The sequence below is a fragment of the Cherax quadricarinatus genome, chromosome 5, assembly GCF_038502225.1.
Source record: "Cherax quadricarinatus isolate ZL_2023a chromosome 5, ASM3850222v1, whole genome shotgun sequence".
Lineage (NCBI taxonomy): Eukaryota > Metazoa > Arthropoda > Malacostraca > Decapoda > Parastacidae > Cherax > Cherax quadricarinatus.
The window spans coordinates 67031040-67096199 of NC_091296.1; the positions used below are offsets into that span (position 1 = coordinate 67031040).

At 39.4% G+C, this 65160-nt stretch overlaps 1 protein-coding gene across 1 annotated transcript; it reads left to right on the forward strand.

The window, feature by feature from the left end:
- The first annotated feature begins 15864 nt into the window (after window positions 1-15864).
- LOC128685009 (salivary peroxidase/catechol oxidase) lies at window positions 15865-59455 on the forward strand. Its single transcript, XM_053771444.2, has 17 exons — window positions 15865-16002; window positions 19029-19126; window positions 28611-28732; window positions 36582-36651; window positions 38702-38858; window positions 39057-39188; window positions 39590-39801; window positions 40073-40249; window positions 40444-40637; window positions 42846-43032; window positions 50592-50789; window positions 51284-51431; window positions 51744-51918; window positions 56523-56675; window positions 56974-57172; window positions 58468-58573; window positions 58813-59455. The coding sequence occupies exons 2-17, from the start codon at window positions 19054-19056 to the stop codon at window positions 58892-58894; spliced, it is 2385 nt and encodes a 794-aa protein (XP_053627419.1). The 5' UTR covers window positions 15865-16002; window positions 19029-19053; the 3' UTR covers window positions 58895-59455.
- The last annotated feature ends 5705 nt before the right edge of the window (window positions 59456-65160 follow it).

Here is a 65160-nt window from a genome sequence, read left to right on the forward strand (position 1 = left end):
GACCAAATTACAGTGTCGCTAATATTTATCTCCTGCAACTTATTTCTTATATAATTAGCTAATTTGACACCTACATAAATGGCTGCTAATTCCAACTGAGGTAAGGTACTTGATTTAATTGGAGACACTTTAGCCTTAGACATAACAAGAGAAATAAACACTATTACATTGAAGGTAAGCAACTGCTCCATATGCCAATTTTGAAGCATCACAAAAAATGTGGAGTACATTTTTCCCATATGGATTGGCCACCTGGCATGGGAACTCCAACATTGGAATTTTCTCATAATCACCAATTAATTCATCCCACCTGTTAATGAATTCCTCAGGTAGAATTTCATCCCAAGCACATTTAAGTTTCCATGCTTCCTGAATTAATAATTTCCCTCTTATAGTAAGGGGTGACACTAAACCTAGTGGATCAAAACATTTGGAAACTTCAGCAAGCAAAACTCTCTTAGTTAATTTATTTGGCAAACTGTAATTATTAGGTTTTAACATTAACAAATCTCTCTCAGTATCCCAATTTAAACCCAATACATTACTACATTTTGGCACTTCATCTCCAGGGTAATCTTTACTTATTTTGTCCTTTAATTTGGACGAATTACTATTCCATTCCCTCAGAGGCATATTTGCACTTTGCATTATTTTATTAGCCTCTCCGTAAGTCATTAACAGTTCCTCTTCAGTTGATGTCACACCCAGGAAATTGTCCACATAAAATTGTTTGCTCATTACTTTACTCAATGGACTTTCCATATGTTTAAGGTGTGGATTTATCATCGCTTGAAGTAGGAAGGGACTGGATGTAGCACCAAATAATATTCTCCTAAAGCGAAAGGTTTTCGGTGGGCTAAGTGGGTCACTAGGATTCTCAGGCCATAAGAAGCGGGTACAATCCCGGTCGGCCTTTTGTAAACCCACTCTTAGGAAAGCTTTACTTATGTCAGCCATAAAGGCATAATGCTTCACTCTGAAATTTAATAAGATATCTCCTAATTTTTCCGTCAACAACGGACCTGTCATCAAACAGTCATTTAAACTAGGTACATTTTTGTTACTCCTGGCACTACAATTAAACACAATCCTCAGAGGAGTGGTCTTAGAATCCTTCTTCACTCCGTGATGTGGCAAATAGTGACCATAAATTTTGGCTTTCTCAGGAGGTACCTCTTCTAAAAATTTATTAATTAACTGCTCAGCAATTATATCACTATAGGCAGTTAACAATTCTGGTGTCTTACTCAGTTCACGGATATGAGCCTTTAACTGTCCATATGCCATTTTGTAGTTAGTGGGCAATTCTTGATGGTTCAGTCTCCATGGAAGTCATACCCAATATTGTCCAGATTCAAATTTTACATCTCTCAGGTATTGCTCCTGAGTAAAAGACTTTCTTCATTTACATTTATTCCAATGCTGTCTAATTCCCACAATTTATGCACTGGCTCAACACCATCCTCTATGGAAGAATTATACTGGGGTACGATTTCATGAGTAAGACACACAGTTATGGTATTTGTAGTTTCCTCTAGTCATGAATTATTATTACGAGGAATCCTGCCATACATTACATGTCCTCCTGCAGTCTTCAAAAGGGTGACACCACATTTCTTTACCATACCCTTTACAAAGGAGGCATAATAGTCACTACCTATCTAAATATTTATTGGGCCTACAGAATCATCACTTACCCCAGAAGGTACTAAATTTACATTATGTGAAAGTCTTTCTGTAGCTTTACTAAGCCCTACTGTAGATATTTTCTCTGGAAGTCTATCTACAATTACTGCATTAACACGTTTTTTCTCATTGCCCAACCTGACAGTTACATAAACAGTGTCATACAATTGAGACCTTTTATCCGAGAGAAAACCAGATAATTTTAAAGTTGTGGGATCTCCCATCTCTACTTTCATACCATCAAGACATTTACGTTTTATGAAAGTACGCTGGGATCCCTGGTCCAATAATGCATTTACATTTTTTGATTTATGCCTTTTATCATCAATTTTTACCTGTAACACAGGTAAGGCTACTTCAGCAATCCCATCATTATTAACATTAGCAGCAATTTTTACATTAGCTACTGTTGTATCAGGAATGTCAACATTATCATTATTATCAACATTAACATATAGACTTTTACACATGACTATATGGTGTCTTCCTTTGTGACATTGATAACAGAAGTTTAATTTGGCATAACAATCCTTTACATTGTGATTACCCAAACACCTGATACATCTGTCAAGTTCCTCCAATCTTTCAGCTTTATCATTCCATGAATTGTATGCATTGCAAGTCTTAGAAAAATGAGTACCCTTGCAGAAAAGACAATCTCTCTTTTCTTTGACTACTTTCTTATTAACTGTGCTACTCTTAGGAGGGTACTTATTCTTCTTACCTTGTGGAGAATCATTGTTTCTGATTCCTGCTACTTGATATGCACCTATGCAACTCTTTTTAGGAAATGAATTTTGATTATTAACATTGGGATAATTTTTCCCTTCGTGAAACTTGACAGATACCTCAGAGTTATTATGTGTTGCATCTTTAAAATGAGTTGGTTGGCTGGTCTGCAACTGCACAATTAATTCTTGTAGACCTAGTCTTATTTCCTCCAGACCAAAATAACCTTTGTGATATTTGTTGGAGAGGCATTCAAGTGTTTTATAGTTTAATTTATTCTGTACTATGACACTCAAAAACCAGTCTGATTCCTTCAGATTATATTTATTACTTAAAGTTTTGAGAGTGCTCTCAAGTTTAACTCTAAACTGCTGTAAACCTTTGTAAGTGTGATCTGGAGATTTTAAATTAACAATGATATTCACTAGATCCAACCTACTTGTTCTATATTACCGTAAGTGCCTTCAACAAGTCAACTGCTTCTTTGTAAGAATCATCTACACTGGGAAAGGCTTGTATGAGTATGTAAGCATCTCCTCTTACCTGTCCTTTGAGGTAAAATAATTTAGTTACACAGGCTAGGTCACTCCTGTCATGCACAGCTGCTTTAAAAATTGACCAGAACTCCTCCCAATTTTCACCAGGATTAAATACAGGTAAACATAGTTCTGGGAGTTTTGGCAAAGACATATTATTTGTTGGAGCAGACTGATTAACTGCCTGGCTTACACATTTTAATTTATTCAAGGCCTGACTTTTACAAGAAAGAATCTTTTCCTCTAATTCATAATACTGATTAATCATGAGATCTACTTCAGTCTCATCTACACAGTTTACTAATAAATCTCCTTCATATTTGTTGTAATATAATTTGTATGAATCATATCTATTACCTAAAGCATCTAAATACAATTTTAAATCATCAGTATTCACAGTTTCTTGATTCATTAATTCCAAACATTTATTATATGCCTTGGTTACATGACCCTTTCTAGCTTGCAATGACGCTTTCTATGCTCTATATTCCATATGTTTGTCTTCTATATTAATTTCCTCATTTTCAGCCATGATGCAATGTATTAAATTCAACTTAATAACACTGATTACAACTCACAACACTGACACAACCTACCTTTGAATAAATCCCAGCTACTTGAGCTTAGCAATTACATGTAAGAAAATAATATAAACTTCAAATGTACATTAACACAAACAAACCTTTAGCCAAACTTGGCTTATCAAAATTAATATTATACAAATTAATTAATCCTTGCCAGAATTTGGCATAGCAAAATTAATATTATACACATTAATATTAGTTACACTTGGCTTATCAATTACACATACACTGATATAAATCTTGGCCAGAATTATCTTATCAAATTAATATTATACAAATACATTAATATAAATCCTAGCCACTTTGGCTTTGCAAAATTAATATACACATTAATATAATTAGCTACACTTGGCTTATCAATTACAAATACACTTATACACATTAATATAATCTTTAGCCACACTTGACTTATCCAAATTAATATTGTAATAATTATAATCCACTACACATTAACTAAATTTGTGAACTTAACATCCACCTCCTTCTGTCATTTCACATATAATTATTAAGTAATTAACTAATTAATGACTTCACTAATTACACCCGGTTCAAAGGACCAACGGACAAATTAAATGTGGAAAATTGCATTTATCTGTATGTATCATTATATACATAACAGTAAATAACAATGATAATTATTATTTATCAGTTAGACAAGTAGGAATTTGGGACACCTAGGTCACAAAAATGTCCCCCTTCGATACCTACCACTGTCATATCCACAAGTTGCTCTGGACCTATTAATTAAATGAAATATACATACACCAGGAATACTGGTAAATATATAAATTTGTGGACTGCATATTAAAAATAAGTGGTTATATATATACACAATTTCATAACAGAAGGAAAATATATCTTAATATAACTCACCAATTTGACTGGAGATTAATGTGTATCATACTCAGAAAACCTCACTCTAACTAAATCTATGAAAATAATGCTGGCCAGAATTACACACAAATCTAGAGAGCTTATCTGAGGTTCCTGGAGCTGTCTTGTCCAGTCGTCTGATATCTCAAGTTATGCAAGAATGCACATCCACCAATTTCGCCTCCTATTTGAGAGGTGTCAACACAATTTTAACCTCTAGAGCACGAAAAATTCTTCCCATTACACCAACGTTTGTACAAAATTCAAAACCAAGATGGCGAGTCTCGTCTGCGCAGACGCAGGCTTTCCGTTTTCTATGACAAATATTATTAAATACAGTATGGCCATCTATTTACATATAAATACTGAATTTCTGGAAAATATATACAGTATTTTCCACAGTAATACTGGGTATTAACCATGGCACAATAATGAATATTGGTAATGCTGGAGGTGCTAAGAATAGGGGAAAGCATGAAGGTCTAAATGATTTTAATTAAAAGAAAAGGCAGAAAAGTGTGGTAAAATTAGAATAGTCCCTAACATTTTATTAACTATTCTCATTTTCTCTTGAAGGAGCACTTTCACATTTTCTATCTAACAATGAGCAGTAACTTCGTCAAAGACACGCTTCCCTTAGTAATTAACTTTATTTAGGTGCAAGTCAAGAAAAGTTGTTGTTCGGATTTTTAACCCTGGAGAATTAGCCACCCAGTATAACCCATGAATGGCAGTGCGTCATCGAGGGACTGTCTTGTCCCCCAGGATGGTACCCACAGGAGCTAGGACTCGACCCCTGCAACCTCAATTAGGTGAGTACACCAGTCTACTAACACCCAGGTACCTACTTGTTAGGTGAACAGGACAACATGTGCAAAGAAACGCGTCAAGATGTTTCCACCTCGCCGGGAATCGAACTCGGGCCCTCCGTGTGTGAAGCGAGAGCTTAGCCAGCCAGACCACGGGGAGGCAGTTGTACAGTCTTGGGTCCCTGACACTTACTGTGTTGTCTCTTAGTGTACTCGTGGAGCCCCTGCTTTTCATTGGGGGTATGTTGCATCTCCTGCCGAGTCTTTTGCTTTCGTAGGGAGTGATTTTTCGTGTGCAAATTTGGCACTAGTCCCTCTAGAAGTTTCCAAGTGAATATTATCATGAATCTTTCTCGTCCCTTGATTTGTGCTCCAGGGAGTACAAATCAAGGGACATCAACTGTTCCCAGTAATTTAGGTGCTTTATCGTACTTATACGTGCCGTGAAAGTTCTCTGTACATTCTCCGTGTCTGCAATTTCGCCTGCCTTGAAAGGGGCAGTTAGTGTACAGCAGTATTCCAGGCTAGGGAGAACAAGCGGTTTGAAGCGAATCATCATGGGCTTGGCATCCATAGTTTTGAACATTCAAAACAAATATTCAAAACAAATATTCAAAACTCTAAACCTACTCACTATACAAAACATCCATACTTATTACTGCACTTACTACATACATAGAACACTTAACTCTGATATAAACCTTCCCCTCAAACATCTCCTTACCAACCTCAACAGAACACATGACCATAACACAAGGCACAGATCACTCTTTGATGTTCCTCGTGTCCATCTCACACTATGCAAAAACTCAATGCACATAAAAGGCCCTAAAATCTGGAATTCATTACCTGTGAATATAAAAGAAACACTATCTGTTTATAAATTCAAGTCTCTTCTCAAAAATCACTTACTCACCCACAACTAAATAAATACTGAATAATTGTATCTCATAAATTATATCTCATAAATGTTTCTCATTATTGTATCTCATAAATGCCTAACCTGTGACCCAATCAAACTTTGTTATTTTTTAATTACATTACCTAACAGAATACTCCATTCTACTGAATGCTCAGCAACACAGTAAATGACCATATGACCTGTCTTTGTAATACTCATTTGTGCTAAATTGTTATCTGTTTACAATAATGGTTTTACCACCGAATATATCATTGCTTAGTTAATCTTAAGTTAATTTTAAGCCTGCCTATAATGCTCTGCATACAAGGAGCCTTGGCATGTTGCACTTTAATAACTGTATTCCTTTGTACTTCTCTGTGTCATGTTCAAATAAATAAATAAATAAATAAAGTTATCCTTATCCATCCTGTCATTTTTCTAGCAGATGAGGTAAATACATTGTTGTGATCTTTGAATTTGAGATCCTCTGACATTATCACTCCCAGGTCCTTCACGTTAGTTTTTCGCTCTATTATGTGATTGGAATTTGTTTTATTCTCTGATACAGTTTTAATTTCCTCGAGTTTTCAATATCAGAGTAATTGAAATTTCTCTTCATTGATCTTCATATTGTGTTCCGTGGCCCATTTAAAGATTTGGTTGATGTCCGCTTGGAGTCTTTTATTGTCATCGATTAATGACACTGTCACGCAAATTCGAGAGTCATCCGCAAAGGAAGACAGTACTGTGGCTTACATCTGTGTCTATGTCTGATGTGAGGATAAGGAACAGGAGTACTGTGCCTTGTGGAACAGAGCTTCTCACTGTGGCTGCCTCAGATTTTATTCTGTTTACTGTTACCCTTTATGTTCTATTTGTTAGGAAGTTATAGATCCATCTACTAACTTCTGTTATTCCTTCTTGCGCTGTTACACTATGATCGCACTTGACGAAAGCTTTGGCAAAGTCTGTGTATCCTACATGTGCATTTTGTATGTCCTCCAGTGCATATAAGACTATGTCTTAGTGGTCCAGTAGTTGGGACAGGCAGGAGCGACCTGCTCTAAACCTATGGTTGCCCTTGGGAAGACACTAGGAAAATCTTGTCTCGAGTTTACCATGTTTGGTAGTCAGGGCAAAACTCGTTTTTGAAGCTTCTGCCTGACGACGCAAGGTATTGTTTGTATTCACCCTTTTTGCACACTACTGTTTTTGTATTCATCCTCCTTATTCATCTTTCTTTCACTTGTCAGTTCGCAGATTGTCTTCTACTTACTCACTCATCTGTTTGTACTCATCTGTTACTGTATATATGTATTGGAATTCACCCGTTATGTTTTAACTATTTCTTACCAACACGTTTGTACTCATCTATTATTCGTAAGTTTGTATTAATCTTTTACTTACACGTTTGGACTCATTTGTTATTGGTAAGGTTGTACTAATCTGTTACCCACAGCTTTGTTTTCATCTACATTAATCGTTCGTTTGTTGGTGCGAACTCAGTCTCCTGGGCCGCTCCTCCTACCAGTCCATCGATATGATCAAACCCTTACACGTGTTGTTGTTGTTGTTGTTGTTATTGTTGTAGTTGTTCTTATATTTGTTGTGGAATTCTCTGTATGATACACCACAAACCCTTACACGTGTTGTTGTTGTTGTTGTTGTTGTTGTTGTTGTTGTTGTTGTAGTTGTTCTTATATTTGTTGTGGAATTCTCTGTATGATACACCACACATTGATCTCATACATAACATGGCTACTGCCTCCAGCCTCCTTGCTGCAACATTCATGCTTTCGTATCAAGATTAATAATTTTGGGACCTTTCTAAATTTTTCTTACCTAAGACCTGAAGCCATGAGGCTTTTTTTTTGTTGTTGTTGTTATGGCTGTTGTTGCTGTTGTTGTTGTTACTGTTGGTGCTCTTCTTTTTGTTGTCTTTGTTGCTGCTGTTACTGCTGCTATTACTCTTGTTGTCGTGGTGGTGACTCCCTATTGGTGAGTGGTGGTGGGGACTCCCTATTGTTGTGGTGGTGGTGACTCCCTGTTGTTGTTGAAGTGGTGGTGACTTCCTGTTGTTGTTGAGGTGGTGGTGACTCCCTGTTGTTGTTTAGGTGGTGGTGACTCCCTGTTGTTGTTGAGGTGGTGGTGACTCCCTGTTGTTGTAGATGAGGTGGTGGTGACTCCCTGTTGTTGTTGTGGTGGTGGTGACTCCATGTTGTTGTGGTGGTGGTGGTGGTGGTGCCTCCCTGTTATTGTAGTGGTGATTCCCTGTTGTTGTTGTTGTGGTGGTGGTGACTCCCTGTTGTTGTTATGGTAGTGGTAGTGGTGACTCCCTGTTGTTGTTATGGTGGTGGTGGTGGTGGTGATGGTGATTCCCTGTTGTTATTGTGGTGGTGGTGACTCGCTGTTGTTGTTGTAGTAGTGGTAGTGGTGACTCCCTGTTGTTGTTATGGTGGGGGTGGTAACTCCCTGTTGTTATTGTGGTAGTGGTGAGTCCCTGTTGTTGTTATTGATGTGGTGGTGGCGGTGATTCCCTGTTGTTATTGTGGTAGTGGTGGTGACTCCCTGTTGTTGTGGTGGTGGTGACTCCGTGTTGTTGTTGTGGTGGTGGTGGTGACTCCATGTTGGTGTTGTTCTGGTGGTGGTGAGTCCCTGTTGTTGTTGTTGTTGTGGTGGTGGTGGTGGTGGCGGTGGTAGTGATGGCTCCCTGTTGTTGTTGTGGTGGTGGTATTGGTGACTCCCTGTTGTTGTGGTGGTGGTGTTGGTAGTGGTGACTCCCTGTTATTGTGGTGGTGATGGTGGTGACTTCCTGTTGTTGTTGTGGTGGTGGTGGTGACTCACTGTTATTGTTGTGGTGGTGACCCCCTGTTGTTGGTGTGGTGGTGTTGGTGGTGACCCCTTGTTGTTGTGGTGGTGGTTGTGAATCCTTGTTGTGAAGCAGAGGTAGGTTAGGGTAGGTGAACCCCGGTGGAGACGGATTAGGGCAGGTGTGGTGAGGCTGGGTCAGGTAATGGTAGATAAGTATCAGGTGAGTGCAAGTGTTAAGGTGAGCAGGTGTTGTCAGATGGGTGTAAGTGTTAAGGTGAGCAGGTGTTGTCAGATGGGTGTAAGTGTTAAGGTGAGCAGGTGTTGTCAGATGGGTGTAAGTGTTAAGGTGAGCAGGTGTTGTCAGATGGGTGTAAGTGTTAAGGTGAGCAGGTGTTGTCAGGTGGGTGTAAGTGTTAAGGTGAGCAGGTTTTTTCAGGTGGGTGTAAGTGTTAAGGTGAGCAGGTGTTATCAGGTGGGTGTAAGTGTTAAGGTGAGCAGGTGTTGTCAGGTGGGTGTAAGTGTTAAGGTGAGCAGGTGTTATCAGGTGGGTGTAAGTGTTAAGGTGAGCAGGTGTTGTCAGGTGGGTGTAAGTGTTAAGGTGAGCAGGTGTTGTCAGGTGGGTGTAAGTGTTAAGGTGAGCAGGTTTTTTCAGGTGGGTGTAAGTGTTAAGGTGAGCAGGTGTTATCAGGTGGGTGTAAGTGTTAAGGTGAGCAGGTGTTGTCAGATGGGTGAAAGTGTTAAGATGAGCAGATGTTGTCAGGTGGGAAGCGGATGTTTGTTACTGAATCTTACAGGATGTTAGCTCTGACTGTACCCACTGTACACCTTTCATGGAAATACGTTACTAGGGTCATGAACAATTTGATGTGTTGCTGTCACTATGTGAGCCGAGAATGGTATACCCTGAATCCTTTAACTCCAGCCCCCTCTTCCTCAACCTATCCAAGACTCATAACAGTTGAACCTCCAGTTCTATTAACAGACAGGATAATCACAACCATAATTTTTAAAGGGGTGGACCGGTATTACACCCAGCGGAAGGCCTCGGTCACATGATCAAAAGCTCCAGCTGCGGGTCATCTTATGACTAAGACCCGAGTCATGAAACACTTCTCCTGTTTCCTGACAAATCTTACCTAACCTAAACCTCCAATTCCTCGGAAGGCAGATAAACTGCAGCAAAACTACCTGAAGAGCCGAGGAGCTATAGCTCAACTCTCCCAAGTATTGCAGGGACTGGAGATCAACAACCTGAAGGTTCATCATGGCTCGTGGTCAAAGGAAATGGACCTATCTTCCCTTTCTCATTCAAATTTCTTCCCATTTATTTCTACTTCTTATTGGTTATTCAAGTTTCCATCCCTGAGAGATCTTTTTCTCCAATACCATGTGCTGCCACTTTTTTCAATATTCTTCTGTGTGACTGCCAAAAGCCTTACTGAAATATAAATAAACGAAATCGTATTTCTTATCACTGTTCACAGCTCTGAATGTCCGTCAGTATGTCAGACAAGAACAGTCCATTGTGAATACATGTTGAGACTCATTAATCAAATTATACTCGTCAAGGGAGCATCTTATATCAGTTATAAATTATTCTAATTACCTACTTTTTAGGTCAGTTTTTTTGGGCAGTAATTTGGTATCGACTTGTCCCCAGATTTAAAGGTAAGAATTACTAATATTAGCCACCGTTCATATATCTGGCACGACACCTATTTGGAATGATATATACTAAAGAGGTCAAGTTATATAGTTCCCTCTTCAGGTATCGAGGTGAAGCTTCCTTTGAGGAAAAAAAACACATCAGGCCTAGTCTCAGATCTGACCACGGGGGAGTTGACCCCCGAAACCCTCTCCAGATCTCCAGGTATAGCACTAAAAGCCGACCGGAAAAAGCTTTCTCCATCTATTGCACAGAATTCATCACTTACAAATTTATCAACTACGTTAGTAAACTGAGACATTTGCATGTATGTACTTAGCCTAAACCTGGAAATATTTAGTCTATTTTGTAAAAGATGGATGACATTCAGAAGAGGTAAACCCAGTTATTTAATGGAAGATAATGCTATACCACTTTGAAATTAAAATGAGCAAAATGGTACCCATATATTCAATTTGCAATGGCAACCTTTTTGTCAGTAGAATACTATACCAATGTTGCAAGGTCACGCAATGCACATGCCATTGTTCCATGAACCATCTCCCATCTCGCCAGAGTTGAAAATTTGAAGCCACTTGCATTGTATACTTTGAAATTATAAACGAGAGATTTGAAGTTAGTGAAAGACAAGAACAGAACTAAAGAAAGTACCGCCCTGAAATATAACTTACGAAAGTATAGAGCAGTCAGAAGTTCACTAAAATGCCATAAAAATGCAAGTTTCCAATATTTCTCAGTTTTCTTTTCTCATTTATATTCTATTTAGAAATCTCTACAGTTCTACAAGAAAAATAATTCAGCTTTTATAAGAACGTTCAGTTTAATAGAGTTTTTTCATTAAAGTTGGCGAATTGGCTCTTTCACTGTGTACGTTCAATACTACAGTACTTCCCATTAAGTATACTAGTTCTTAGTGTTTGTAGTTCATCAGAATAGTTTCTAGTTATTACATGTGAACTAATTCATTTAATTAAATTAGCAAATAAAAATTTACTTAAGTCAAAGTGAATGCATAGCTTTCCTTTAATAAAGCCTACTAACACTGAAAGTTTGAAGCCTATCAGAAAAGATATTCTACAGTAATTGATCTGTATCCAACGATTCCAATCTTTCTAACAATATACCGTAAAGATAATTTCAGATTTATACCCAGGGACTAAACTTATGGGGCATCACCCTTTTTATTGAATCATCAGCGCTAATATTTTGAAGACGATCAAAAACGGTATTACTTAGTTATCGAGTGACTTTCAGTATTGCAATTTATTTAATAAAATGGGCAAATTAGAAGCAATGTAGCCCTATAACAAAGTATTAGAAAACTGAAGCTAATGGGATGAGACATTCTCCAGTTGTTATGCAGTTTCTATTCCATCCAAATTATTTTGTTTAGAATACTGACAACCTTGAACCACCACAAGCAAGCACAGTCTTATTGAGTAGTTTACTCTCTATAATATGCATCACCTATTAAAGACAGAAGCCATTCATAAAAGTTATGTTCATTTATATTTAATTGAGTATTGAGATATGTACATCTACATACTTTAGTATCACTTCCTGCCCTCATGGAATTAGGATGCATTTTTTTGAATGTTAGAAGCCAAGCAGAAGAAGCTTTTGCAAGTTATCACACCTTTTCCAGGGAAGATAGAATAGGCTCCATAATCTTGATGATAGGGCACCTGCACACGTCAGTAGGTACACGAACTCTTCTCTGATCAGGTGATGCGGTCTTCAGTTATAAATGAAAGATTAGAGAATGAAAGAAAATGAAGAAAACAAGCAAACATTTACAGGTGCTCCTTTGAGAGTATCTAAACATACTTCTTTTGTTTGGGATAATCTGAGTCACAAAATTAACATCATTCCCTATTTATTTGTAATTCAGGGTAAGAACTGGCATCTGTGACATGGTCCACAGGAAGAGGTGTGGGGTAAACCCGGTGATATTTCAAAATCAAGTTTTTTCCAATGTGGAGCTTTTGTTTGGGTTTTCAGTATCAGATAAGCTCCTTAATGACTAACAGAAAACCATATTAAAATTATTTAATTCTCGTGGAGATTTCATCTCAGTAAAGACTTGGAGAATTGATTAATGATTTTTTTTTCCAAGAAGTGTTGGTGTTGCTTCCAGCCCGCTAGCAGTGAGACAGTAATGCTTGGCTGTGGGGAAGATAAAACTGTCGGTTCTATTTCAAGCAAGGGTTGATTACTTTATTATATTTAAAGCAGTTCAACTGCTCAAGGGTCATTTAGGCTTCGTGTACATTCTTCACCACCAGTCAGTGATACTATAATCCCTGTGAAAATTTCGATATATATATATATATATATATATTACCTGGAGTTTACCTGGAGAGAGTTCCGGGGGTCAACGCCCCCGCGGCCCGGTCTGTGACCAGGCCTCCTTAGGTCAGTGTCCCAGGATGCGACCCACACCAGTCGACTAACACCCAGGTACCCATTTTACTGATGGGGAACATAGACAACAGGTGGAAAGAAACACGTCCAATGTTTCTACTCTGGCTGGGAATCGAACCCAGGCCCTCACCGTGTGAAGCTAGAGCGTTAACCACCAGGCCACCAGAGCCCCCATGTATATTTAAATATAATATATATATATACATATATATATATAAATATATATATATATAACATATATATACATATATATACATATATATATATATATATATATTTACATATATATTATATATATATATATATATATATATATATATATATATATATATATATATATGTCGTGCCCAATAGGTAAAACTTGCTATTTTGGCTTAAATAGCAACGCTCTTCTTGCCGAGTAAGACAAACGAAAATTTGTGTATGCAATAATTTTGAAAAAATCATTCTGAACCTAACGAAAAACACATATTTGATTGTGTTTGTTTGTTTATTATTATTTAATTATTATAAACTTATTTAAAATATATTTAGTTAGATTAGGCCCGGTGGTCTGGTGGCTAAAGCTCCCGCTTCACACACGGAGGGCCCGGGTTCGATTCCCGGCGGGTGGAAATTCCGACACGTTTCCTTACACCTATTGTCCTGTTCACCTAGCAGCAAATAGGTACCTGGGTGTTAGTCGACTGGTGTGGGTCGCATCCTGGGGGACAAGATTAAGGACCCCAATGGAAATAAGTTAGACAGTCCTCGATGACGCACTGACTTTCTTGGGTTATCCTGGGTGGCTAACCCTCCGGGGTTAAAAATCCGAACGAAATCTTATCTTATCTTATCTTGTTATAATAAGGTTAGGTAAGTTTTCTAAGTTCTTTTGTTACAAAATTATTAATTTTTACATTAGCATAAATGAAAAATTATATATCTTTGAAAGTACAAGAGAAAATTTGAAAAAGGACTTAATTTTAAATGAGTTCTTGCTAATTAACTAGTTTTTACCTATTCGACACGACATATATATATATATATATATATATATATATATATATATATATATATATATATATATATATATATATATATATATATATTTAATTAATTAATTAATTAATAGGTAGTAGGTTGGTAGACAGCAACCTCCCAGGGGGGTACTACCGTCCTGCCAAGTGAGTGTGAAACGAAAGCCTGTAATTGTTTTACATGATGGTAGGATTGCTGGTGTCTTTTGTCTGTCTCATAAATATGCAAGATTACAGGTACGTCTTGCTACTTCTACTTACACTTAGGTCACACTACACATACATGTACATGTTTATTTATATACACTCATATGAGTTTTCTTTGATTTTATCTTAATAGTTCTTGGTCTTATTACTTTTCCTTTTATATCCATGGGGAAGTGGAATAAGAATCTTTCCTCGGTAAGCCATGCGTGTTGTAAAAGTCAACTAAAATACAGGGAACAATGGGCTAGTAACCCCATTTCCTGTAATAATTACTAAAAAGAATAAGAAAATTTGCTGATGATACTGTGCTTATGTGAGATTCAAAAGAAAAATTGCAAAGGTTACTGGATGAGTTTGGGAGTGTGTGTAAATGTAGAAAGTTGAAAGTGAACATAGAAAAAAGTAAGGTGATGAGGGTATCAAATGATTTAGATAAAGAAAAATTGAATATCAAATTGGGGAGGAGGAGTATGGAAGAAGTGAATGTTTTCAGATACTTGGGAGTTAACGTGTCGGCGGATGGATTTATGAAGGATGAGGTTAATCATAGAATTGATGAGGGAAAAAAGTTGAGTGGTGCAATGAGGTATATGTGGAGACAAAAAACGTTATCTATGGAGGCAAAGAAGGGAATGTATGAAAGTATAGTAGTACCAACACTCTTATATGGGTGTGAAGCTTGGGTTGTGAATGCAGCAGCGAGGAGGCGGTTGGAGGCAGTGGAGATGTCCTGTCTAAGAGCAATGTGTGGTGTAAATATTATGCAGAAAATTCGGAGTGTGGAAATTAGGAGGTGTGGAGTTAATAAAAGTATTAGTCAGAGGGCTGAGGAGGGGTTGTTGAGGTGGTTTGGTCATTTAGAGAGAATGGATCAAAGTAGAATGACATGGAGAGCATATAAATCTGTAGGGGAAGGAAGGCGGGGTAGGGGTCGTCCTCGAGAAGGTTGGAAGGAAGGGGTAAGGGAGGTTTTGTGGGCGAGGGGCTTGGACTTCCAGCAGGCGTGCATAAGCGTGTTCGATAGGAGTGAATGGAGACGAATGGTATTTGGGACCTGACGATCTGTTGGAGTGTTAGCAGGTAATATTTAGTGAAGGGATTCAGGGAAACCGGTTATTTTTATATAGCCGGACTTGAGTCCTGGAAATGGGAAGTACAATGCCTGCACTCTAAAGGAGGGGTTCGGGATATTAGCAGTTTGGAGGGATATGTTATGTATCTTTATACGTATATGCTTCTAAACTGTTGTGTTCTGAGCACCTCTGCAAAAACAGTGATTATGTGTGAGTGAGGTGAAAGTGTTGAATGATGATGAAAGTATTTTCTTTTCGGGGATTTTGTTTCTTTTTGGGGATTTTCTTTCTTTTTGGGTCACCCTGCCTCGGTGGGAGACGGCCGACTTGTTAACAAAATATATATATACGTGTATATATATATTTAAGAAATATAGGGAGGTACCACCTCTATAACTGGACTGGGGACTCTCATCCTCAGAGAAGACAATAAACGTACCTCAGGGAAAACTCAAGGTTCTCCCCGGAGCTGTTTGAATATTTTCTTCTCATATATATAATACACTGCAGTGAACAATTGTAACTTCACCGACAGCTTGCGGGGATAAATACTATACAAAGAAGAAAACATTATTGAGGAGGTGTAGTAGTCTGGCGTACCAAGTGGTCCGTGTTGGTCTGCAGGAACCTCAGTGAAGGTCCAGACTCCACCTGGGCAGCAGCACCCGTGGATACTCTCTCGCCGTGAGTTGTTGATATTGCATATATATATTCTTTGTAAGCCCCTTCACCCACCTTCTCTCTGAGCTCTCTCTTTTTATTTTTCTCTGTCTTTCTCTCTCTCCCTCAAATACCACGAGCTTCGCCTTGGAATTATTTCCTCGTATTTTGCCTTAGGACATTCAAACTCTTGTATTTTACAAGTCGTGTTCTGCTTAAGATATTACAGTTATTGGTAATATTTCTTTAATACATTTAGATTCATTCTACTCTGGCTATATTTTAATTAGCTGTAAACCAAAACAAGAACAATAAATTTCTGCTTCAACCTCAGTCATAAATATTTGATTACATGCGCACCTGAATTGTGAAATTTTCTTAAAAATGAAGAAAAGTGTTTTGAGAAGCGTTTATAGGTAGAGTAAGTAATACTTCCAGAGATAGGCTGTTTAAGTAGTACTCAGGGATAGGCTGTTTAAGTAGTACTCAGGGATAGGCTGTTTAAGTAGTACTCAGGGATAGGCTGTTTAAGTAGTACTCAGGGATAGGCTGTTTAAGTAGTACTCAGGGATAGGCTGTTTAAGTAGTACTCAGGGATAGGCTGTTTAAGTAGTACTCAGGGATAGGCTATTTAAGTAGTACTCAGGGATAGGCTGTTTAAGTAGTACTCAGGGATAGGCTGTTTAAGTAGTACTCAGGGATAGACTGTTTAAGTAGTACTCAGGGATAGGCTGTTTAAGTAGTACTCAGGGATAGGCTGTTTAAGTAGTACTCAGGGATAGGCTGTTTAAGTAGTACTCAGGGATAGGCTGTTTAAGTAGTACTCAGGGATAGGCTATTTAAGTAGTACTCAGGGATAGGCTATTTAAGTAGTACTCAGGGATAGGCTGTTTAAGTAGTACTCAGGGATAGGCTGTTTAAGTAGTACTCAGGGATAGGCTGTTTAAGTAGTACTCAGGGATAGGCTGTTTAAGTAGTACTCAGGGATAGGCTGTTTAAGTAGTACTCAGGGATAGGCTGTTTAAGTAGTACTCAGGGATAGGCTATTTAAGTAGTACTCAGGGATAGGCTATTTAAGTAGTACTCAGGGATAGGCTGTTTAAGTAGTACTCAGGGATAGGCTGTTTAAGTAGTACTCAGGGATAGGCTGTTTAAGTAGTACTCAGGGATAGGCTGTTTAAGTAGTACTCAGGGATAGGCTGTTTAAGTAGTACTTAGGGATAGGCTGTTTAAGTAGTACTCAGGGATAGGCTGTTTAAGTAGTACTCAGGGATAGGCTGTTTAAGTAGTACTCAGGGATAGGCTAAGTAGTACTCAGGGATAGGCTGTTTAAGTAGTACTCAGGGATAGGCTGTTTAAGTAGTACTCAGGGATAGGCTGTTTAAGTAGTACTCAGGGATAGACTTTAAGTAGTACTCAGGGATAGGCTGTTTCAGTAGTACTCAGGGATAGGCTGTTTAAATAGTACTCAGGGATAGGCTGTTTAAGTAGTACTCAGGGATAGGCTGTTTAAGTAGTACTCAGGGATAGGCTATTTAAGTAGTACTCAGGGATAGGCTGTTTAAGTAGTACTCAGGGATAGGCTGTTTAAGTAGTACTCAGGGATAGGCTGTTTAAGTAGTACTCAGGGATAGGCTGTTTAAGTAGTACTCAGGGATAGGCTGTTTAAGTAGTACTCAGGGATAGGCTGTTTAAGTAGTACTCAGGGATAGGCTGTTTAAGTAGTACTCAGGGATAGGCTGTTTAAGTAGTACTCAGGGATAGGCTGTTTAAGTAGTACTCAGGGATAGGCTGTTTAAGTAGTACTCAGGGATAGGCTGTTTAAGTAGTACTCAGGGATAGGCTGTTTAAGTAGTACTCAGGGATAGGCTGTTTAAGTAGTACTCAGGGATAGGCTGTTTTAGTACTCAGGGATAGGCTGTTTAAGTAGTACTCAGGAATAGGATGTGTGAGTAGTACTCAGGGATAGGCTGTTTGAGTAGTACTCAGGGATAGGCTGTTTAAGTAGTACTCAGGAATAGGATGTGTGAGTAGTACTCAGGGATAGGCTGTTTGAGTAGTACTCAGGGATAGGCTGTTTAGTACTCAGGGATAGGCTGTTTGAGTAGTACTCAGATAGTCTGAGTAGTGCTCAGGGATAGGCTGTTTGAGTGGTATTCAGGGATAAGCTGTTTGAGTAGTGCTCATGGATAGGCTCTGAGTAGTACTTAGATAGGCTGTTTGACATTCAGGGATAGGCTGTTTGAGTAGTGCTCAGGGATAGGCTCTGAGTAGTACTCGGATAGGCTCTGAGTAGTACTCAGGGATAGGCTGTTTGAGTGGTATTCAGAGATAGGCTGTTTGAGTAGTGCTCAGGGATAGGCTCTGAGTAGTACTCAGGGATAGGCTCTTTGTGTGGTATTCAGGGGTGCTGTTCGATTACAAGTTTAGTGTTTTAGTGAATGTAATATGAAGTGTTCTTCCTCGTGAGTGTACACTTACACAGAAATATCCTACAGTGCCTCGGTTGCGACTGATGATTTCATGCTTTCGTTGTTGTGCATATCATGGGATTTGTTTTGAGGTGTAGGTGACTCGTAGGTGACATGTAGCTGACGTGTAGGTGTCATGTTATTGATGTATAGCTGAGGTGTAGCTGATGTATAGCTGAGTTATAGCCGAGATGTAGGTTATGTAAGGACACTCAGACTGCAGATTTCATTACGGGTGAGTCAGCAGCCATTGTTGCTGTTCGTCTAAGGATCATCATTTACCTCTCCTTCATTTATTGTAAGAAACTCAGCTACCACTGCTATACTGCTGTTACTAACTTGCTGCCGCTACTAACTCAACTACCACTACTTTAAGACGACTTCATACACAAATTCGCTTTATTATCTGGTGTACCCTTCAATGTGTACTTGATCCGGAACACTGGGGGGCTCTCTTCCCTTTCTCAAGTTCATACGGGATTGACTTCTCTTCCCTAGGTGATGTATGACACCTCCACGGGTTTGTTTCTCTCTCTGGAATATACCTGATAATTGACTGACGTCTTTTTCTCTCGGCAGGAAGAAATAGTTGGAGTAGCGGACGATGTTCTGGTGGCTGATGGTGGTGGTGGCGCTGGTGGCGCCCCTGGACGCTCAAATTAACTTTCCGGGTCAAGGTTTGTAGCTTTGTTTGTATTGGATACAAAAGCGTTCTTCTGATGAAGGAAAGACAGATACAGAGAGAAGTTCTAGTGTGGTAATGTTCTATGAACAGCTTTATCAAGTTCTTCAGCAACATTGTGGCAATAAAAGTTTGTCCTTCCTTATATGGTGAATGTGATGTGGTTTATTAGTGGGTGTATCCAGTCTGGTAGTTCTGTATTCGCTGCGCGCTGATGTATTCACCATCTTTACCGTCGTGGATTGGGAGAGTATCTACAAGTGTGTCTTCCTGCACTCTGAAGGGGGTACGTAGCAGAAAGGTTTAATTTTTTTTAGTTTGAAAAGTTGTTGGTTGTACATATAATGAAATACTCTCTCACCTCCCACAAGTGAGAGAGTATTTCATTATATGACAGTACCGTAAAACAAAAATTAAAAATTCTCCCAAGGAATTTTTGGGTTGTGTCTACTCCATCCATTGTAAAAACTGTGATACCTTTTATTTAGGACAAACTGGAAAGTCTCATGCAACCAGAATTAAACAACATAAATATGCAGTAATTACTGGACAAGAGTCCAGTGCTTTGTTCATCTATGTGATCACGAGATACAGGCCATTGTGAAAGCCAGTGTGGAAGATATCCTTAAAGTTATCTGCCTCAAAAGATTATTAGGTATCTCCGAAGCGTGCCTTTAAGAAACATGTGCAAGAGTTGGGTATCTTTATTCCTAAACGTTTCTCCTACATAGTAAGCTTCTTCAGTCGAATACCATCATATTCACACTCAGACCGTGCCTTTAAATGGTTTAAATTTTTTTCCTTGCTCCAGTGTTTCATTTTTCTTTCATACAGATTTATTTTCTGCAGTAAACAGGTAATGTAGTTTACATGTAATAAAATATTGTTAGGCATCAAATTAAGCCACTAGTATGCGGTGCATGTCAGGCCTCATCCAGTTGGTTTAAAATACAGGATTTTCCAGGCAAGATTCTGGGAACACTGAATGGCTCCAATAGCTTACTAAAGCCTGTGCTGCTTGGCTTCAGTCGTTCAAACGACGACGGCAGAAAGTGAAATTCAAATGTCCTGGCGCTTATTTACCAATTTTACATGTAACGTTGTGTGAACTTTGTATTCATGTTATATAAATTCGAGAGTACCTCTTGAAAAGTTTCAGTATTTAGAGACTGGTTAGAAGGGTATGTCAGTCAGTGCAAATAAGCTGAGAAATTTACTTAAATCTCTTGATTAGGGAACATATTACATGCAGCCTTAATGACCCTTATAGAAGTCAACAGACTTTAGGGTCAGTTAACCAAGCATGAGTTGGCACTCTGCTAAGCACAATACGTCGAACACTGACCACAAAAACTAGACTGATGAAGCTGCGAGAAATCACGGAAAAAAAAGTTTGAATATTGAACCTGCTAAGTCAAGGCCAAAGTACCGGCTGGTGTTGGTAACGTGTTTCCCCAAGAACTGTCAAGGCCAGAGAACCGGCTGTTGGTGTAAGTAACGTGTTTCCCCAAGAAGTGTCTGCCTGAGAAGTTTTCCCTCTCTCTTACACACACACACATTATATGCAAGACAAGCCACTGGGGATAGAAATCTTCTGCTCAAGTACTTTCACACATCTCCGTGCGTCATCGGGAGCTATGCAGTGTTGCTACACTTGCAACAGTGTTGGAAAGGTATGTCAGTCAGTGTAAATGATATCTGAAGACATCATTGGAAGGAGTTGCGTAATTTATATCAATTGGTATACTCCAAACACTGTGGTGGAGTGGTACTGCACATACTACTTACAGTAGTGAAGTGGTAATGTATATACTACACACAGTAGTGGAATCTACCATACTCGGTAGCAGTGTTCCCTCCAGGAAGGTGTCTTCATGCCGGTGAAGGGCTCTTGATCCAAGGAATTGGACTTGTCCTCTCCTCTGGATTGAATCCTGTTACCTTTCAGGCGCTGTATCATCCCTATGATTTTTAACATCAATGGTAGTGTTTACTGTAGTTCCGTGTACAGTGGTACACAACACAACCTGCACATAAGTGAAAGAAGCTTCTTTCTCCTATGTGCGGGTTATTTGTACATTGTTCCAGTCACGGTACAGTGGTAGCGTCTACTAGTGGTAGTGTGTACAGTGGGAGTGTGTATAGTATATACGTACAATGGTAGTGACTACGCAGCATTTAATTGGTCATCAGATTTTGACTTTCAACTCGTGACATTTAGAAGCAGGGCAGCCGCCATACACTGGAACTTACGTAAGTCTCTTAAAAGTATGTTATAAAATAAATTATATTCTCTAAAGTGAAATAAATATGTGCTTGATGGTGTTGCAATAATGACGCGCTCGGAAGATCAAACTGGTTAACCTTGAGGGAACTGACGTCTAGAATGATCGTGATATCAGTTTTTTTTTTTATGGCGAGAATGTGAAAGGAAGGGAGCATAAAAAGGATGGTAAGAATGGGAATAGGAAAGATTGGAGATAGAACAGTGGTGGTGGAAAAAAAAATGTGGGTAGAAAGAGACAGATGTAAGAAAAGTTAATTGGGCCTCACACCGTTTTGGATGGGTGTAAAGAGAGAGTTTTATGTCACAAAGTGAAGTTTGGTGTTCAGTACTTTGATCTTCATGAAAACAACAATATAATTCCCATGTGTATGTTGTTAGTTTCATTGACTTTGCTTTTTTTTTTTTTGGTAGACTGCATATTTTCATGGGGGGAGAGAATAATTTATTAGTTGGGGAAAATTTCTCCTGACGGTCTAAGTTACATGGGTCCGAGGTCTTCCACTGACATACTGGTTAACCCAGTATTTCTTATTGTTTAACTTATTCATCATAAGATGATCCTTTGTACATTGCATTGTCTTTATTTTGTTCTTTTATTCGTATTGCTGTTATACGTGTTCCAATTTGTCTGTGCCTTGTCCACATGCATTTGCCTAACCTATGGTAAATAGTCAGTTTGTGAATTGTGAGGTCGATCTCTAGGGTTGGCGAGGTCGACCTCTAATGTTGGCGAGGTCAGCTTCCTACGATGGCGAGGTCAACCTCTAGGGTTGGTGAGGTTGTTCTGAGCTTGTGAGGTCGTCCACCTGTACTGTTGAGACTCCCAGGCAGTTTGCTAAACGTTGGCTGTAACCCAGAACGTCCCTTTTCAAGGGGCTTTTACCTTAATGCTGGTGAAGGGGTCTTGAACCAAAGAATTGGAGATGCTCTCCACTTTCTCTGATCAAGGCTGATTACCCGAGCACCTCTCGTTTCCCTACCTTAATTATTATTATATCCCAAAGCGTCGGTATTTCCTAAAGCCTGAACCAAAATCAGGTTGGATTTTCCTCTCGGCTCTTCCTTTCCTTCCGGTCGTTATTTGTATCACTGGCTCACTGGCCCTTCCACAGCTTACTGAACAATCCATCTTGTTTGTAAATTATTGTTACGATCAATGTATGGTGGTGGTAGTAGTAGTAGTAGTAGTAGTGAGGCAAGTTTAAAGAATCTGTGTGTGTGCTGTGTTTATAACCAAAGCAACAGTGAAACAAACATCCAGATTGAACCATCCTAATGCAAAGATAGGTTGAAACATGCTAGTGCAGTCAGAAACATCCTAGTCTATAATTATCTAGTTAGGCAAATACAATTTTTATGCTGCTTCTTCGAGACTTATTGTACTAAGACGGAAGGAGTCTCCACCACTACTTGTACTAAGACCCACATGGGTTCAGCGCTTCGTAAATTACAGACTACTTTTAAGTATCCTGTTTAAAGTTCCTTGGTTGTATCCTACTCTTTGTTTACCAAAATAATCTCAGAGGAGCTTATATTCTGCACCAAAGACACGGGAGTGGAGAATATTTCCTTCAGAAAGTGTCTTGCAAAATATCATATACATCTTGACAAATCTCTTGGAGGTAGCTTTCTCCTGCTTGACTAGTTATCTTCTTTTTCTACCTTGCGGTTATCTAACTGACCTTTTTTCCAGGGTAATCAACCTCAGCCCAGAAGGGTTCCTATTTATCTGTGGCTGTAGGACGTGACGTGATACAGATCTGGTTATCACCAAATATATCTCTTGTTTATAACACTGACAGATTATACAGGATACAAATGATAATGCATCCAGTGTTTTATAAATTAAGTTGGCTGCATTATTATTATTTACCTCAAGTAATAATAATAGTAATAAATATTCGCAAACGTACGAAGAGTGACGCTTGGAAAGGCTCAATTAATGTTATTTGACATTTTAAAAACTTTTTTAAGTGTTTTACAACTTTTGGTTTATTCTAGTAGGTTTTCATTTTTTTTGACGAGGGGGGGGATAGAAAACCCGCTTATATGTATATTTTCACAATGATTTACTCGAACACGAGGAATATTGACGATATATTTGTTCTTATATCATGTCTTTGTGTTCTGTTACAGCTCTCAAGGTTTTAAAATGTAGTAACAATTATAATATATCTATATTACCTGGAGTTTACCTGGAGAGAGTTCCGGGGGTCAACGCCCCCGCGGCCCGGTCTGTGACCAGGCCTCCTGGTGGATCAGAGCCTGATCAGCCAGGCTGTTGCTGCTGGCTGCACGCAAACCAACGTACGAGCCACAGCCCGGCTGATCCGGAACTAACTTTAGGTGCTTGTCCAGTGCCAGCTTGAAGACTGCCAGGGGTCTGTTGGTAATCCCCCTTATGTGTGCTGGGAGGCAGTTGAACAGTCTCGGGCCCCTGACACTTATTGTATGGTCTCTTAACGTGCTAGTGACACCCCTGCTTTTCATTGGGGGGATGGTGCATCGTCTGCCAAGTCTTTTGCTTTCGTAGTAAGTGATTTTCGTGTGCAAGTTCGGTACTAGTCCCTCTAGGATTTTCCAGGTGTATATAATCATGTATCTCTCCCTCCTGCGTTCCAGGGAATACAGGTTTAGGAACCTCAAGCGCTCCCAATAATTGAGGTGTTTTATCTCCGTTATGCGCGCCGTGAAAGTTCTCTGTACATTTTCTAGGTCGGCAATTTCACCTGCCTTGAAAGGTGTTGTTAGTGTGCAGCAATATTCCAGCCTAGATAGAACAAGTGACCTGAAGAGTGTCATCATGGGCTTGGCCTCCCTAGTTTTGAAGGTTCTCATTATCCATCCTGTCATTTTTCTAGCAGATGCGATTGATACAATGTTATGGTCCTTGAAGGTGAGATCCTCCGACATGATCACTCCCAGGTCTTTGACGTTGGTGTTTCGCTCTATTTTGTGGCCAGAATTTGTTTTGTACTCTGATGAAGATTTGCTGGTTTAAATTGAATTTTGTGCAGAGATTTAAAAGCTCGCGTGAGTGTGAGTTTTCATCAGAGCTGCCTCCTGGTGTTATTACTGCAACAATATTATTTGCTATATTCCTCCATTTTAGGTGCCTTAAGTTGAAATCCCCCAGGAGCAAGATGTTGGGTGCAGGAGCTGGAAGGTTTTCCAGACAGTGGTCAATTTTTAACAGCTGTTCCTGGAATTGCTGGGATGTTGCATCCGGAGGCTTGTAGACTACCACAATGACTAGGTTTTGGTTCTCGACCTTTACTGCTAAAACTTCCACTACATCATTTGAGGCATTTAGCAGTTCTGTGCAAACAAGTGACTCTGCAATGTACAGGCCAACCCCCCCCCCCTTTTGCCTGTTCACTCTCACATCTGTATAGGTTGTAACCTGGGATCCATATTTCGTTGTCCAAGTGATCCTTTATGTGGGTCTCAGTGAAAGCCGCGAACATTGCCTTTACCTCTGCAAGCAGTCCACGGATGAAAGGTATTTTGTTGTTTGTTGCTGGCTTTAGACCCTGTATATTTGCAAAGAAGAATGTTATCGGACTGGTGGTATTGTTGGTACTGGGGGGGGGATTTTTTTTCCGGCATTAGTATCTGTATCTGTTGGTTTGGAGTGGAGGCCATCGACTGTGGTTCCACTCCAGGAATGACTGGATTTGGTGTACGATTTCTGCCATTTCCTGCCAGTTTTTTTTCCTTCCTGGCACTAAAAAACCTCTCCCTCTTGAGTGGCTGTGGCTACCCAGGTTTTCCCATGGCCTGGATGTTTTGTATCTTTTTGTCCCCTTTAGATGGTATGCCTGGCAATTTAAGTTATAGCACAGTCTTTCCTGTACTGAAGAGGTACACAGTTCAGGGTGAAAAAGCTTACAGGAAGGGAGTTTGCATTTTCCTGTTGTTATATGGGCATGGCATTTTCTAGGGTGGTCATAGTTGCACGTCCCATCTGTTTTTCCAGATTTCCCATGCCAGCAGATACCGAGTGCATAGTATTTGCACAGGCTTGGTTTCCATTTGCCTTGGGTTTCTGTGACTGTATTCCCTGTTGGTGCATGTTTCCCTGTCTTACTTCTATCCTCCCTAGCACCAACAATGGAGCTCCCACCAGTTGTTTTTGGTAATATATCCTCACTATTGCTAGTGGAGTCCTCTTGTTTGCTATTTCCTGCGGTATTTCTAGTTTGCAATATTGGTTTTATCTTATCTTTGACTACACTTGTTTCCCTACTATGGCTCCTGTCCCCTATGAGGTCATTTATATGTATTCCTTCCTGCGTATAATTCCCGACTACCTGGACAAAATCTCCAGCTTCACCATTACTGTCTCCCAGGACAGCATCTCCAGCTTCCCCATTACTGTCTCCCAGGACAGCATCTCCAGCTTCACCATTACTGTCTCCCAGGACCGCACCTCCAGCTTCACCATTACTGTCTCCCAGGACAGCACCTCCAGCTTCACCATTACTGTCTCCCAGGACCACTATCAGCCCCCCATTTACTGACTACCAGGACATCATCTCCAGCCTTACAGTTTCTGACTACATGGCCAGTATCAAGGGCAGTACCATTCAGCCCAGACTTTTTATGTTCCCATCTGTTGTAGAAAGCTTCCAGGTTTTCTATGAAAGCAGCTTTGATGTTGACCTCTTTTAATACCCTTGTGATTTTAGTCCACAGATTTATCTCATTTGGGCATACCCAAAAACACTTCCCTGTTTTAATACTGCTTGTAGCTAGTTCTTGGATATCTGCACAAGGGCGTGACACCAATTTCCACAAAAATGAGAATTTACCCAAGTGGAAGCCCGTTTTTTTGACTGACCACAGACTACACACAGCTTCATAATGATTTGAATGGTTGATTTACTGCAATTCTACTAGCAACCTCTTGAATATTCTATTAATAACCTGCTAGGTAGTGCACAACGAAACCGTTTGAAACCAGTCCAGGGTTCGGACCAGTCAAGGGTTCGGACCAGTCAAGGGTTCGGACCAGTCAAGGGTTCGGACCAGTCAAGGGTTCGGACCAGTCAAGGGTTTGGACCAGTCTATCTGATCTGATCAGTGGGTCACTTATTTAAACCATACTGGTCGGTGATTTGAGCTAACACATGAAGGATCTACTGGAAATTATCTACCCGAGTAATATGTGATTTGATTGATACAAAAGTACAACTTGCGTGTTGAAGAGCCGGTGACTGCTGGCACTCCTACAATGACGAAACGGTCGACCTCCACCCTTGTTTATCAATCGCTGTATCTAGCTTCTCTATTTTTTTTTCCGTCTCCACCACAATAAATGCTATATTATCACTATAGTTGACTGGTGCAAATTTTGGAGGAAGGACGCTTTTTCTGTAGTAATAATTGCTTCTCGTTGTGTATATTGCGACCGCTGATAACTACAGGTTATATGAAATTCACAGTATACGTCTGGTATTTCAAGAAAAAAGAAACTAATGAAAGTCACTCCACTCCACTAAGTACCATTATAATACTGGTTAGTTGCTACTACAACACTGTATTCTGCTCTTCACTTGTATCACTAGATTATATGCGAGTACACTAGCAGGCCAGGAAGATTATTAAAAACAGCTGACCTGTGGTAAGTTTCTGGCGACTTCTGGCACCTGTCTCTATAGGCTTATCACTTCATTTACAAATTCACCTATTTTCAAATGACACTTTAGCCTTTATCATCAATATACTAGGGAGCCACTGTAGTATACACTATACACTATGTATACTCAATGTTTTCAGGGAGACTTTCTTTCCTCTGACACAAAGTTCAATTATTATTATTTTTTTCACACGGGATTATATACGTAGCAGATTTAGAAATCTGAATAAGTCTAGAGGGTTTGTATGTTGATATGGATCTGATAGCTGTGTATTACTATGAAAATGATTGGCTTAGGAAAGTTTGTGTTGTTGTTGAGAAGGCTAGTAATCACGATGCCGACATGATGTGGAAGACAACTATACCGTTGTCTTCCACGTCATGTCGGCCTATTTAGTCCTTTGACTAAGGACATTATTGGAAACATTTCTTAATAAATGTCATAACTGTATGTATGTATCTTCTTCCACATGTGTTTATCCCCGTGTATAAAAAGCAATTTGGTGGTACAAGTATTTCCTAAAATGATCTTAATTCCTTTGTTCTAGGCTTTTTAACTCTCCGTGTAGACTGTCAGACTAAGTTAGGGCTCATGCAGCATTGTCAACTTTAGTATGCAAGATGAATGATTTTAGCAATTCTGATATGTATTTGTAACCATCCTGTGTGGGAATAGGAGGAACGGTGTTACTGCCTTGAGTGTACTTAGTCTCTCGCTATATTAGCGACAAAATCTGATTACGACAAATCCTAATAGAGGGACCAGATGGTTACATTATTGATCTGAGATCCATCATACAGCTGACTCCTGCAGACTTCGCTTCACCGTAGGCAAAAACTCCTATTTACGGTCCAGTAGCCTAAGAGATAACATACAGTTCCAAGTAACATAGGACCTAAATTAATAAGCTTTATTTATAAGCATAAATTGTCTTATACCACTGTGAGGATGGTAAAGCACTGCGTACCTTGTTCCAAGGTTCGTAGGTTCAAGTCTCCTTCGGCCAGAGATCAGTGTTTGTGTATATTTCGCCTGCTCTTGCGAATTCGTTACATTGTTAAAATCTCTAGTTGGTCGATGCATGCAGGGGATGAGATGAAAGCTGTAAGCCTCCCGCCTGAAAGCTGGCTGCCTTGGATCAACGTCTAGCATGAGCTGGGCGCCAAGGTATTGTCCACTGTGGTGAGGATGGTAAAGCACTGCGTACCTTGTTCCAAGGTTCGTAAGTTCGAGTCTCCTTCGGCCAGAGATCAGTGTTTGTGTATATTTCGCCTGCTCTTGCGAATTCCTTGTTAATGTTGCAGTTTAAAAACTGTAGTGTAAAGCACCCTTCTGGCAAGACAGTGATGGAGTGAATGATGGTGAAAGTTTTTCTTTTTCGGGCCACCCTGCCTTGGTGGGAATCGGCCAGTGTGATAATATATATATATATATATATATATATATATATATATATATATATATATATATATATATATATATATATATATATATATATATATATATATATATATTATGACAGAATATTCATTCCTATTTTTCTTTACCAGGAGGAAGGCCAGGTGGCAGGCCAGGAGGCAGGCCAGGAGGCAGGCCAGGGGGCAGTTCACCAGCACAAGGAGGTGGCTGTAACTGCGTGTTCATTGCGGCCTGCGCACCATACGTTGACCAGGTACACTCGTGAGACAGTATGACTGGTAGTATACATAGCAGAGAAAATATACAATATTTTTATAATGATTGATGAATTTTACCCCATTTTTAATGCATGGTAGTTAGCATTTTTGTCCATAATTGAAATATGCTCCTCGACTGAACGCAGACATTTTTTTTACATTTTAGATTACGTTTAAGTTATCTAAACTCCTATTTATTTCTTATGCAGATTGTTATTTTGGAAGACATTAGCAAGAAAAAAAAAATTATATGGGCTTGAATGCCACATCAGGACGAGTTCAACACTGAATACTGAGTTAGTCATAAGTTACGCCTGGCCAGTCACAGCTAACGTAGGCATAGAGAGGCTGATAACGTAGTACGTTAGGTTAGGATGGGTTACGGTAGGTTATGTCGGGTTTCGTTAGATTTTTTCCAAAGTGAATACAATAGAAAAATTTCTATGGCAGCCAGCTTGATATTGGACATTTTAAACGAATTTATCACCTCAATATGACGAGGACCAACACAATTATTCCCACATATTTAATGAATTTAACTTTTTCTTAAAGTTTTGTCTTAACCAAGGCATTAATATTTTTGTGACGCGCGCCCACGCGCGCGCAACCCCCCCCCCCCCACACACACATACAGCACCAATTTGGAACTCACACCTAGCCAAGCACGTAAGGAAACTAAAGAAAGCGCAAAGGTTTGCAACGAGACTAGTCCCGGAGCTAAGGGGCATGGCCTACGAGGAGAGGTTAAGGGAAATCGACCTGACGACTCTGGAGGACAGGAGAGATGGGGGGATATGATAAAGACATATAAAATACCGACAGGAATCAACAAGGTGAACAGAGACAGGATGTTCCAGAGATGAGACACAGCAACAAGGTCACGGTTGAAAGTTGAAGACTCACGTGAATCATAGGGATGTTAGGAAGTATTTCTTCAGCTACAGAGTTGTCAGAAGTGGAATAGTCTGGGAAGTGATGTAGTGGAGGCAGGATCCATGCATAGCTTTAAGAGGTATGATAAAGCTCGTGGAGCAGGAAGAGTAACCTAGTAGCAATCAGTGAAGAGGTGGGGCCAAGAGCTGTGAATCGGTCTCTGCAACCACAACTACGTGACTACACACACACGCACGCACACACACACACACATTCGGGGTAACCTAGTAGCGATCAGTGAAGAGGCAGGGCCAGAAGCTGAGTATCGACCCCTGCAACCACAATTAGGTGAGTACACACACAAAATTATCGGAAGAAGAGTGGTGGAGCACCTATAAAGGACTGAGCTTATCAACGACAATCAGCACGGTTTCAGGGACTGGAAGTCCTGTGTTACAAACCTACTGGAGTTCTATGACAGGGTGACAGCAGTAAGACAAGAGAGAGAGAGGGGTGAGTAGATAGGGTTTTCTTGGACTGTAAGAACGTGTTTGATACAGCTCCACACAAGAGATTAGTGCAAAAGCTGGAGGACCAGACAGGGATAACATGGAAGGCATAGCAATGGATCAGGGAATACATGCATGCATATATATATATATATATATATATATATATATATATATATATATATATATATATATATATATATATATATATATATATATATATATATATAAATAGGAATATTTTATTACATATTATGGTACAGAAGATTTAAGAGATACATTGTTGATATAAAGGTGGCATATACGGTACATGTTGTTACGTGTGTATCACCTATTATAAGGCGAAAATCTCATCCAGCTCCTCAGAGCTGGGGCGTGTGCCCAAAATACAGCAGGCATTACCCCTTTGAACAGCCGCACTGAGCCGCTGGAACAGAAAACTAGCTGCCCTGGGATCCCTAGTTACCCTGATGAGTCTTTTTCCCAGCTCCTTAAGGAATTTAGATGCACTCTTTCCCCATGAGCCAAGGGTCTCTGAGCCTATGGGAACAAACATATAATGATGGGCAAGTTCTCCATATTTCCTAGATTTTTGGGACTTCCTGAAGCTGGCAGCTGCCCCTCCTTCTTCCCTGGTGTATTGGAGATAGGTAGCCAAGGTAGATGCACATGTATAGTCCCACACCACCTGCTTCCCATCTGTCCAGGCTTGAAGGGTGATACCATCTGGACGCTTCTGGCTGCCATCAGATCTGCATAGTTGGGGTGGCTCCCTTACTGCTGGGCATCCAGCTGTTGTGAGGCTCCTCTTGATAATGTTATTAACCTCCTCATGTCTTGCAATCTTTCCCTCGGATTTACGGCACACAAGACCATGGTACCCGAATCGGTCTGCTGCTTCACTGCCACAAATACACCTGTGTTCGGCGAGAATAGGGGCGGCAAGTCGAAGGGCAACACCGATGCGGATGGTCTGTGGGTCGAGACGTGTGCCAAGGCTGGAGTTGGTAACAGCCAACAGAAAGTCCCCAGCATGAGGGGCTCTCACTGCCAGGAGGCGGGCTCTATCCTTCCCTGACACACTCTGAAGCATTGTTGAGGCAATATTTTCCACTGTTGGACCATCCCAGTGCGATTGTTTGTAGTTGTTGGGGGGAGCAGGTCTGGTTTCAGAGCCCGTTAGATTATCCCAGATCATTGCTCCGTCAATGAATTTTTGGTCCTGGACTCCAATCTTGTCCCTAAGATGTTCAGGGAGAATCGCTGCTACAAGCTCTCTGGATGCAATACACGAGGACAGAAAAGCAGGTAACGCAATCTGTGATGACTTGCGGACACCAATGCCTCCTAGTCTGACTGGAAGTGTAGCTTGGTTCCACTGCCCGTCTTCTAGAGTAAGGTTAAGTACTTTCGTAAAAATCTGCCTCAGAATACTGTCATATTCGTGCAGTATAGGGTTATCATATGAAGGTGCACATCTTAGGAAATATGTCAACCTGGGCAGACTCAAGCACTTTGTGAGAAGGTACAAGGCATCGTGGGTGTCCAGATTGCCTATTCGTTGTTCCATTCTCCTTAACTCTTCCAATTTCTTCCTGAGAATTGTCAATGGCATTGCTTCCCAGAGGTGCTCCTAGCAAGACACTATTTGTGGGGGAAATGACTGCTGCTCTTGGTAGTTTTGATCTCACTGCATTTATCACTCATTGACTGACTGAGATGATTTCACATTTGGATGGATTCAGGATGAGACCCATTTCCTGTCCCCGTGTCATTACCTGTGTCAGGTCATGTAGGAGGGACTCTTTTGTACTTGCTAGTGTGCCATCATCTAGGAACCAGATGTTTAGCTCGCTGGTCAGTCTGACTGTGATTTCCCTAACTGCTATACAGAAGAGAAATGGTGCAAGAGGATCTCCTTGTTGGACACCCTCCGATGATATATATAAACATTGTCTCTACTTCCGCAGCAGGACTCGAACCTGCTAACTCTGTTTCAGAGTCGCTTAGCCGAAGCTAAGCGATGTTACTCCATACCCCCGGGCACCAAGCTCGTTTTGAAAGTTATTTCATCGAATCCTGCCACATGCAATGGACAACGAAAGAGATTTGAAATGCTTAACAATTCGCAAACGGGCGAAATTATTTATAAACATTGTCTCTACGTCCACTACGCCTGTTTGCGAATTGTTAAGCATTTCAAATTTCTTTCGTTGTCCACTGCATGTGGCAGGATTCGATGAAATAACTTTCAAAACGAGCTTGGTGCCCGGGGGTATGGGGTAACATCGCTTAGCTTCGGCTAAGCGCCCATACTTATCGCGGGTCTAGCTCCGTGGTAAAGTACTGTGGACTCTGATACAGAGTTAGTAGGTTCGAGTCCTGCTGTGGACGCAGAGACAATGTAAATAATTTCGCCCGTTTGTGGATTGTTAAGCAATATATATACATACACACGTCATGCCAGTTAAGTAGAACCGGCTAGTTTGGGTTATTCGGCAAGAGTGTTCTCTGTCGAATTAGCAGAATGAAAATTTGTTTTTGCCATAAATCAGCGGAAATCATTGTGAACATAGCGAAAATATACATATTCATTTTATGTAATATTAAATAAGTATAAACTGACGTATGCTATACGTAGCAGAATTTAACTAAAAAATACTCAAATTTAAATTACGTTAGATGAGGTATCTAAAATAGGTTTGGTCCAAAGATAAAACATATTTTATAATTATCAATGAAAAAATTTTTATATATATATATATATATATATATATATATATATATATATATATGTCGTGCCGAATATGTAAAACTGGTCAATTAGCAAGAACTCATTTAAAATTAAGTCCTTTCTAAAATTTTCTCTTATAGGTTTAAAGATATATTTTTTTCATTAATGTTAATGTAAAAAATTTTAATTTTGCACCAGAAGAATCTTAGAAAACTTACCTAACCTTATCATAACAAGAACAATTTATTTTAGCCTAACCCAACTAAATATGTTTTAAATACGTTTACAATAATTTAATACTAAACAAACACAATGAAATATATTTTTCTCGTTATGTTTAGAATGATTTTTGAGAAATTATTGCATACACAAATTTTCGCTTGTCCTATATGGCAAGATGAGCGTTGTTATTTAAGCCAAGATGGCAAGTTCTGCCTATTCGGCACGAGATATATATGTATATATATATATATATATATATATATATATATATATATATATATATATATATATATATATATTTATATATATATATATGTCGTGCCGAATAGGCAGAACTTGCGATCTTGGCTTAAATAGCAACGTTCATCTTGCCATATAGGACAAGTGAAAATTTGTGTATGCAATAATTTCGCCAAAATCATTCTGAACTTAATGAAAAAAATATATTTCGCTGTGTTTGTTTAGTATTAAATTACTGTAAACAAATCTAAAATATATTTAGTTGGGTTAGGCTAAAATAAATTGCTCTTGTTATAATAAGGTTAGGTAAGTTTTCTAAGATTCTTTTGATGCAAAATTAAAAATTTTTACATTAACATTAAAGAAAAAAATATATCTTTTAACGTATAAAAGAAAATTTCAGAAAGAACTTAATTTTAAATGAGTTCTTGCTTATTGACCAGTTTTACATATTCGGCACTACATATATATAGATATATATATATATATATATATATATATATATAGATATATATATTAAGGGCTTTCTAAAATTTTCTCTTATAGGTTTAAAGATATATTTTTTTCATTAATGTTAATGTAAAAAATTTTAATTTTGCACCAGAAGAATCTTAGAAAACTTACCTAACCTTATCATAACAAGAACAATTTATTTTAGCCTAACCCAACTAAATATGTTTTAAATACGTTTACAATAATTTAATACTAAACAAACACAATGAAATATATTTTTCTCGTTATGTTTAGAATGATTTTTGAGAAATTATTGCATACACAAATTTTCGCTTGTCCTATATGGCAAGATGAGCGTTGTTATTTAAGCCAAGATGGCAAGTTCTGCCTATTCGGCACGAGATATATAGGTTGGTAGTAGGTTGGTAGACAGCAACCGCCCAGGGAGGTACTACCGTCCTGCCAAGTGAGTGTAAAACGAAAGCCTGTGATTGTTTTACATGATGGTAGGATTGCTGGTGTCCTTTTTTCTGTCTCATGAACATGCAAGATTTCAGGTACATCTTGCTACTTCTACTTACACTTAGGTCACACTACACATACATGTACAAGCGTATATATACATACCCCTCTGGGTTTTCTTTTATTTTCTTTCTAGTTCTTGTTCTTGTTTATTTCCTCTTATCTCCATGGGGAAGTGGAACAGAATTCTTCCTCCGTACGCCATGCGTGTTGTAAGAGGCAACTAAAATGCCGGGAGCAAGGGGCTAGTAACCCCTTCTCCTGTATATATTACTAAATGTAAAAGGAGAAACTTTTGTTTTTCCTTTTGGGCCACCCCGCCTCGGTGGGATACGGCTGATGTGTTGAAAGAAAGATATACATATATATGTATATATATATACATATATATGTATATATATATATGTATATATATATATATAATGTATATATATATACATATATATATACATATATATTTATATTGCGGATGAGCAGGGAGGCTTCAGAGTGGGTAGGGGATGTGTAGATCAAGTGTTTACATTGAAGCATATATGTGAACAGTATTTAGATAAAGGTAGGGAAGTTTTTATTGCATTTATGGATTTAGAAAAGGCATATGAAGAGTGGATAGAGGAGCAATGTGGCAGATGTTGCAAGTATATGGAATAGGTGGTAAGTTACTAAATGCTGTAAAGAGCTTTTATGAGGATAGTGAGGCTCAGGTTAGGGTATGTAGAAGAGAGGGAGAATACTTCCCGGTAAAAGTAGGTCTTAGACAGGATGTGTAATGTCACCATGGTTGTTTAATATATTTATAGATGGGATTGTAAAAGAAGTAAATGCCTGGGTGTTCGGGAGAGGGGTGGGATTAAATTATGGGGAATCAAATTCAAAATGGGAACTGACACAGTTACTTTTTGCTGATGATACTGTGCTTATGGGAGATTCTAAAGAAAAATTGCAAAGGTTAGTGGATGAATTTGAGAATGTGTGTAAAGATAGAAAGTTGAAAGTGAACATAGAAAAGAGTAAGGTGATGAGGGTATCAAATGATTTAGATAAAGAAAAATTGGATATCAAATTGGGGAGGAGCAGTATGGAAGAAGCGAATGTTTTCAGATACTTGGGAGTTGATGTGTCGGCGGATGGGTTTATGAAGGATGAGGTTAATCATAGAATTGATGAGGGAAAAAAAGTGAGTGGTGCATTGAGGTATATGTGGAGTCAAAAAACGTTATCTATGGAGGCAAGAAGGGAATGTATGAAAGTATAGTAGTACCAACACTCTTATATGGATGTGAAGCTTGGGTGGTAAATGCAGCAGCGAGGAGACGGTTGGAGGCAGTGGAGATGTCCTGTCTAAGGGCAATGTGTGGTGTAAATATTATGCAGAAAATTCGGAGTGTGGAAATTAGGAGAAGGTGTGGAGTTAATAAAAGCATTAGTCAGAGGGCAGAAGAGGGGTTGTTGAGGTGGTTTGGTCATTTAGAGAGAATGGATCAAAGTAGAATGACATGGAAAGCATATAAATCTATAGGGGAAGGAAGGAGGGGTAGGGGTCGTCCTCGAAAAGGTTGGAAAGAGGGGGTAAAGGAGGTTTTGTGGGCAAGAGGCTTGGACTTCCAGCAAGCTTGCATGAGTGTGTTAGATAGGAGTGAATGGACACGAATGATACTTGGGACCTGACGATCTGTGGAGTGTGAGCAGGGTAATATTTAGTGAAGGGATTCAGGGAAACCGGTTATTTTTATATAGTCGGACTTGAATCCTGGAAATGGGAAGTACAATGCCTGCACTTTAAAGGAGGGGTTCGGGATATTGGCAGTTTGGAGGGATATGTTGTGTATCTTTATACGTATATGCTTCTAAGCTGTTGTATTCTGAGCACCTCTGCAAAAGCAGTGATAATGTGTGAGTGTGGTGAAAGTGTTGATGATGAAAGTATTTTATTTTTGGGGATTTTCTTTCTTTTTTGGGTCACCCTGCCTCGGTGGGAGACGGCCGACTTGTTAAATATATATATATATATATATATATATATATATATATATATATATATATATATATATATATATATATATATATATATATATATATATATATAGAGGTTTATATATATATCTAGAGATATATATATATAGATGTATATATATATATATATATATATATATAGATAGATAAATGTATATATATATATATATATATACATATATACATATATATATATATATATATATATATATATATATATATATATATATGTGTGTGTATATCAATAATACTATTGAAGTGTTGTGTACTTTCATTCAGATCCAACAAGAGTGTGACCTGGGCGGTGGTGTTCCTGGAGTCTGTTGTCCTGTGTCTGCTGCTGCCGCTGGTCAGTATCCTTGCTTATAAGCAAACACGTAGAACACTGTATTGCTGTTTGTAACTACACCCTTGGCCTAGTATGTTTGATGTGTTCTACGTTCTCAGTTTTACTAAGTATCTCATAAGAGAGACCTTCAAGCAGTTACCTAAATTTTTCTTCGTACAATATTTTTTTTCTCGTTTATAACACGATAAGGCTTCATTCAATAGACTTTAAATTTTGAATTATGTCTCCCTTCATTTTACGTCTTTCAAGAAAGAGTTCAGGTGTTCTTTAAGCTCATTGTAATCTGCTTAGCGAAAATCTAGGACCCTTACCGAATTATCCGTACTATCCTACTTCCATTCAGTGCTAAATAATCGATTTGTGGTCGCTCACTCCAACCTCCTCCGTATTCTCCAAATTATTAACAAGTGTCTTATTGTTTACCAGAACCAAATCAGGCAGGTTTATTTCCCACTCGTTGTTTCTGTCACAAACCGTTTAAAAAAAAAAGTCATATATTCCCAGTCAAAGAATTCCAGTCAGTTTGTGTAAAGTTAACCCCCCTAAATTTAGTACGTTATCGTCCCTTGTAGCCTTAACAATTTCCTCTTATAGCAGTCTTAACTTGATCTCTTAGCTCGGAGTCGGCATATCACACCTAAAATCAACTTTCCATGTTCCTCTACAAATTCTACCTAGACTTACCGTGCGTTCCTTCAGTCTTCACACACGTTTTTGTATTACATTTCAAATTTACTCAGAAATGTAGTGCCGCCCCACTCTCCATCTCGTTATTTATGTCAACATAGAACAATATAAACCCCAGAATATGGCACTTAGCAGCCACGTCCAGATTCTTCAGTTAAACCCCCGTGTCACTTACTGCAAAAACGTCCCACAAATACAGCCAATCTCACTTCGTTTACATTATTTCTAGAACTACAACAGTTTGAATATTATCTATTAGGATCATTTTTCTCCAGTATTTTTTACCTGTTTTATCTTTGCATTTACACTATATCTTTCATTAATATCTTCACCCATCGTTACTTGATAACTGTTCTTTTTTAAAGTTAATATCACAGTCACATCCTCTGCCTCTTAAAACACAATCTGCCGCTTAAAACTTGCAGTCTACCTCTTAATACACACATCCTGCCCCTTAAAACATCCTCTGCCTCTTAAAACACAATCTGCCGCTTAAAACTTGCAGTCTACCTCTTAATACACACATCCTGCCTCTTAAAACATCCTCTGCCTCTTAAAACACACAATCTGCCTCTTAAAACACATCCTCCGCCTCTTGGCAAGTTTTAATCTGCCAATAAAATCTCTCATAAAGATGCAAATATTGCATACAGCGGTTACAATATCGTAACGTTATTTGTTAAATATTTTTGTTTTAAAGATAGCCAAATGAATTTGGCCATTTATAAGATTCCATGACTGTAGTAAGTACTATATAGGGGAAACAAATTATTTTAAACGTCATTTTAATCAACATTGATACTATGTACAGTAATAATACTGTATTTCTGCAGGAAAGTATAGAGAATTGCAAAACTGATTTCAGCGATGCTGAAGTATTGGTAGGATGCAGCAGCATTCAGAAGAGTAAGATTAGAGAATCGGTGATAATTAATTTTTAATGTTTTTATTTTCTATACTGTGAAAGGGAGCGTCAAGTTCCTTTAAGGAAGATAACTGACTGACAAAAAAATAAGTTAGCGTTACGCCAGACCGCCAGTCTGTTGTTATTAAGTTAGTGGTTAGGGATCGTTGAAGAACGTGTAGGTGGGAGGGTGTAAGAGAGAGGTTTTAAAGGGTAGGAGCTTTAGCATCCAGCAGGTTTGTGTTAGATCGAGGTAAGGTAGCATGAAGGAATTCAGTGAACCCGGTCAGCCGGAAGTAATCCTCGGAGGTGGGAAGATTTAGTTCTGTGACAAAGAGTAAACGTTTTTCATCTACTTTTATAATTCCAAATGTTATGCTTCTCATCTTTAAGATTCATCAGTAATGTTAACATGACTGCAGGGTTGTCGTTGAGTTATCCATGATGTCATGTTGACAGGTGCTTCACCCCAGACCGTCGCCACCAAAACAGTTTTCTCTCAAGCAAGTGTCAATGTAAAATTACCAACTTTAGACTCTGGGAAGATTCCGCAGTCTCTCAGTGTTGGACTCAACTATCCCAGCGAAATTAATCGGGTCGAGCAGAACATTATTAGGTAAGGAACTTGTAGCAGTGAGAGAGACAGAGACAGACAGACAGACAAGGAGTGATTTTAATAATGTATAAATTGGATGACAGTGATATAATACCTGGCAACGATTAACACTTCCCATGACCCATACACTGACAGTGTTCCCTGTCCACCCAACACAGGAATCATACACTCACGGTGTTCCCTGTCCACCCAACACAGGAACTCCGTCGTCCTGCCCAGGTTCTCACCAGCTGGTCAACATCTTCGAGTCTTCATCATTAACGAAGGAGCGAAGGAAATGGATCGCAACGCCATGGCTATTATCACCGCTTCTAGCGAACTAGCAAAAGAGTATAAAGGAAAATCTTTAAATGTCTTGAAATATAAATCATGGAATATATATAACTGTCATATCTTTATACACAGTATCACTGAATACATGCTGTTTGGAGTAACGTAAGGAAGAAATGCACATTGTTCATTGCCATCGAACGATGTGTTGGTTAAACACTGCATTTACTGTGAAGCGTCTAAGGGTTCAGGGTAACTCGTACATTGTCATTATATGGGATCACTAACGTGGTTGTTAGGGTGCAAAAATGCTGTGGTATAAATCAGATTAAGTAGTAAATTTTCGAAATGGGCCGTGATGATGGAAGAGACAGAATCAATCAGTAGAAAGTAAGCATCGAGATAGAAGAAGATGGATTATTATCTGCCAGTGAATGCTAATCCTTGCTTTACATTTTCAGCTTTAGTTTAACACCAAGATTAGCATCTTTTGGTCTGAGGGACATGCCGGTGAGCGGTACAAGTCTTGCTAGTTTTTGTCCTCGGGATCCCACTTGTACTCCCAACGCCAAGTACCGTACAGCTGATGGATCTTGCAACAACCTTGCTAACCCATCCTGGGGCAAGAGCAACACACCCAACCAGAGGATCTTACCACCAACTTATGCTGACGGTGAGGCGGATGGTTGTGTTAAGGTTATTTGCTGGGTTAGTGGTCCACCGTATAAAATAGAAAGAATAACATCATAAGAAATAACGGTAGGATTACCACACTACATAAAGAACAAAGGCACACCACAGAGTAGTGCCCTAAATTTATGACAGTTTTGCTGATGGCATTTAGTTTAATTACTGAAGACATTCAGTAACAATATTTGAAGCTTATTATGAATGATATTCACTCATAAGTGTTCCCAGTCAGTGAACTGTGTGTTTCTTTACAGGTGTGTTTGAGCCTCGCTCCACAGCAGTTGATGGTTCTCCTCTCCCCAATGTGCGTCGCATTAGCAGTAACGTTTTACTAGACGTAAATCAACCAGACGAGATCTACACATTTTCCCTCATGGCGTGGGCACAGTTCACTGACCATGAATTTGCTCATGTTCCTTTCCCTACTATGGGTAAGACGAATTTCCAAAATCTACAGTCGATCTAGTCTATAATGCTTTAGTGAGACTTCACAGAACTTAACAAAGTTATGTTTTTATCTCTCTCTTACTATATGCATCAACATTAGTTATGCTGCTATATCTTTATAGGTAATATCGGTCATAATTATTTCATTAATATTCAGAGTTATACTTTACACTATCAGATAATGGAGATGGAATTGAATGTTGCCCCAATGGAACGCTGGTAGCTGAGAACTTGCGTCATCCAAGATGCTTTCCCATTGATCTTTCTGGTGACCCCTTCTATGGTCCTTTAGGCAGGACCTGCATGAACTTAGTCAGGAGCATGGTTGCTGTGGGAACCGGCTCAAACTGTGTGTTTGGTTATGCTGAGCAGGTTGGTTACGTGAATGATCCAGTATTTTATTAGATTTTACAAGTGCTAACTTGACAGACAAGTTAACGGCTATCTGTATTCCGTTTACATTTCTAATATTTTTTTTTATTTTTTCACTAATTTTATCTTTCCATTAGTTCTTGTTATAATATGTTCTTCAGATAATTACCTTTAAAGTGTTAAGATATGTTGCTTCTGCTGACATCTGTGTTGAAATGTTACACCGTATACAGCAGATGCATTGCGGTCGATGCTCAGTCCGAGAGATGTAGCCTGCCTGTAACTGTACCTTAACTCTCTTGAGAAATCTACAAGTTATTAGTCAACTCTCCCTCCCGTCCCCTCCCTCAAGAGGTTCATGAGCTGGATAACAACTTTGAAAGCCTTATGACCTTTAATTCAACACTTCTGTGCCTCCTTAAGAGGCACAGAAGTGTCAGAATCGAGGGTATTTTAACAAGTTACGAAGCGATTGGCTCTGAGTTCGTATCTGGTAATATAGTTACATAGGTGTTCCAGATATCAGGTTGAACCAAACATAAACAATTCTGAAGTGTTGGAGAGCCAAGCAGTAGGTAAAGTGACTACAAACACTACTGAGGAGGGGAAGGGGGCACACGAATAAAAAATTTAGAGACATTCCAAAATTCAAGTGGAAAATAGCGATAGTGAAAGAATTGTATAACAGATCGTGCTGAGAGCCGCAACCCGCAGAGAATGACGGAAATGAAAGGTTCTGTCTATATAACGTTCACTCATGCATGTGAAACTTGTACAAAGTTGGCCTTTTCCTTATAGACGATGAGTTTAAATTTTCTGCTTAATACAGCAATTACTCAAGGTATAACATTCACATTTTTAAATAAAGTTAGTGAACTGACATCTACAATGCTCTTAAAAAGAAGCAGTCTTGTGTTATTGCATAGAAACTAATGTCACTGTTTGTTCAGTAAAAGTTGTCCGTGTGAAGAAAGATTGAAGTCCCTTAAATTACGAAGAATGAGGGGAGACATGATCGAAGTGTACAAGTGGAAGATGGGGATAGATGGGGAAGAAGGGGATATAAATAAGGTCTTGGGGATATCTCTCCAAGAGAGAACCCGCAATAATGGATTCAAATTAAATAGTTGGGCAAATGTCATATTAGTGGGATGGATTGTGAAGGACCTGCCTAGTATGGGCCAACAGTCCTGCTGCAGTGTTCCTCCTTTCTTATGTTCTTACGATGCAGACGTAGGGCTCTCGTTCCAAGGAACTGAACCCAGGTGCTATATGACTCCTTATTATAATAATGATAATGAATAAAAGTGGCAAACTGACACCTAATGGAACGCAGGAGGGAGAGATACATGATTATATACACCTGGAAAATCCTAGAGGGACTAGTACCGAACTTGCACACGAAAATCACTCACTACGAAAGCAAAAGACTTGGCAAACGATGCACCATCCCCCCAATGAAAAGCAGGGGTGTCACTAGCACGTTAAGAGACCATACAATAAGTGTCAGGGGCCCGAGACTGTTCAACTGCCTCCCAGCACACATAAGGGGGATTACCAACAGACCCCTGGCAGTTTCCAAGCTGGCACCGGACAAGCACCTAAAGTCAGTTCCTGATCAGCCTGGCTGTGGCTCGTACGTTGGTTTGCGTGCAGCCAGCAGCAACAGCCTGGTTGATCAGGCTCTGATCCACCAGTAGGCCTGGTCACAGACCGGGCCGCGGGGGCGTTGACCCCCGGAACTCTCTCCAGGTAAACTCCAGGTAATACAGACCAAAACAACTCGTAACCTTCCAGCAAATACTATCTATATATATGTTGAGAGTGAAGCACAACAGGAAAGTCATTGTCTAGTCATCACACGAGAGTCTTGGAGGAAGAACATTCCGACAACAGCTACTGTACCCCCATCCTTTTCCTTCCGGGAATATTTAATTTTTTTGTAATTTCATCTGCATAAAGTGAGTAATACAGAAAAAAGTTAACGTTACCCTTCTTCAACCTTCCGCATTTAATCATGCAAAGAAAAACTTTATTTGGGTTTTCTAAGTATTGTTTTACAGATCATTAAGTTGTAAAGTAATAGCAATAAATATAAGTTTTATATGATACACTGGTGGTCAGTTATTAGATTTAACCAAGGATAATCCATTTTTTTTAAATTTGTGCTAAATGTTTATACTAATCCAAGGTTTATATCTAATACAGCTGAACCAGCTTACACACTGGATAGACGGCTCTGTCATATACGGCTCCACTGCTGACCAGACACGGGACTTGAGATCATTCAGGAACGGACTCATGAAGACCTCCGGTAACAATCTCTTACCAATAAATAGCGAGCAGGGAGGAGATTGCGAGGCTCGGGAACGCGGAGCTCTCTGTTTCGCTGCAGGTTCGTCAGTTGCTTATTTTGTTACAAATACGTACAAATACAAATTTTTATTTCCTTGCAGGTTGAAAATGTTGAGATTGAGTAGCCGCCATGGTATTGCCGAGATGGAGAATCAAAGGAATTTTTTTTTTTTTTCAACAAGTCGGCCGTCTCCCACCGAGGCAGGGTGACCCAAAAAAGAAAGAAAATCCCCAAAAAGAAAATACTTTCATCATCATTCAACACTTTCACCACACTCGCACATTATCACTGTTTTTGCAGAGGTGCTCAGAATACAACAGTTTAGAAGCATACACATATAAAGATACACAACATATCCCTCCAAACTGCCAATATCCCAAACCCCTCCTTTAAAGTGCAGGCATTGTACTTCCCATTTCCAGGACTCAAGTCCGACTATATGAAAATAACCGGTTTCCCTGAATCCCTTCACTAAATATTACCCTGCTCACACTCCAACAGATCGTCAGGTCCCAAGTACCATTCGTCTCCATTCACTCCTATCTAACACGCTCACACACGCTTGCTGGAAGTCCAAGCCCCTTGTCCACAAAACCTCCTTTACCCCTTCTCTCCAACCCTTTCGAGGACGACCCCTACCCCGCCTTCCTTCCCCTATAGATTTATATGCTTTCCATGTCATTCTACTTTGATCCATTCTATCTAAATGACCAAACCACCTCAACAACCCCTCTTCTGCCCTCTGACTAATACTTTTATTAACTCCACACCTTTTCCTAATTTCCACACTCCGAATTTTCTGCATAATATTTACAACTCACATTGCCCTTAAACAGGACATCTCCACTGCCTCCAACCGTCTCCTCGCTGCTGCATTTACCACCCAAGCTTCACACCCATATAAGAGTGTTGGTACTACTATACTTTCATACATTCCCTTCTTTGCCTCCATAGATAACGTTTTTTGGCTCCACATATACCTCAACGCACCACTCACCTTTTTTTCCCTCATCAATTCTATGATTAACCTCATCCTTCATAAATCCATCCGCCGACACGTCAACTCCCAAATATCTGAAAACATTCACTTCAATCCATACTCCTCCTCCCCAATTTGATATCCAATTTTTCTTTATCTAAATCATTTGACACCCTCATCACCTTACTCTTTTCTATGTTCACTTTCAACTTTCTACCTTTACACACATTCCCAAACTCATCCACTAACCTTTGCAATTTTTCTTTAGAATCTCCCATAAGCACAGTATCATCAGCAAAAAGTGACTGTGTCAATTCCCATTTTGAATTTGATTCCTCAAAATTTAATCCCACCCCTCTCCCGAACACCCTAGCATTTACTTCCTTTACAACCCCATCTATAAATATATTAAACAACCATGGTGACATTACACATCCCTGTCTAAGACCTACTTTTACCGGGAAGTAGTCTCCCTCTCTTCTACACACCCTAACCTGAGCCTCACTATCCTCATAAAAACTCTTTACAGCATTTAATAACTTACCACCTATTCCATATACTTGCAACATCTGCCACATTGCTCCTCTATCCACTCTATCATACGCCTTTTCTAAATCCATAAATGCAATAAAAACTTCCCTACCTTTATATAAATACTGCTCACATATATGCTTCAATGTAAACACTTGATCTACACATCCCCTACCCACTCTGAAACCTCTTTGCTCATCCGCAATCCTACATTCTGTCTTACCTCTAATTCTTTCAATTATAACCCTACCGTACACTTTTCCTGGTATACTCAGTAAACTTATTCCTCTATAATTTTTACAATCTCTTTTGTCCCCTTTCCCTTTATATAAAGGGACTATACATGCTCTCCGCCAATCCCTAGGTACCTTCCCCTCTTTCATACATTTATTAAACAAAAGTACCAACCACTCCAACACTATATCCCCCCCTGCTTTTAACATTTCTGTCATGATCCCATCAGTTCCAGCTGCTTTACCCCCTTTCATTTTACGTAATGCCTCACGTACCTCCCCCACACTTACATTCTGTTCTTCTTCACTCCTAAAAGATGGTATACCTCCCTGACCAGTGCATGAAATTACTGCCTCTGTTTCTTCCTTAACATTCAAAAGTTCCTCAAAATATTCTCGCCATCTACCTAATACCTCCATCTCCCCTTCTACTAACTCCCCTACTCTGTTTTTAACTGACAAATCCATACTTTCCTTAGGCTTTCTTAACTTGTTTAACTCACTCCAAAAAATTTTCTTATTTTCATTAAAAATTTTTGACAGTGCCTCTCCCACTCTATCATCTGCTCTCCTTTTGCACTCTCTCACCACTCTCTTTACCTTTCTTTTACTCTCCATATACTCTGCTCTTCTTATAACACTTCTGCTTTGTAAAAACCTCTCATAAGCTACCTTTTTCTCTTTTATCACACCCTTTACTTCATCATTCCACCAATCACTCCTCTTTCCACCTGCCCCCACCCTCCTATAACCACAAACTTCTGCCCCACATTCTAATACTGCATTTTTAAAACTATTCCAACCCTCTTCAAAGGAAAAATATATGTTCATATTTCAAGAAAGGCGAGTAGTTGAATGAAAGCATATTGAATCAATTTCAGACCTCAGTTTGTTTTAAGGTTGTTAAATTTCAACATGTAAATTCTACAGGGTGTTTTACTCGTAGGAGGCCCCGAGTTGGTACTCCTGTAGTTGTAACCATTTTGTTTGCATATTGTCTGTAGTAAACGATTACTTGAGGTGTCCTACTCGTAGGCCCGAGTTATCGTTTACTACAGACAATATACAAACAAAACGGTTGCAACCAGGGAGTACCAACTCGGGACCTACGAGTGAAACACCCTGTAGTTTAGATCGGTGATAATCGCCACATGACACATGGAAGCCAGGTCACGCTTGGTATTCTGTCCCAATTGGAGGACAGGTTATGTCATGGATTGAGAACACTTGTCTGCTCATTTCTTCTGAATAGGTCATAGAATATGGCTTCATGATGTTATATTGGGACTAAGAAGAATAAGACAAGTCATAACTATCTGACAAACTGGAATTATTAATAATATATAAGGGCGCTCCACCCTGGACACTTCAAAGTAGCGACTTAGATGAGCCGAAACGTTTCAATTTTCATTTCCAATATGTAGATTATGTGTGCATATTAGGTTTTAAGTCTTTGTTAATAGTGTTTTATTATTATGTACTTTTTTATTATTGAGATGTACACTTACACTTAGGTCACACTACACATACATGTACACGTTTATTTATACACACTCATCTGAGTTTTCTTTTATTTTATCTTAATAGTTCTTGGTCCTATTACTTTTCCTTTTATATCCATGGGGAAGTGGAATAAGAATCTTTCCTCCGTAAGCCATGCGTGTTGTAAAAGTCAACTAAAATGCCGGGAACAATGGGCTAGTAACCCCTTTTCCTGTAAAGATTACTAAAAAGAATAAGAAGAAGAAAATTGTCAAAATGGAAAGTCTGAATGTGCGTGGATGTTGTGCAGATGATAAGAAAGAGATGATTGTGGATGTTATGAATGAGAAGAAACTGGATGTCCTGGCTTTAAGTGAAACAAAGCTGAAGGGGGTGGGAGAGTTTCAATGGAGAGGAATAAATGGGATTAGGTCAGGGGTTTCAAATAGAGTTAGAGCTAAAGAAGGAGTAGCAATAATGTTGAAGGATAAGCTATGGCAGGAAAAGAGGGACTACAAATGTATAAATTCAAGGATTATGTGGAGTAAAATAAAGATTGGATGTGAAAAGTGGGTTATAGTAAGCGTGTATGCACCTGGAGAAGAGAGAAGTGTAGAGGAGAGAGAGATTCTGGGAAATGTTGAGTGAATGCGTGGGGAGTTTTGAATCAAGTGTGAGAGTAATGGTGGTTGGGGATTTCAATGCTAAAGTGGGTAAAAATGTTATAGAGGGAGTAGTAGGTAAATTTGGGGTGCCAGGGGTAAATGTAAATGGGGAGCCTTTAATTGAGCTATGTGTAGAAAGAAATTTGGTAATAAGTAATACATATTTTATGAAAAAGAGGATAAATAAATATACAAGGTATGATGTAGCATGTAATGAAAGTAGTTTGTTAGATTATGTATTGGTGGATAAAAGGTTGATGGGTAGGCTCTAGGATGTACATGTTTATAGAGGGGCAACTGATATATCGGATCATTATTTAGTTGTAGATACAGTTAGAGTAAGAGGTAGATGGGAAAAGAGGAAGGTGGCAACAACAAGTAAGAGGGAAGTGAAAGTGTATAAACTAAGGGAGGAGGAAGTTCGGGCGAGATATAAGCGACTATTGGCAGAAAGGTGGGCTAGTGCAAAGATGAGTAGTGGGGGGGTTGAAGAGGGTTGGAATAGTTTTAAAAATGCAGTATTAGAATGTGGGGCAGAAGTTTGTGGTTATATGAGGGTGGGGGCAGGAGGAAAGAGGAGTGATTGGTGGAATGATGAAGTAAAGGGTGTGATAAAAGAGAAAAAGGTAGCTTACGAGAGGTTTTTACAAAGCAGAAGTGTTATAAGAAGAGCAGAGTATATGGAGAGTAAAAGAAAGGTGAAGAGAGTGGTGAGAGAGTCCAAAAGGAGAGCAGATGAAAGAGTGGGAGAGGCACTGTCAAGAAATTTTAATGAAAATAAGAAAAAAATTTGGAGTGAGTTAAACAAGTTAAGAAAGCCTAGGGAAAGTATGGATTTGTCAGTTAAAAACAGAGGAGGGGAGTTAGTAGATGGGGAGATGGAGGTATTAGGTAGATGGCGAGAATATTTTGAGGAACTTTTAAATGTTGAGGAAGAAAGGGAGGCGGTAATTTCATGCACTGGCCAGGGAGGTATACCATCTTTTAGGAGTGAAGAAGAGCAGAATGTAAGTGTGGTGGAGGTACGTGAGGCATTACGTAGAATGAAAGGGGGTAAAGCAGCTGGAACTGATGGGATCATGACAGAAATGTTAAAAGCAGGGGGGGATATAGTGTTGGAGTGGTTGGTACTTTTGTTTAATAAATGTATGAAAGGGGAAGGTACCTAGGGATTGGCGGAGAGCATGTATAGTCCCTTTATATAAAGGGAAAGGGGACAAAAGAGATTGTAAAAATTATAGAGGAATAAGTTTACTGAGTATACCAGGAAAAGTATACGGTAGGGTTATAATTGAAAGAATTAGAGGTAAGACAGAATGTAGGATTGCGGATGAGCAGGGAGGCTTCAGAGTGGGTAGGGGATGTGTAGATCAAGTGTTTACATTGAAGCATATATGTGAAGAGTATTTAGATAAAGGTAGGGAAGTTTTTATTGCATTTATGGATTTAGAAAAGGCATATGATAGAGTGGATAGAGGAGCAATGTGGCAGATGTTGCAAGTATATGGAATAGGTGGTAAGTTACTAAATGCTGTAAAGAGTTTTTATGAGGATAGTGAGGCTCAGGTTAGGGTGTGTAGAAGAGAGGGAGAATACTTCCCGGTAAAAGTAGGTCTTAGACAGGGATGTGTAATGTCACCATGGTTGTTTAATATATTTATAGATGGGGTTGTAAAAGAAGTAAATGTTAGGGTGTTCGGGAGAGGGGTGGGATTAAATTATGGGGAATCAAATTCAAAATGGGAATTGACACAGTTACTTTTTGCTGATGATACTGTGCTTATGGGAGATTCTAAAGAAAAATTGCAAAGGTTAGTGGATGAGTTTGAGAATGTGTGTAAAGTAGAAAGTTGAAAGTGAACATAAAAAAGAGTAAGGTGATGAGGGTATCAAATGATTTAGATAAAGAAAAATTGGATATCAAATTGGGGAGGAGGAGTATGGAAGAAGTGAATGTTTTCAGATACTTGGGAGTTGACGTGTTGGCGGATGGATTTATGAAGGATGAGGTTAATCATAGAATTGATGAGGGAAAAAAGGCGAGTGGTGCGTTGAGGTATATGTGGAGTCAAAAAAACGTTATCTATGGAGGCAAAGAAGGGAATGTATGAAAGTATAGTAGTACCAACACTCTTATATGGATGTGAAGCTTGGGTGGTAAATGCAGCAGCGAGGAGACGGTTGGAGGCAGTGGATATGTCCTGTCTAAGGCCAATGTGTGGTGCAAATATTATGCAGAAAATTCGGAGTGTGGAAATTAGGAGAAGGTGTGGATTTAATAAAAGCATTAGTTAGAGGGCAGAAGAGGGGTTGTTGAGGTGGTATGGTCATTTAGAGAGAATGGATCAAAGTAGAATGACATGGAAAGCATATAAATCTATAGGGGAAGGAAGGAGGGGTAGGGGTCGTCCTCGAAAGGGTTGGAAAGAGGGGGTAAAGGAGGTTTTGTGGGCTAGGGGCTTGGACTTCCAGCAAGCGTGCATGAGCGTATTAGATAGGAGTGAATGGAGGCGAATGATACTTGGGACCTGACGATCTGTTGGAGTGTGAGCAGGGTAATATTTAGTGAAGGGATTCAGGGAAACCGGTTATTTTCATATAGTCGGACTTGAGTCCTGGAAATGGGAAGTACAATGCCTGCACTTTAACGGAGGGGTTTGGGATATTGGCAGTTTGGAGGGATATGTTGTGTATCTTTATATGTGTATGCTTCTAAACTGTTGTATTCTGAGCACCTCTGCAAAAACAGTGATAATGTGTGAGTGTGGTGAAAGTGTTGAATGATGATGAAAGTATTCTCTTTTTGGGGATTTTCTTTCTTTTTTGGGTCACCCTGCCTCGGTGGGAGACGGCCGACTTGTTGAAAAAAAAAAATGTACAGAGATAATATTGTATTATTTGAAACAGATCACCGCCTTACTTGGTGCTTCGTCTTTGTTGTTACTCACATTACTTTTCTTTTGTAAAACTTTCGCTTTGGCAGTTTAATACCACATTATACAGACATTACCGTCACTGCTCGTTCTTGGCGGTAGAGGTACAATGTAGGAAAAAACATCGCTAATGGGATACTCTACTCTTATCACTAATTCTATAAGAACGCCTCAATAAAGCATTTTAATAGTTTAGGCAAATTTGACAAAAACACTAGAGAACATATACAGGATCATGATTATCTTATATGTATGCAATGTATATAGCAAATAGAGTATACGCTTTGACCATCATGGGTGCCCTCAGGAAGGGGTATTTCACATGTAATTAGTCTCTTGTGTATCTTTATACGTATATGCTTCTAAATTGTTGTATTCTGAGCACCTCTGCAAAAACAGTGATTGTGTAAGTGAAGTGAAAGTGTTGAATGATGAAAGTATTTTCTTTTTGGGGATTTTCTTTCTTGTTTGGGTCACCCTGCCTCGGTGGGAGACGGCCGACTTGTTGAAAAAAAAAATTAGTCTCTTAAGACAGTAAAGTTTTATTTGTGCTAAGCAAACATAATGGATTGATTTACTGTGCAAAAGCTGGTCCACTTCAGGACATTTACTTAATTATTATTGTAATAGCTGATCCTTTACATAGGCTGCATATTATGCTCCATTTTTTAAATATCTCTTTGGACTTCTCTAATCACTTATAGTATCAGTAATGTTTCACTGTATAACTTGAAAGAATAATTATGAAAAATAAATATTAAAAGCATCATTATAGGCGACTCACGAGTGAACGAGCAGCCTATCTTGACCGCCCTTCACACCTTGTGGGTGAGAGAACACAACCGTGTAGCAGGAGAACTTCAGAGACTGAACCCCCAGTGGTCGGACGAAGCTGTCTTCCAGGAGACCCGCAGGATCATCATTGCCCAGCAACAACACATTCTTTTCAACGAGTGGCTCCCCATCATCATAGGTGTGGCTCACCTGCTTAATTTTGTTGAGAATAATTAAGCTAATCGACAGATGTCATACCTCATGTGCCCCATAATTATCGTATTTTTAATTATAACTTTGTATAGTGTACCTCTATCAGTTAACTCCTATTGTGCATTCTACGAGTTCACAACCCTCACACTAATGAGATTTTATCTGATATTTCTGTGACTTGATTAATAGTTTCTGTCTGGTTCCATTCAATTCAAATCGTTTATCCACATTCATCTCGTTGATACCTGTGAGTATCTTAAAAGTTGCGATAGTATTTTATCATTTTTCCCTACATGTTTCAGTGTGGTGAGATTATGTTCTTAAAGGCTGCCTGCAATTTAAACTTCATGGAACTAGCAGATTTCTGGTCCTGGGTGGGGAAATAAGGGAAATAGGCTGGCCTGATTAATTGATATGCTATTGCTTCAGTGTGGTGTTATCTAGTTACGATAAGTGGCAGTAAGAATATCGCTCTTTCAGGAAGGGATTTCATGAGATCCTTCGGTCTTAGTACACTTCCATCAGGCTTCAGCAACGACTACAACCCCAGAATCAACCCCAACATGAACAATGAATTCTCAGCAGCAGCCTTCAGGTTTGGACACACACTGGTGCAAGGGATTATTCGGTGAGTAATATTTCAGTTTTTTTCCTTAGAGAGAATGATCTTTTGAAAATTGTTGAAATCATACAAATTTAATAAATGTATGTGAACTTTTTTGCTTCCTTACTGTTGACATGCTGTTCAGATATTTTTTTTTTTTTTGGGGGGGGGGGGGGGGTTCACACTTTCTCAGGAAAACAGCGAATACACAAAATGTAGCGGAAAACTTAAATTCCATAGCCTACATGCCGTGCAAAATAATTTTTGCTTATTAATTTAGGGACACACGTTGTTTTCTTATTACTGCAATAAATTTTTATCTTTCGACCGGTAAAGATTGTTCAAGGCAAATGGCGGTGTGAACACCATCAGGCTCCGCGATCACTTTAACTCTCCTCATCTCATAGAGTTAGAAAATCGACTGGACGAATTAGTTCGAAGCTTCACACAATATTCTGTACAGAAGTTTGACTCCTTCATTACTCAGGACTTGTCCAACCATCTGTTCCAGGTGAGTAAAGTTAGTTTTTAGGAATGTAAATTTTGTGAAAATATACTTTGATTAGCAGTCAGAAAAGCTAACTCTGGGAATTTCTTGAAATACTGAATCTAGAGCACGCACTTGAAAACTAATACCTTCCAGGTGTATGTTACCTTGTAATACTTTGCCACTTCTACATGTCTCTTTCGTTCTGAGACGATCCTCTCGTATTATGCCCCAAAGTGTCCATTGATATCTTTTTAACCAGTATGACTTCTATGCTTGTAGAAGTCATACTGAAGATTGACCTCTACTGAAGTCATATTGAAGATGGAGTTCATCAGCCCAATATTTTGTATTGGACTGATAAAGCCACTGTGTGTCGAAACGTTTCTTTATTAAGATTCCCATATATTGCGTAAGTGTGTCAATCTTTAACTTGTCGGTTTTAAACCATTTATCATAAAAGTCATACTGGAGCCAAGTGTGGTTAGAGTGCACGGTTGTGAGGAACGTATGTGCAAATCACACTACAACACTACTACCTAAGCAAACGTCTTTTTTAAATTTCAACCTAAGGCCACCCACAAAACTGCTTTGACACAAATGTAAACGTAGGATTTTTACTTTCATGGATTTCCTAGTTTTCTTCGTGTGTTTTTTTTCCACGTTTCAGAATGTGGTCTGGGGAACCAAACGTTATTCCGTATATTATATGATCCCTCAATACACACCAGAGGCCTAGTAGCTGTACCCCAGTGCACACAAGAGACCTAGTTGGTTTAGAAAGACACGTAAGCAAACACTATAACATATTTATTAGAAAACGTTTCGGTCCTGGGACCTTGATCACTTCTAACATGTTAGAAGTGATCAAGGTCCCAGGACCGAAACGTTTTCTAATAAATATGTTATAGTGTTTGCTTACGTGTCTTTCTAAACCAACTTGTCGGGATTTATTACCAAGGTTTATACCAAGAGACCTAGTAGCTGTACCCCAGTGTACACCAGAGACCTAGCAGCTGTACCCCAGTGCACACCAGAGACCTAGTAGCTGTACCCCAGTGTACACCAGAGACCTAGTAGCTGTACCCCAGTGTACACCAGAGACCTAGTAGCTGTACCTCAGTGTACACCAGAGACCTAGTAGCTGTACCCCAGTGCACACCAGAGACCTAGTAGCTGTACCCCAGTGTACACCTGTAGCTGTTTACCTGGAGTTTACCTGGAGAGAGTTCCCCTGATCAACCAGTGCACGCAAACCAACGTACGAGCCACACTGATCAGGAACTGACTTTAGGTGCTTGTCCAAAGACTGCCAGGGGTCCTATGGTCTCTTAACGTGCTAGCTGCTTTTCATTATCTCGTAGTGTGACACGGTACTAGTCCCTCTAGGACAGGTGTATATAATCATGTATCTCTCCCTCCTGCGTAGAATACAGGTTTGTACGCTCCCAGTAATTGAGGTGTTTTATCTCCGTTATGCGCGCCGTGAAAGTTCTCTGTACATTTTCTAGGTCGGCAATTTCACCTGCCTTGAAAGGTGCTGTTAGTGTGCAGCAATATTCTAGATGTGACCTGAAGAACATCAGCCTCCCTAGTTTTGCTAGCAGATAGTACAATGCTGAAGGTGAGACCCAGGTCTTTGACGTTGGTGTGCTCTACATTTGTTTTGTACTCTGATGAAGATTTAATTTCCTCATGACATATCTGAGTATTGAAATTTCTCATCGTTGAACTTCATATTGTGCACCCACTGAAAGAGATGTGTACACCAGAGACACCTAGTAGCTGTACCTCAGTGTACACCAGAGGCCTAGTAGCTGTACCTCAGTGTACACCAGAGGCCTAGTAGCTGTACCTCAGTGTATACCAGAGACCTAGTAGCTGTACCTCAGTGTACACCAGAGACCTAGTAGCTGTACCTCAGTGTATACCAGAGACCTAGTAGCTGTACCTCAGTGTACACCAGAGACCTAGTAGCTGTACCCCAGTGCACACCAGAGACCTAGTAGCTGTACCTCAGTGTACACCAGAGACCTAGTAGCTGTACCTCAGTGTACACCAGAGACCTAGTAGCTGTACCTGTACACCCCTAGTAGCTGTACCCCAGTGCACACCAGAGACCTAGTAGCTGTACCTCAGTGTACACCAGAGACCTAGTAGCTGTACCTCAGTGTACACCAGAGACCTAGTAACTGTACCCCAGTGCACACCAGAGACCTAGTAGCTGTACCTCAGTGTACACCAGAGACCTAGTAGCTGTACCTCAGTGTACACCAGAGACCTAGTAGTTGTACCTCAGTGTACACCAGAGACCTAGTAGCTGTACCTCAGTGTACACCAGAGACCTAGTAGCTGTACCTCAGTGTACACCAGAGACCTAGTAGCTGTACCTCAGCGCACACCAGAGGCCTAGTAGCTGTACCCCAGTGTACATCAGAGACCTAGTAGCTGTACCTCAGTGTACACCAGAGGCCTAGTAGCTGTACCTCAGTGTACACCAGAGACCTAGTAGCTGTACCTCAGTGTATTCCAGAGACCTAGTAGCTGTACCTCAGTGTACACCAGAGACCTAGTAGCTGTACCTCAGTGTACACCAGAGACCTAGTAGCTGTACCTCAGTGCACACCAGAGGCCTAGTAGCTATATTCAGTACACACCAGAAGCCTAGTAGCTGTATTTTAGTTCACATAAGAGGCCTAGTAGTTGTACCTCAGTGCACATGAGAGGCCTAGCACCTGTACCTCAGTGCATATGAGAGGCCTAGTAGCTGTATCTCTGTGCACATGAGAGGCCTAGTAGCTGTACCTCAGGGCATATAAGGCCTAGTAGCTGTACCTTAAGGCGTACGAGAGGCCTAGTAGCTGTATCTCAAGAGACTAGAAACTATAACTCCACCCCCTTACCCCTTTCACAATAGGTCCAGGAGCGACAAATCAACGCCCTCATTGGAGGTTCCTTAACAAATATAGCTCTTTCTCACTTTTTGTCAATAGCTGAAGTGTAACTACAACAATTTATTAGCACATGGAATAGGAGAAATTTTTTCCTGGGTAAAGCCATGGCTGACAAGTAGGCAGCAGAGAGTTTGCATAAATGGGAAGAAATCAGAATTAGGGCACGTCACAAGCGGTGTTCCACAGGGGTCAGTGTTGGGCCCGTTTTTGTTCACAATTTACATAAACGACGTAGATGAGGGAATAAATATCGACATAAGCAAATTTGCTGATGACACCAAAATAGGCCGGCCAATTCATTCTAATGAGGACACTAGAGCACTCCAGGATGATTTGAATAGATTGATGCAATGGTCGGAGAAGTGGCAGATGCAGTTTAATATAGACAAATGCAAAGTTTTAAATGTTGGACAGGAAAATAACCATGTCACATATAAACTAAATAATGAAGATCTTAATACTACTGATTGCAAAAAGGATTTAGGAGTTCTGGTTAGCAGAAATCTAAAACCAAGACAACAGTGCATTAGTGTTCGCAATAAAGCTAACAGAATCCTTGGCTTCATATCTAGAAATATAAATAATAGAAGTCCTTAGGTTGTTCTTCAACTCTATATATCCTTGGTTTGGCCTCATTTAGATTATGCTGCACAGTTTTGGTCACCGTATTACACAATGGATATAAATGCACTGGAAAACGTAAAGAGGAGGATGACAAAGTTGATCCCATGTATCAGAAATCTTCCCTATGAGGATAGACTGAGGGCCTTGAATCTGCCCTCTCTCGAAAGGCGTAGAATTAGGGAGGGATATGATCGAGGTGTATAAATGGAAAACAGGAATAAATAAAGGGGATGTAAATAACGTGCTGAAAATTTCCAGCCAAGATAGGACTCGCAGCAATGGTTTCAAGTTGGAAAAATTCAGACTCAGGAAGGATATAGGAAAGTACTGGTTTGGTAATAGAGTTGTGGATGAGTGGAACAAACTCTCGAGTACAGTTATAGAGGCTAAAACGTTGTGTAGTTTTAAAAACAGGTTAGATAAATACATGAGTGGGTGTGGGTGGGTGAGTTGGACCTGACTAGCTTGTGCTACTAGGTCTGATGTGTTGCTCCTTTCTTAAGTGGAAGTGACCTGACTAGGTGGGTCATTGGGATAATCCGAGGAGGGGACATGGACCTGCTTCGCATGGGTCAGTAGGCCTCTTGCAGTGTTCCTTCTTTTTTATGTTCTTATAAGGCTTACACTAAAGTACCGAGCTTTTTGTGAATCGGTCTCAATGGTTCCAGTTAAAACTGCATATGCAGGAGCAAGTTCTTTGTTTGAAAACGAATTAAAACTTTCTCCTGAAATTCTTATGTTCGAAAAATATTGCAAAGCTTGGAATGTCCATCAGCTGGGAATGAATTATTGCAAAAATTATTGAACCATGTTTAAAATGGAATGGTAAATAATATTGAATGTTACTGCTACTAATTTTATTTATTAAATAAAGCAGTAAAAACGGTTATTATGATAATCATTCTAGCAATTTTTTCAGTGTGCCACTGGCTCTTACAATATCCACTTGTGGGCATTTGATCAAGCGATCTGATGCTTACTGGTGGTAAACACAAACTGTCCATCGTTACCTGTTATAAGATTATAATTACTGTCTCTTGCTACTAACAGACTCCCAGATTTAACTTTGGCATGGACTTGATGAGTCTGAATCTTCAACGTGGCCGCGACCACGGCATCGCCACCTACAACAGCTTCCGAGAGCTCTGTGGTCTGCCGCGCGCCCGTACCTTCAACGACCTCACAGATCAGATCAATCCTGAAGTAAGTTCTCTCTCGCGCTGTCTCTTCTAAATCCATATTTCTCACCACTTTATGCGCTTTTGCCACATTTTTTTCCTCGAGCTCCCACGTTCTTGCACATGAATACATTTATAATGCACTTTTTAAAATTATTCTTTTATATTAACCTATTATTATGAATTTTGCTTTTATTCTTTTAATTAAAATTCATTGTCTGCATAGTCATTATTTGCTGAGAGATGTTCTGTAAATATTTTAGCATGAGTACTATTGCATATGCAATACATCAACCTAACTCATGCTATTAACCGCGAAACAGAACGTTCAAAAACTGGCCAGAGTTTATAAGAGCGTTGATGATATTGACTTCTTCGTGGGTGGAATCACTGAGAGGTCGGTCCCTGGCAGTCTCCTGGGCTGGACCTTCCTGTGTGTCGTGGGAGACCAGTTCGCCAGACTTAAGAAGGGAGATCGATACTTCTACGACCTCGGAGGACAACCAGGCTCCTTCAGCGAAGGTAAGATATTCCTGTTAAGTATGAGTATGTACTTAGTATATTTTTTTTTTCAACAAGTCGGCCGACTCCCACCGAGGCAGGGTGACCCAAAAAGAAAATACTTTCATCATCATTCAACACTCTCACCTCACTCACACATAATCACTGTTTTTGCAGAGGTGCCCAGAATACAACAGTTTAGAAGTATATGCGTATAAAAATACACAATATATCCCTCCAAACTGCCAATATCCCAAACCCCTCCTTTTATATAACCGGACTCAAGTCCGGTTATATAAAATAACCGGTTTCCCTGAATCCCTTCACTAAATATTACCCTGCTCACACTCCAACAGCTCGTCAAGTCCCAAATACCATTCGTCTCCATTCACTCCTAACACGCTACTCTCGTTGTTAACTAGTAGTAACCACATTACTCTTGTTTTATTAATGCTACTCTCGTTGTTAACTAGTAGTGACCAATTACTCTTGTTTTATTAATGCTACTCTCGTTGTTAACTAGTAGTGACCACATTACTCTTGTTTTATTAATGCTACTCTCGTTGTTAACTAGTAGTGACCACATTACTCTTGTTTTATTAATGCTACTCTCGTTGTTAACTAGTAGTGACCACATTACTCTTGTTTTATTAATGCTACTCTCGTTGTTAACTAGTAGTGACCACATTACTCTTGTTTTATTAATGCTACTCTCGTTGTTAACTAGTAGTGACCACATTACTCTTGTTTTATTAATGCTACTCTCGTTGTTAACTAGTAGTGACCACATTACTCTTGTTTTATTAATGCTACTCTCGTTGTTAACTAGTAGTGACCACATTACTCTTGTTTTATTAATGCTACTCTCGTTGTTAACTAGTAGTGACCACATTACTCTTGTTTTATTAATGCTACTCTCGTTGTTAACTAGTAGTGACCACATTACTCTTGTTTTATTAATGCTACTCTCGTTGTTAACTAGTAGTGACCACATTACTCTTGTTTTATTAATGCTACTCTCGTTGTTAACTAGTAGTGACCACATTACTCTTGTTTTATTAATGCTACTCTCGTTGTTAACTAGTAGTGACCACATTACTCTTGTTTTATTAATGCTACTCTCGTTGTTAACTAGTAGTGACCACATTACTCTTGTTTTATTAATGCTACTCTCGTTGTTAACTAGTAGTGACCACATTACTCTTGTTTTATTAATGCTACTCTCGTTGTTAACTAGTAGTGACCACATTACTCTTGTTTTATTAATGCTACTCTCGTTGTTAACTAGTAGTGACCACATTACTCTTGTTTTACAGCTCAGTTGCAGCAGATCCGTCGCTCCTCTTGGGCCAGGATCATATGTGACAACTCTGACGTTGGCGCCGTCCAGCCACTAGCTTTCAGACAGACCAACAACAGATTGTAAGTCAAGTGTAGCTAGCTTTGTTGAAGGGGCCACCCATCATGGTCATGTCCAGATCAAAACTTATTGAATATAACAGGAAGATGTGCACAATATTTTGATCACTAATATTTTCATATATTTCATAGTAAGGAACATGTACATACATAAATTTCATAAACATTCTTTATCAGTCCTTTTATTATTCATTATTCTTCTTGTTTATTTCGGACTTAACTGAATGTTTTCTTGCTTTCAGTAATCAGCCAGTGCCGTGCAACAGTCCAAAAATTCCGCAACCTGACTGGACACCTTGGCGCGGGGAGAGAGCTGCTGCTTAGCTCTGATGGGCTGTAGCTCCTGACTCCTCTGATGGTACCTTACTACTAGTTCATCTGAGAGTTCTCGTTCTTTGTTCCTAGCTACTTCGCTGTGCCCTAGTTTGTCTGCTGCGTCTTAACTTGTGTGCTGCGTCCTAGCTCCCTTCATAGTTTCTTCATTTTTTTATTGTTATTTCCTTGTCAGTTGTTTATCCACAACTGATCCTTTGAACGTTACCACAAAATGGATTGCAGGGATCACGAATTGTTTTCATCATAGCAAGCTAAGTAAATAATTGTATCTTTGAATTGCAAAGCTTGTAACCTCTTATAATACCTTTTAGTTGCTGAGAATATAAATTCAGCCCCAGGATTTCAGAAATCTTCATAATGAAATGATCTTCTATCTCTTCTTTGGTGTGTTTGGACTACCCATCAAAAGTTGTATTTATGGAGTCTCATGAATGTGCTCTGGTATATAACTGCAGTATGAACTAGCCACCAATTATTAAATTGTTTTGTAATCATGATTGTCACAACTAGGGACTTTTCTTGTCATTTTAAATAAACATTAGAAAATTAGGATTTTATTTGTGAATTCCTCACCGACATTTATTGAAAACGAGAGATGAGCACCGTATATTAACAGGATAGTGTAAATTTCTGCTCTTGTTGCTTAAGAAATGTGTTGACAACTTCAGAAAGTTTAAACGTTCGTCTCATGGTATGTGTGACTCATTAATGTTTTGGGACAAACCCCTTAGTAAAGGCATTTTAATCAAATTACTATTATTTAAGATGGATTTGAGATGTGATAGTTATATAAAGAAGTTAGTAAATTTGTTTATTATAGTCAGTTCGCCCCCCCTTCTCATTGGTTAACATAAGGGGCAAGGAATGACGTCACTGATATGAGAACCAATTAGACTGCTTGAGGATACGGTATTTTACGCCAAATACAGAATAAAGGACATTCCATGGATGATGCCACGACGTCAATATTGTTACCTGAGTTTACCTGGAGAGAGTTCCATGGGTCAACGCCCCCGCGGCCCGGTCTGTGACCAGGCCTCCTGGTGGATCAGAGCCTGATCACCCAGGCTGTTACTGCTGGCTGCACGCAAACCAACGTATGAGCCACAGCCCGGCTGGTCAGGAACCGACTTGAGGTGCTTGTCCAGTGCCTGCTTGAAGACTGCCAGGGGTCTGTTGGTAATCCCCCTTATGTATGCTGGGAGGCAGTTGAACAGTCTCGGGCCCCTGACACTTATTGTATGGTCTCTTAACGTGCTAGTGACACCCCTGCTTTTCATTGGGGGGATGTTGCATCGCCTGCCAAGTCTTTTGCTTTCGTAGTGAGTAGAAGATGAAGAAGTGAGTAGATCAAAAATAAATGACGATGGATCTACCCCATTAAACTAATGTAAGATAAGTAATGAGGTTATAATGTTCAAAAGTTATTATTAGACTACAGATAAACATGTCAATACATATTAGTAATATAAGGTTGAAAAATGTGAATGAATATATTTCACAGTTTGTCTTGGCGCTCTCTTGATTACCTTAGTGTGTTACTACGAACATATTTTCTGAGTCTTAGGCTACGATGAGCACCAATTCCTTGTTCTCTTAAGATTGTTTATATATAAGAGGCAACGGCGCTGCGGCTCAGCTCATTCAAGGATAAACGAATTATAACCCAGTCCTCCAAGAAGCCCAGGAGCTGCAAATCAACAACTTCAAGAGGAACAGGAGTTGCAAGTCAGCACTCTCAAAAGGCGCAGTCTTACATTTATTTTAACTATTACATTGTAGAAATTAGATGCACAGTTCTTTTTAATAATATTTGCAAATTGGAACTGACAAAGACTGATGAAAAAAATTAACATTTTTTTATATAAGATAACCAGCTTCAAAAGTTTAAAAAATTCCAGAACTGTGGGTGTTCCAGTAAAAATTTCCTGTTCCTCAAGCAACATTACTCAGCTCCAGGAGCTAACTCTTCTTCAGGCTGAGGGACTGACCACCCCAGATATTATTTCTCTAAGGTTGATGGACTGATTACATCATCTTTACTTCGCTACTATATTTGCTGCCTCTATTTGACTGAAGAAGCCTGCTGTGTAGGCGAAACGTTTCAACAATAAAGATACCCAACTGCTGCAAATGTGTCTGACTCATCGACAGTTTTGGAGTAAGGAGAAAAACGAAAAAAAAATCAGGCAGCCACTACAAGGTATCAATTAGTTGAAAGTTTGAAGTCAGTGAGAAGAAATGTTCTCACGTAGTCGTAGATTTAGATTTTGCCACCGAAGTGGCTAGTTTATTGTGCACCCCATATCCATCCTGTGGACGGTAGCGCGAGAGCATGTGGATACACAAAATGCCTAGGAACTAGGCCCCAAAGGGTTAACAGGAATACATATGGATTTATATCTACATATGTATAGTTCACTTATCTGTTACAAGCAAATTTAGGAAATTTGCTTAGTATATCTGGTATCTTATTTTCATTAATAAGATATCTTGACATGTCACATAGGTTATTATACTGTCTGTCTCTGTATTCTTCAATAAGTGGACAATTAAGCACATAGTGTTCAAGAGAGTGACCATATGCCTGATCACATAATTTACATTTAGTTTGATCATCATCTGTGTGTCTCCCAAACTGCCAGAAGTACTTGTAACCAAGCCTAAGCCTGGCCACTACAACATCAGTCAGTCTGTTCACATTGCAAGTTGCTCCATAAACATACTTATCTACGTTCATGTTATCATAGTGGGTTATAGATCTACTCAGGCTTCTAACTGCATTCCTATAACAATCATCTTCATTATTTACTTCTCTCCTAATATTATTCCTAATGCTAGACACAGTTATACCAAAGTTATATTCTACGTTCTCCTTCTGGATACTCTTCTTGGCTAACATATCAACTTTATCATGAAGGAGTAATCCAATGTGTGATGGGATCCATAGCAGTTGTACATTAATTCCTTTGTCCCTAATTTTTGAGTATCTATACCTGGCTTCCCCAATGAGCATGTTGTTGGAGTCATTATATGAGCCAAGAGCCTTCAATGATGACATAGAATCAGTAATAATGATAGAGTCAAGCTCAGTGTCATAGGTTAGCTTTAGCGTCGTAGAGGAACTCTAGAGGAAGAAAAGATAATAAATCACGGATGTGTGCAACAGCTGGGTATCTTAAGTTATGAAGACGTTTTGCCAACCAGTGACTTTTTCAGTTTCAATACAGAGATTATATTCTGGAGGGAGTGGAAGAAGAGGTAATCGGTCCCTCAACACTGACGAAAGGTTTTCAGTCTCTTAGTCGTGACAAAAATAAACCAGATGCCTGAGGCTGAAGTCATAAGCATCTGCTTTAATTACATGAGGGTTAAGGGATTGATCACCTTTTCTCCAAGCTGAGGTACTGATTACCTCTTCATCCACAGAAGACAGTATCAAAAAAGGTAATCAGTTCCTCAGCCTTGACGGAAGGGATGGGGGTCTTGATAAAATACAGCAGATGCTTGGGGACCCATAAGCATCTTGTAGCTTTATCAAGGTAAGGGGCTGAACACCTGTCAAGGCTGATGGACTGGTTTTCTCTTCGTCCACAGTATTCAGAAAATGTTCTCTGTATTTAACTGAAGAGTATTGGTTGTCGAAACTCATAAATTAAGATAACCAGATGTTGTACATGTGTCTTATTCATCAACTGGTTGGTATAATAAATTATTATACCAAATTAAGTATCGTCTCTCGGGGGATACTTAGCGATTCTTTCAGTCTCTACTAGTCTCTCGAGGGATTCGTTCAGTCTTTATTAGTTCTCGGGGATACTTAATGACTCGTTCAGTCTTTACTAGTCTCTCGGGGATACTTAATGACTCGTTCAGTCTTTACTAGTCTCTCGGGGATACTTAATGATTCGTTCAGTCTTTACTAGTCTCTCGGGGATACTTAATGATTCGTTCAGTCTTTACTAGTCTCTCGGGGATACTTAATGATTCGTTCAGTCTTTACTAGTCTCTCGGGGGATACTTAATGACTCCTTCAGTGTTTACTAGTCTCTCGGGGATACTTAATGACTCGTTCAGTGTTTGCTAATCTGTTTACCAGAGAGTTAGCGTGAGTGGCAGCAAACGCCAGTTAAGAAACACCTTCGCAATTTCCTTTAGTCTCCTTGATACCTAACTCACCAATAATTCTGTACACGTTCTCCTCCTCCTCTTCTTCTTCCTCCTCTTTCCCTTCCTCATCTTCCTCCACATCACTATCATCATAATCATCATCTTCCTCTGATTCATACAATTTCGACCCAGCTGTGAAGAATGCAGTTTAGTCAAGTTTTTGTTTTAACATCTATGCCAGGCCAGTCTTTTTCAGTCAAATACGCAAAACTGGCGAATATATGAAGCCTTCATGAAACCGTATTCAACAAGCCTAACAGTCATAATACACGTTTCATGTTATGAAGCTATCTTCATGTTGTTATGAAGCTGTCGTCATGTTCTGATGCTAGCTTCATGTTATGCTGTCTTCATGTTGTGATGAAGCTATCTTTATGTTCTAATATGAAGATATCTTTGATTTGTTTTGAGGTTGTCTTTGTATTGCGATGAAGCAGTCTTTGTGTTGTCATGGAGCTATCTTTGTGTTATGAAGCTAACTTTGTGTTATTATGAAACTATCTTTGTGTTGTTATTAAGTTATTTTTGAGTTCTTACGATGCTATTTTTGTATTATGAAGATATCTTTGAACTTATGATTCTATCCTTATGTTGCGGTGAAGATTGCTTTGTGTTGCGATGACGATAACTTTGTGTTGTCATGAAGCTATGTTTGTGATGCAGCTAAGCTACCTTTGTGATGTGATGAAGATATCTTTCCTGAGGACTTCACACCATTTTCCAGGTAATTTCACCATCTGGCCAGTTGTTAATCGCACTCCTGTACCTCGTAATGCTGCCTTTGATGGGTTCTTGCTATAGGTTTCCCAAACAATGCGCAGAGAGATCTTCCTAAGCTTCCTTTGAAGGTGCTTTGTAGTTTCTGAAATTTTAAACCCAACCTCGGGAAACCAGTGTATGGATGAGTAAGGTACCTTGAAATAATTCCTGACATATAGTTGAAGACAGATCACAACCAATGTTATCGACAGCACACTATAAAAAAGCCAACGACGGCGGCCAGGAAGAACGAGAGCAAACTTGCTCATTGCCGACAGAGCAAGCTTGGGGTCAACATACTGGACAGGATTGAAGGTGACTTACAGACCAAATTGTGCAAGTCTGTTCACAGCCTCCTGACTTCTGATCAGTGAGCGGAGGAAAAGACCCCTGTATAGAGGTACTGTAATGTTGTTTCCTTGGATATGCGACGTTTCTTCATCTAATTGTTGTTGAAGATTATCTGCTGAGCGTTGATTTCTGTTCTTCAATGTTTATATCACATGATGGGCCATGGGTGATCATTCCCATCAGAAATTTTAGAGCTTCAGGTACTGGTGACTGTTGACACTCAACCATGAATCCATGCTTCTCCAAAATAGAATAAATTCTTATCATCACTTAAATGATGTGCAGTTTCACGGCGACACATACGTGCAGTTCTAGCGAGTGTCTTCTAGTCACTGGATGCAGAGTTTCCACAAATGGATATCATAAGATTATTCATAGTTTCGTTGGCCAGAAGCATTACTTTCCTTCCGGTGGGCAGTATCTTGAATTGTTCTATTTTCCTTCACTACAGCATCATATGCTGTATAGTCCTTGTGGCTTAGCGCTTCTTTTTGATTATAATAATAATAATAATACAGCATCATATCGGCACCAGAGACAAAGAATTATATTAAATACTTGCTGTGCGATTGTACTCGCTCAGTGTACAGTATATCAGTAAACGAAACATAGACCTACATGACATACTTAACATAATTCTTACATATTCACCAAACTCATCCAACGTGACCAAACCAAACTAAATGAATGCAGATCATAAAAGGTTAACCTACCTTAACATTACCAAACCAAATGTAACTCCTAACATTGTTAATGCAGTGGACGTGAATGCCTAGAATAAATCTGAGTTATGATTCAGACGGCGTGTGAAAATACTGCCCAGAAACTAAACCCGGATGGTAAATAATGAGCGCATTATATTTTGTTTTTCAATGTACAACAACTTAGAATGATCCCATTTGAAAGTTAATAAACTGTTGTAAAATGTTTGTTTTAAGGTATTCCCTTGGCTGAAAAGGAAACAGTGTTTATCA

Bases quoted from the DNA above. Each gene is read 5' to 3' on its own strand.
- LOC128685009 (XM_053771444.2), top strand. From the start codon at position 19,054: ATGTTCTGGTGGCTGATGGTGGTGGTGGCGCTGGTGGCGCCCCTGGAC. The intron at 40,250-40,443 runs GTAAGACGAATT...TTACACTATCAG, and splicing joins TGTTCCTTTCCCTACTATGG to ATAATGGAGATGGAATTGAA. The intron at 51,919-56,522 runs GTGAGTAAAGTT...TGCTACTAACAG, and splicing joins TGTCCAACCATCTGTTCCAG to ACTCCCAGATTTAACTTTGG.